The 64,832-nt window shown below is 39.5% G+C and overlaps 4 protein-coding genes across 11 annotated transcripts; 1 reads left to right on the top strand and 3 right to left on the bottom strand.

Annotated features, from left to right (window-relative positions):
* Positions 1 to 11,557: 11,557 nt before the first annotated feature.
* PPP1R3E (protein phosphatase 1 regulatory subunit 3E) lies at positions 11,558 to 13,237 on the bottom strand. The gene has a single exon (XM_058845615.1). It carries the CDS (start codon positions 13,085 to 13,087, stop codon positions 12,128 to 12,130), a length of 960 nt encoding a protein of 319 aa, XP_058701598.1. The 5' UTR covers positions 13,088 to 13,237; the 3' UTR covers positions 11,558 to 12,127.
* Positions 13,238 to 20,315: 7,078 nt separating this feature from the next.
* On the bottom strand, positions 20,316 to 35,576 carry ATMIN (ATM interactor). The gene is made up of 4 exons (XM_058845614.1): positions 35,348 to 35,576; positions 29,775 to 29,900; positions 28,628 to 28,827; positions 20,316 to 27,673 (listed from the first exon to the last, which is right to left on the bottom strand). Exons 1-4 carry the CDS (start codon positions 35,558 to 35,560, stop codon positions 25,843 to 25,845), a joined length of 2,370 nt encoding a protein of 789 aa, XP_058701597.1. The 5' UTR covers positions 35,561 to 35,576; the 3' UTR covers positions 20,316 to 25,842.
* Positions 35,577 to 37,102: 1,526 nt separating this feature from the next.
* On the bottom strand, positions 37,103 to 45,634 carry CENPN (centromere protein N). 3 transcript variants are annotated; one of them, XM_058845914.1, is made up of 11 exons: positions 45,457 to 45,634; positions 44,684 to 44,877; positions 43,497 to 43,542; positions 42,887 to 42,943; positions 42,401 to 42,477; positions 41,183 to 41,359; positions 40,383 to 40,484; positions 39,795 to 39,852; positions 39,291 to 39,403; positions 38,432 to 38,555; positions 37,103 to 38,107 (listed from the first exon to the last, which is right to left on the bottom strand). In XM_058845914.1, exons 2-11 carry the CDS (start codon positions 44,852 to 44,854, stop codon positions 37,992 to 37,994), a joined length of 1,041 nt encoding a protein of 346 aa, XP_058701897.1. In that variant the 5' UTR covers positions 44,855 to 44,877; positions 45,457 to 45,634; the 3' UTR covers positions 37,103 to 37,991. The 3 variants fall into 3 exon arrangements, with proteins under 3 accessions (XP_058701897.1, XP_058701899.1, XP_058701898.1); XM_058845916.1 differs by having other exon boundaries at positions 39,291 to 39,400; XM_058845915.1 differs by having other exon boundaries at positions 44,684 to 44,865.
* Positions 45,635 to 45,720: 86 nt separating this feature from the next.
* Positions 45,721 to 58,215, top strand: CMC2 (C-X9-C motif containing 2). 6 transcript variants are annotated; one of them, XM_058846044.1, is made up of 5 exons: positions 45,741 to 45,818; positions 49,313 to 49,383; positions 51,795 to 51,931; positions 56,052 to 56,123; positions 57,952 to 58,215. In XM_058846044.1, exons 3-5 carry the CDS (start codon positions 51,851 to 51,853, stop codon positions 58,024 to 58,026), a joined length of 228 nt encoding a protein of 75 aa, XP_058702027.1. In that variant the 5' UTR covers positions 45,741 to 45,818; positions 49,313 to 49,383; positions 51,795 to 51,850; the 3' UTR covers positions 58,027 to 58,215. The 6 variants fall into 6 exon arrangements, with proteins under 6 accessions (XP_058702025.1, XP_058702027.1, XP_058702024.1 ...); XM_058846043.1 differs by lacking the exon at positions 45,741 to 45,818 and adding an exon at positions 45,825 to 46,033; XM_058846039.1 differs by lacking the exon at positions 45,741 to 45,818 and adding an exon at positions 45,825 to 46,071.
* The last annotated feature ends 6,617 nt before the right edge of the window (positions 58,216 to 64,832 follow it).

Here is a 64,832-nt window from a genome sequence, read left to right as displayed (position 1 = left end):
TCCTGGAATACTTTTCTATTGCTCCCAAATAATTGAAAAGCAGTGTCTTCCTAACCTACTCATGTTCTTCTTTCTTAGGGTTGCAAAGATGATACCAAAAAAAGGAGAAGCCATATCAACTACCTCTCTGTGTGATTTTTATTTCTTTACAGAACTTATTAATCCTTTGCTTTCCTTCCCTTTTTTAAAATTGTGTAATCAGATAGTCCTGCCTGTGAGGCAGGAGGGATGGGGGCCCTGCCTTCCCCTTTCTGTGCTTTCTTAGTGTGCAAAGCTCCTGCAGTGATTGTTTTTCAAGGTTCTACAGTGGATTATTTAGGCTGTATTTTTGTCTAATAAACACTACCTAAGTCACAAGTAATTAAGGAATTAATTTTACATATTTTGCCTGGCAATTATGGTGATTTCAGCAGAGCAGATACTTGTGGAAATGGTGTGATCAGCAATAGTTTGACATATCACATATCCATGTGTGTCTGTATTTAAGATCAGGTAGCCAACTGCTCTCGTGACATCACGGGACTGACCCCAAAACTTCCCCTTTGCAAACCAGCGAACTAAAGCAGCTGATTCCATTAGACTTAATATTTAATCAATCCACAACTGTGAATTCAAAGTTGATGTGACATGTAATGGTAAGATGGGGTTATACACACCTGCACTTTAGGAAAACACAGTAGTACAGCAGAGTTTTGATCTAAAACTTTTTTCCACAATTTTAAAATGGTTATTAGTAGCTAAGCACAAAATGGGAACAAACCCCAACAATTTAAGTTGATCTAAGAGGAAGCAGGGGAATGCTTATTTCATGTAAGATGACTAAAGCAAAATTCATATTCCTTTGAAAGTTCCTTCTTTCTAAAGGGATGTGAATCACAGACCTTCTAAAGTGCAGAAATACACAGCTGGTAATACAGAAACCTTTCTAATGCATAAAAAGAGGGTTTCTTTTATGACCTGAAGGGATGTCAAAGTAATTGCTTTGGTGGTTTTCGGGTTTAAATCTTAGGAACAAACTTGCTGCACAAGTCACAGATCAAAGCCCTGACAAGAGAGAATACACTGTATTTAAGATGGTTTCATCTTCTCTACAGGAGTTAAACTGCAAAATGAATAAGAGGAAAGAGGGAATTTGACTGTTCCACAGGAGTTCTAACTTGGCAGTGATTGATAAACACAAGGCTCTTGTAAACCTAGTGTAAATGTTTCAAAATCTCACAGCACTTATCCATTATTTACAGTTCCATGTAGTATTTATTGCGACAACCTTCAGGGCTCAGAGAGCTGGGAGCTTGGTCCTGATCTCTTAAAAACTCCCTGCCTCAGTTTGAGTCTGTGCACTTCAGAAGGGAAAGAGAAAGTTTGTTTCAAATACAGTAAGTGCAGGCAAACTGAGGTAGGAATGCAGGAAAATGTTTCTATTTGATACTGTTTCTTTGACCATCTTTTTTCCTACTTGGCTAGAGAGCAACAGGACCTTAATTCTTTGCCCTGTAATACGTGTCCCTCGTTGATCTCCCTATTGAGGTTAGCCTAGAGCACTGTAACGCATTTTTATACCATTTTCCCTTAAATGTTTGTATTATTTTATTTTGATCAATAAAATAATTTCAATACAGTAATTTCTGTAATGACCTAGGGAACCTGGGAAACAATAAAAACTGGCAAACCTGGTCTCTTCTCAAACTTTGCCCATTTAAATTGTATTAGCAGTTTACACACATCAGTGGGGATAAATGACAACAGTCTGGGACAAGTACCTGAAACAGAATTCAACCTCTCTTTCATGGTGTACAGGTGGAAAAGTGATATTCTTTTGCTTAAAGAGGAGGATCAAGAGCATCTCTATCCCTAATTCCTTTAAATTTTTATACAAGTTAAAAGTGACTTATTCCTCTTAAAATGGGAACAATAGTACTTTGGTGCTTTTTTTTTTTTTTTTTTTAATGTGGTTTATTCTGAGAGCTGTGGTGTTCTGCAGTGTAGGACAAATTATGTCCATTGCTCCAAATATTTTTATACCTTTTAATAACTCACTCAATTACCTGAATTATGCTGCAAACAAAATGTGTTCTTCCTTGTTTGATGTTTTCTACCCAAGCAGAGCTCCAAGCATCTCAGGACTTCACCAAGTTCAGCAGCAGCAGGAAGCCTCAGGCAGACCACCAGGCACTGCTTGAATCCAGACTGCAAGAGCATGAATGCAGCACTTGCTGACATGAATCCACAGTGAATGTCTTTATCAGCATAAAAAGATGGAGAGCATGTGCATTACCTTTGGCCTATGACACACTTTTAAATGCTTTTGTATAAATTGTTGGGAAAAACGTCAAACTTGTGTGACAGTGTGTGCTCCTACAGAAATTAATAAAGGAGGTGATTTCTTACCAAAAAAAATCACTCTGTGACCTCTTAAGTCTTGATCCTGAGCTTAAGAACTTGACAATTACAATTACAGGATAATTTATATACATTATATATTCAGTAGAGAGATTAGGTTTACAGCAAGTTATAATACCACAAACAATAATTATATCTCTGTATCTCCTGGGGGTTAATTATATCATCACCTTTCTTTGTGCCAACACTTCCTCACTGTTCCACAAGTACCAAACCCTTTATCTCCCCAGTTATCTATCTGACTAATAGAAGCTAAACTGGGAACTAAGTTTTTCAATCCATATTTTATTTTCCAAGATTTTTATCAACATCAGTCCCCAAAAGCTTGAAGACCTGACATTTTGTCTGGTTTTCAGCCAATGAAGTGCTGCATCTCTCTGTGAATCTTGGGCTTGTAATGTATATAAATAGAAATCATGTAATTTTTACTAGAGCGAGAGACCAAAAAAAAAAAAATCAATGTTAACTAAAATACATCGAAACACTTGGCAGTGTTTTGATGAGCATAAAAGAAGGGCAATGTCAGATTGACTCATTAAATTAGCAGTGAGACAATCTGTGAAGCAGCTCTGATTAGAAGTGCAGCAAATCTCAGTACCCAATGCTTGCCTGAACTGGTGAAATGATGTCCTGTGGTTAAGGATGCTCTTTCCTTTTCCTTCAGACTGGCAGGCTGGGAATCTCCCCGTAGAAATGGTTCCCATCACTGAGTTTTAATCAGCCAAACTGACACAGAAAGGACACGACATCCATCCTCAGCCCAGCCGAGTGAACAAACTAAACTGCAGCAATCAATCAACCTCTGGGCACACGAGGCTTTTCTGCTGTGATGTGGGGAGGTCACACAGCAAAGAGACAAAGGGAACTGCACCGCCTGCACTAAATATTCCGGAGAAGAGAAATAAAACGTAAGAATATCGCAGAATTAGCTAATAAACACTGGTCACCAGTGGAAAAAATTCTTCAGATCGCAAACGACGCTCTGACTGAAATGTCTGCAATTAAAAATAGGAATTATCGCTCCAATTCACCACACGGTGGCACTTGGAGCCCTGCAGCCGGGCCGGGGAGCGCAGCCGGGGCTCCGGGAACGCGCACTCGCCCAGGGCAGCTGCAAGAGCAGCGAGAAATAGGAAGACACCCTTCTCCATTGAAAATGTATGAAACACACAAACATTTCTCACAGCACTGCGTGTAACAAAGAAATTAACTTACACCTCGTTTCATGGTACCCATTGGCATGTGACTGAAGGAAAAGGGCACCCTTGGGGATGCTGCTTGCAGGGAACAGGACCTCATGCCTGTAAAGCAATATTAAAACACTCTCGAGCAACGTCCAATCATTGCAAATCACCACCAAGATGTGCTGCAGATGGCACAGACAAATTTTGAGAGCAGCTTAGGAGTGTCCTTGATGTAATTTTCTCCACTCTCTCCACACTGCTTGAGACAGTCTAAGAGTCCTTGGCAGGAGAATTGACTCTGTGGTATCTGGATTGCTTAAGAGTTTGCCCCACAGTATTGACATCTCTCTCTTCCTGACAAAGCATAATTCAGTCACTTCAGACCTGATCTATTTTAATGCAGTACAAGTATCCTACATCCTTTGCTATTAGGCTGTTTTATTGGTCATTTGTTTATAGTGTTTAATTATTTATGCTGTTGAATGCATTTTGCTTAGAGAAGCATTTAAATGCAGGTACGGCATTTGTACCTTTCTCTGACCATGAAAGTCAATCCACAGGACAGAAGGATGAGTCTGTACTTCTCAGGACACAAGAGAGCTGCAGCTCTGTGCTATCACCCTTCTTTACTGTGTGGGTCTGGATCAAGAGAAAATGGCAGAATTAAGTGTTCTTTGCAATTCCTGGCTGTTCTGAGAATCCCTCACTTGTGCCACAACTGGTAAGGCAAATCCAGTGATAAAACTGGTGTAATATCACCACTGTACATTGTACAGCTCTTTCTTCCTGCAGTGTATCACCCTCATCCACAATGATTATTATTATCATTAGTAATAGTACAACTGTCTGAATTCTTCACTTATTTTAACTCCTGCTATTAGTAAGACTATCTACAACAAGTAATTCTGATTAATCATCAGATGAATCACCATAGTCATATACTGTCCCATGGAAGAGTGAAAAAAAAAAAAGAAAAATTAATCCAAGAACAATGTAAAATTAATCTTCATTATAACCTTCACTCAGAACAGTAATATCATTACTTCAGGTCCATTCAAGTATAACAACAGTTTTAAATTCAAAGCATATTCCTTACCAAAAAAAAATCTAAATTACACTCTGTGATTCCAACTAATGCAGTCTAATATCTAGGGCTAATATTAATTATTGCACCTTTTCAAAGAAACACATGCACAAAAAAAAATTACTATTAATGAGACAGCTAGGCAGATGCTTCTGAATGAGGATAGAAAAATAAGTTACACCAATTACATGAGAACAAAACACAGAACATTATTTTTCCTTGTGGCTATATGGCTTTTATCTGTATTATAAAAAAGGCTTAAAAAGTATTAAAGAAAAGCTGAAAACTGTTCTTGGCATTGCAAGAAAAGATGTTGAGTACACTAAATGATTGAATTGCACATTGTAACAATTCGAGAAACAAATATTTTGAAGTAGGCAATGAACAGAGAAAGAATATTTGGAAGAGTGTTTGGGATCATTTAGCTGATACTGGGACAGCCTCAGCTCTGCAGTTTAGGCAGCCCTTCCTCAACCACAGAATGTTAAAATGGTGCTATTGAAACAAGACAATAAAAACAGCCACATACATTTATATCCCATCCCCCAGCAGAACTCCTCCTGCAGCTTCCACAGAGAACACTCAATGGAGACACCCTCAGGACAGGCTGGCTGGGAAATGTGCCCCAAATATCAGGTATTTGTCTCAGATTTGCATGTGCATCCCAAAATGTACCGTGGAGGTTTTGGAACATCTTTGCTTCAGATCCTCAACAAAAAACACGTCATGGTTTGTTGGTTTAAGAAAAAAAGTCAGTAGTTACCACATGCTCATGATTTGTCTCAATCTTTAATGGCAACTAGAATCTACAGATTTATAAATATCTCTTTTTCATAATTGTGACGAGCAGTGACTAGATGCAGTTTTGGTGGAAAATTTTCTGAAATACTGTAAGGCTAGGTAAATTACAAGGCATTATTAGAAAATGTTGATTTTGACTTTTGGTGGTACTATATTAACTTTTACAAACATTAGAAACAAACATTATTTGGTGAAATATAAACATTGCAGAAGACACTACAACCAATAGTACTACATTTGCTAGTCAAGTACAGAGTTAAGTAACAATTTTTTTTTTTCAGAATGACGTCACAATAAATCAAAGAAACAGTAATAAAAACCTGCATGCTGAAGAACACCCTCTTCAACACACAGAACCTTTATTTGTGTAACACTACAAGGGAGGAGTTGGGTTTGTTCAAACCTCTCCAAGAACAGCAATTCTGTCACAGCAATTTTCCTGCACTGCAACCTGGGTTTGTGTCCAGACCTTGGCAGGTTTTGCACCCTGAGTGCCACTCCATGAAGGAGGCACAGGAGATACACAAACATTTTTTACACCACAGTTCAGAAACTTGACACACAAGTAATGCCAGCCAATTTTAATTTGACTACTTTCGATCAGCTTTAAAAACACACTTACTAGCTCTTTGTATTTAGAAGTGTAGCACAGTTTGGCTTTTTGTTTTAAGATACAGAAATAGAAAAATTTTAAAACTCAAGACAGTAAAACAACTTTTGTCCTAGAAAGTGATAAGTGTAATGTGTGAGACTTGATTATGCAATACTATGAAATATTGTCTTGTTATTGTTATTCAGAGGAGTTTCTTATGATTTAGTGAAGTCAGGTTGGACAAAAAAGAGCCTAAATTTGTAACACCATTTAAGACGCACAGTTTTCTTAATGACCCTTTAAACAGAATATTCTATACGTAACACACCGATACATGAACTACACCAATCAAGTTAATCCCTATAAAAACAGGTGCACCATAGAATTGCATAGAAAGAAATCCCTGGCATTAACAGCTTGCACTGGAGACTAGGACTTTCTCCCTGCCTTTCTAGATCAAAGCAAGTATGTTTTTTTTAAAAGCACATCTCACACTTGACATTATTCTTAGCTATATTCTTTGGAATCACTAGTGCATATGTAATTTCAAGCAATTTTTATACTTCATGCTATTGTTTAATATCTAAAAAATTAAAATTGCAAGGAAAATATTTCCCTGCCTCCCCCTCCAAAAATCTAATGTAAAATAATATTCATATATAGCATAAAAATAAAATCAAATCTTTCCTCAACAAAAGAGACCTCAAGCAAAAGCCAGAGTGATTAATGCAGAGGATATTCACATGAGATGGGGAAACCCAGGGTCAAAAATCCTTTCTATGAGGGTATTTTAAAATAGTATTTGTAAGTTGGACAAAGAGAACCCCCAAGCAATAGCCAATAGTTTTATAGCTCAGTATCCACTTTGCTCATGGAAGACCTACATTCAAGCCCAAGCAGTTGTAAGGAAATAAATCTTTTCTCCTCCTTATTTTAGGGCAATTCTCTCCTATCAGCTGAACCTGAGAAAACTTCACTAAACAGGTGTGTTTCCCTGAACACGTTTAATTTTGAAATACACCGCTGTCTTCCATTTTAAACAAAATACTGATCAGCTCTACATAAGGCCAGTGGGCTTTGTTTTACAGCACTATTGACTATATTTACTTCTTGCCTTGAACCAATCATGTTGGAAAATCCTTAATTTCAGTGCTCAAAAATATTTTCATTCCAGTAAGTAATTCTTCCATTTACTCCAAGCATGTGCATGTGGAGTATCTACAGGAAACAGAATTACTGAGGATTTGCCAAAAAGCCATGCAGAATAGCTGGAAAGTAAAAGTAATTTACTTCAGATATTCCTTGCACTGAGCACCTTTGTTTCATGACATAAACCCTGCAGACAGATTAAATCCATAAAAAAATTTTAACAATATGCATTATGCAGCATCAGATAAGTAACAATAAAAGTTGAAAAGGCCAGGTCTCCACGAATAGATTTCATAGAAAACTAGAACTTCTGGCTTCAGATAGAATATATATTTAGATTTGTGCAAGAGGTGAATATATACAACAAATATATTCTGTTATATTAACTATAGCCACAATTGGTTTCTTTTTTACTTAACTACATAGAGGTGTACCAGGAAGACATATTTCTGACTGACATTTCTTTCACTGTAATATCGGAAAATATTATCAAATCATTCTGGCTGCTATAGATACAGTATTTCTGGCACAGCTAAAAATGTGTCAGGAATTAAGATTATTATATTTTTGTAAAAATTTCATTTTAGTGACAAGTTCATTATTGGACTTGTGGTGGGAGAGGTAAGGAACACGTGAGCTTTATTTCTAGGAAATGCTGAAAGGCACATAAAAATTTTAATATATGTTCAAAAAATCAAATTCTGAGTATTTCTGCAGGTAACTTTACATTAAAATTAGCAGCTGCTTGCCTGCTGGCATTATGGAAAAACATTTCATGTATCTGTAAAGGGATGATGCTCATGCATGAACAGACATTTGTTCATTCAAGTGATATATTTGCCCCTCACATCTGCTGAAACAACTGAGTGTGCACTTACTCTGTTGTTTACTGAGATACTGAGGCATACACATTCACATCAAAAAGTTACTTGCAAATGGTAAAAGGAGAAAAAAATTCATTTACCTGAAATTCTGTACATTTAGCGAAAATAAGTACACCACCTTCAGTTACTGATTTTATGCTAATAAATAATATGTTTTTCTAGCTGAAATTCCATTTATGATTACTTAATAGTTCTCATTTGTTTTAGGATTTCTACTAATTAGGGTAAATCTCCAAAATATTGCCACAGAGGACATAGAATCACATGCAAAAACCCTACCAGTTCCAGTGTGAAGCAGCAAACATCCATGTCTATCAGAATTACAGTACAACTCGACTCGCTGTATACATGAGCATTATAGTGCACATAAAATAACATGGCACATTTAATAAAGCTACAACTTTGCACCATAAATGACAGACACATTTTTACACCTGCAGAGACATAAGCAATGAATAATTCACTTACAAGTGAAGTACATGACCTAAGGATTATTGCCTTGCCTAAACCGTTTTGGTATCACTTGGAAAGGGAGGTGGCATGGACCCCATTCATACATATAAAACCATTTTTTCCAGAAATAGATTGGCTTGAAATTCTTTGAATATTTAAATTTGCTTGTGAAAGTTTTTTCTTGAACAATATTTTTTAGAAATACAATTTAAAATTATGTTTTGCTCAAGCTCCTGATAATTAGTATCCTGCCAACTTGAAAATGACCCCCTTCAACTCAGGTTTTTCTCTTCAAAGTCATTGTTTATGCATTATATAAATATTGTTTGACATTTCTATTTCATCTCCACTTATCACAATGCTTCTAGCAACATTTAGATGGCATAGATGGGCTCAGATTGAAATCTAATGGATTGAAAATTACACGAATGCTGCCAGTGGAAAAATTGTCCCAGCCACTGAACAGAACACGTTTGGAAATGTGAATAAAGTTTTCTTGGAAATAAATTCAGGTGACAGAAGTGCAAATGTGTAAATGAAGTTGTGCAGTTTTGGCATACACTACTGATAATTTCTATGAAAACAGCCCAGTCTCCTCCCACAGACTTCAGCAAGAGCATTCTCTGGTCAAAGCTGGCTGGGTGCAGCCTTTCCTTTCCAGCATTACAATGGAGCTGTCTCTAAATCTTCTACAAGACCATGTCTTTCACTGCACTGGCACATGTCTCATCAATAATCCTTGATCAAGTCCATAAAGTTACTCACAAGATTTAGGTTAAGGTCAGGATTAACTGCTTGAAAGCTCAGGAGACTGCTTTGCAAAACACTTTCCTGGTATGCTACAACTTCAGAGGGTTGAATATTCAGATTTGTGTTTGGCAAAGCTGGCCATAAATAAAAGAACAATAATATCTGAACAGTATTATAAAGCCATAGCCCAATTCTGCCTCTAAAATTCCAACCAAGAACAACAGTAAGTTCACCTAAATCATGATCACCAATAAAGTGAAATACAACAACCTCTGTGTGCACTTGATGCAGGTATATCCACTTAGGTAATCCAAATTGCGAGTGTTTAAGCCACAGGTGCTAGAAGGAGATTTTAAAACTTTTTTTAGAGACTTCCAGAGAATTTTTAGAGACCTACATATGTTGCATAAATCAAACAACAATGAAAACTGTACATCAAGCAACAGTGAAAACTGCCAATCACTGGAAAATATTTTGGAGTTCTAGAATTGCTCAGTGCTACAAATTGTTTTTAGCATTGCCCGTGTTTTTTAAAGCCATTGAAACAATAAACAGGAAATCCTGTTAAAACTTCATAAGCAAAGTTGCAGCATCAGTTGATCTAAAATGCATAGAAACTACTTTTTTCTCCAAGCATTTTCATTAGTCCACATAACTGCTCTTGGTTCACTCTCTCAGTTAAAAAGGCCAAGCTTTGGAAAGCTACAACACATAAATAAATGATGGTTTGCTATATTTCTACCAGATTTCAAAGTGCTTTCAAATGGAGACAAGTCCTTCTCCTTTTCTCCAGTATTAAGGCTCTTATAACATGTAAAGTTCAACTAAAAGACACTTGGGCTTGCTTTAACAAATACACCACTTAATATGTTTTAATCACAAACATTTTAGGACCCTAGTTGTGCAATTCTAGCTTTATAAATGTGTTCTAGTAACTCACAGGATGACTGTATTACAAGGTGGGGACCTTAATATACTAAAATGTGAAATACTCAGTAGATGCTGACAGTGTATTTCCGATAAGTTTGGTTTCATTAAAAGCACAGGGATTAGAACACTGTTCTTTAGAAATTAAAACAACTTTTCTTTAGAAATTAAAACCAAACTGCTTTACTGCCAAAAGCAGTCTTGCTATTACTTCCATTAAATCAGAACCACTAATCTACAGAAACGAAATTAAATACTCCTTTCCCATTGAGTTTCCAGACCTTTTTTTCCCCCAGAATTTATAAGTTTAATTATTCTGACTGAATCAGACCCTCAGGAGACAAAACTGCTCTCAATTCTCACCAGAGTCAAAAGGTTCTGTGAGAACTCATTACTCCAGACATTACTCAAGCTGCTTGGGATACTTAACCCTTTCAAGAAACACAAAAATGCAGTTAAAAAAATTGCATTTCATCGTGAAACAACCCATAGAAAATCCAAAACATAAAGGCCTGATCTTACAGCTCTTCACAACCAGAAAATCACACTGACATGGTTTTACCACGCTCAGAAGTCATAGTCACAGAGGCCCCTCTCCAGCAAACACATACATGCCTCAATCCTGGAAAATTAGCACCCAGATTTGGCACCAGCACAACCTGTATTCAGCTGAACTCCTGAAAAAATGTGTTTAAAAAGGAAAATGCTTGGTTTACAGCTAATATAATTTAAAACATACCTTTGAAGGCAGAAGTCAGTATGCTGTGTAATTTTGATTGATATACTTTTACCTGGCAAGGTAGAACTTTCTTACATTTGTCTAATTAAACTTCACCAGTTTTGTGAAATCCATCACTTACTGAAATTATTATGAAGAATTTGGAGCAGGAAATTCAGAAAGCAGGTTCCTACACTGATACTGTTTAATTAAACTGTTAACTGGAATAAAAATGAAGGTGTTGCTCATGATGCAGACTGGAATTACAGATTCCACTCTCGCCTCTCATTTCTTTGGTGCAGTTCCACAACTTCCCTGCTGACCTGAACACAAGCAGCTTTGTGGGACCCATCCTACTGAAACAAACACCAGATCCTGACAAACTTTTCCATCACTGTACCACACAGATTCTAAACTAAAACACTTTCTTTTAAAAATCTGTCAGTGAGTTGTGTTTCAAATGGGATGTGATGCTGTTTTTGTTTCTTTCTTACTATGATTAAATACCTGAAACAGGGTTCAAAAGTAAAAAAAATAAAATAAAATAAAATCTTTGCTTTAAGTAGAACACTTTGACTGCATAATGAAACACAGCTATGCCTTGGGGCATCCGTACTTTTTGGGTTCAAAACTAATGAAAGGGTCAAGGGCCCTTAGCCTGCTCTACCAGGCCCTTGACCCCGCGGGACAATTAACACGAGTGGGTCAGGGAGGCGCTGAGGGGGATCCAGCCCTCGCCGGGCTTTGCTTGAGCAGGATTAGGCAAACAGGACGGAGTGGTGCCCTGTGGCAGTGCCCTCCGTGTAACCTGCTGAGGTGGCAGCAGCTCAGCCTGACCTCCGGGGCCGGGAGGATGTGCTCTCACCTGCAGGTCCCGCTCCTGACCGGCAGATCCCGCACATTCCCGGCCCCTGGCCCCGGAGCCCGGCCGGCAGCCGCTGCTTTGGTGGAATCCAGTGCTCGGGACACTGAGGGGAAACCCAGGCCAGGCCTCCCTGCCCACACCCCGTGAGCGCCCGGGATGCGAGTCGGGGTTCCCCACGGCCCCGTTAGTGACAGAGAAAACACAAATTACCCCTCTGTAAACAAAACTCGGGAAAACTCCTCCGGGCGGCTCGCGGGGAGGGCACCGAGCCCCCCGGGAGGGGCCCGCCCGACCCTGCGCGGGCTCCGCGCTGCCCCGTTTCAGATGAAGTGGATCCAGGCAGAGCTGTCGGGGTCCTGCGGGGGCCCTGCGGCGGCCGGGAAGCGCTGCCGGCCCCGCAGCCGGTAGTTCTTGCCCTCATTGTTGTCCCAGTACTCGGAGCCGGCGACGCGGTAGCGGACGGCGAACTCCAGCGTGGTCTCGGCGGCGGCGGCGGCGGCGCCCAGGGGCAGCAGGAAGGCGAAGCGGTCGGTGATGCCGTCGGCCGGCCCGGGCGGCTGGTACGTGGCGGCAGCCTCGGCGCAGCTGGCCCAGCCATTGAGCGTGTAGCGCACCGACACGACCTTCTCGTAGGCGAGGTTGAGGACGCGCACGGCCCCGCGCAGCCCCGCCGGCTCTGCCCGCACCCACTCCAGCCTCACCTTGTGCTGCCGCACCCGCTCCGTGAAGCCGGGGCTGGCGCCGGGCTGCGGCGGGAACAGCGGCTCCAGCAGCGGCGGCGGCGGCCCGAACAGCACCGGCTCCAGGTCGCCCAGCGCCGGAGGCTTCCTGGTCTTGAGGAGGTCGGCGGGGCGCGGCGTCGGCGGCGCGGGCAGCGGCACCCGCGGCAGGTCGGCCTCGCAGAAGAGGTGCACGGAGGTGAGCTCCAGCCCCAGCGAGTCGGCGAACCGCACGGTCTTGCGGCGCGACGGGCTCTGCTGCAGCGCGGGGCGCAGGCTGCGGTCGCCGGGCGTGGGCAGCGACTTGGCGCGGCGGCGCTGCGTGGGGCTGGGGGGCACGGCGGGCAGCGTGGGCTCCCGGCCGCGGCTCGGCTGCGGCTTCTCGCCCGCCGCTTCCCGCACCACGGGCGTGGGCGCGGCGTCGCCGTCGGGGCTGCAGCTCGCCCTGCACTGCTCGGCCAGGCTGCCATAGAGGCAGGCGCTGCAGCTGAAGTTGCGCGGCAGGTAGAGCCGGGGCGGCGGCCCGGGCACCGAGCTGTGCAGCGAGCCCGCCTTATCCATGGGCTGCCGGCGGGAGCGGCGGCGGTGCCGGCGTCTGGCGCGGCACCCGGGGCTCCTCCTGTCGGATGGCGAGGCGGTTTTAGCGCCCGGTCCGCGGGCTCAGTCTCTCGCCCGGACCCGGCGGGATGCCCTCGGCGCTGTCCAGGTCGCGGCCGGCCCCGGGGGATGCCGGCGGGTTCATGTGTGCGGGGGCGGCGGCGGGACCGCGGGGCTCCGGCTGCTGCCGCTGGTGACGTGCCGTGGTCAGGCAGCGACACACGCCCCGAGCCATCCTTCCTTCCCCATGGCTCCCACCCGCCCCAGTGCCCGCCTCGCTGCCGGCCTCGCCACGGCCCCTAACTACACCCTGCAGCTCCCCCTCCCCGCTGCCCCCAGTACCGCGGCTACGCCGTCCCTCTCCTCCTCCTCCTCCTCCTCCTCCGCCTCCTCCTCTCCTCGCTCTGTTCTGGGTCTTTCCTCGAGGATCTCATCCAAAAGGAGGAGGCGGCAGGGATTCCCCAGTGGAAGCATTAAAATTCATAGCGGCGCTCTCGCTCGCCCGATCCCGTTACAGAAATAGCTGCGGGAGGAAGAGGCAAAGCCGGACTCGGGAAGATTACACGGGCCGGTAAGAAAGAGTTGGCTTGCAAGCTGGATCTCACAGTGTACATTAAAGGAAGAAATCCAGCTGATCTGCTGTAATGCGTTTACAGTACATCTGCCGAATAAAATACACCTGCTGCAGTCATGCCACGCGTGTCCATAGTGGGGGAAAGGTGCTCTGGCCGAAACACGAGGGGATAATTGTGTGAAACATAAACCGCGCTGCCTTTTGTCAGAAGAGCATTTGGAAATTGCTAAGCAATATTCAAACAAATTGCAGTTTAATGACAGACTCCGGTGTAGCCAGTTCAAGGAGCTAAACCACCACTTTAGTAAGCCGCTTCATTCCAGACTTTCCGTAATCTGGGACTCATTTTTAATTAGTAAATGGCATTAAAAACAATGATCCTACCATCCTGCCGGAGCCTGAGCCTGAACTGTGCTGACATGTGATTCTGATTTAGCTTCTGAGCAGGAGCTTTTTACACCTCTAGCATTTTATCTGCAGCACTTGGTGTTCCTTTGACAGTCTAGGCAGTGGAAATGCGGCTGATAAGATTAAGAATAGGACAAGTAAACCCGATAAGGACTAAGAGTAATAAATAAATAAATAAATAAAAGCCACCAGTGAAAAGTTACCTGCTGTTTCATATTAGAAAAATCAGCTTTAATTCCTTTACTAATGGGTATGAAAATAATTCCTAGATTATTGGCGCTGGCTTCCAAACCCTTTAAATGACAGATGATCCATAAGTAGGGAAAATTATGCCCATCGTTATTAAATTTGACACCATTATGTTTCATTGTGCCACTGTCTCACATTTGCAGCTTGATTACAGGTTTTGAAAAATCAAATAGTAACAACATAAATAAATACATCTGAATTAATTAGCCCAGAATATTTAAATCATCTCACTTGTCCTTTAATGCACAGCATGGGAAAGATTTTTTAGGTCTCTCTCCTGTGTCTCCCTCACAGAAATTAGTATTTCAGTAAAACAACATGAACTCATGTCTGGTTTTCATCTACTCATGTTAATATGGGGGAGAACAAGAACAGACTCAAATAATTGTTCAAACAGGTTTTAAGGCTACATCCTTTTGAATTTTTTTTCCCCGTAATTTCTCTCTGTCATAATGAACATTTTCTAATGAACTAACACTTAAATTGGTTTAAACCAAATTACACATTCAGTCAGGTCTGGATATTTTTGTGGTATGCCTAGGAACACAGCTTTGGAGTAACTTTGCCTCTTCTGTACTTTACACAGTTGGGGTACCTTTGTAAAGTTTGACTTCCCTTCTAGTGGTAATGTTAGTTGCCCAACTTCTTACCATAAACCTGTGTAATACTACTGCTTTTTGAGTTTTTCAGGTCTCCTCTTTCCTTCCACAACCATATTTCATGGAACCAAAACCCACAACTTCCTTCTCTGGTGACTGCAGGTGAGGTAGTTCATGTAACTGAGTTGAAAATACATATTCCTCCAAAGCAGTGAGAAAAGAAATAGCATAAAACCTGAGAAATTACAGTGAAAAGAAAGAAAAAAAACCCACAAATCAACACAATAAGCTTTGGGCCAGCCAGGGTAAGGCAACACGAGGTACAGGGGCACTTCAGCCTTGTGTCAAGCACTGTCACTGTGTAACCACCACAATTCTCACAGTGGTATTTCTCACTTTCTTCTCTCAATCTGAACCTTCCCATTCACTGAATCCAAGGATGCTGCTGCTTACTTTTTACTCTTGCTCACTTGCCAAGTGTGCTGTGGGAACTCTTACCCACGCCTTTCACTTCTAAGAGTGTCCTTACTAGCAGGCTGGTCTGCCCCCTCTGATGAATTTTAAGACAGATGCAGTAAATGAAAGTCTTGAGCACTGAAATTTAACAAATATACATGCAGACATTCCCTCAAATAGCCTGCAGCCTTGTGCATCCTTCTGTGGTGTGGAAACTGATTTGAGTTAAAGATGGGAAGCATCAGGCACCATTTGTAAAAGGAAATGTAAAAGGAAATTTTGGGTTTGCCTACTATAAATATTTGTACACAGCAAATGCTGAAATCCTTAGAAGCAAGTAAGCACTACCACACACAGAAACCATGGTTTAATGTATGCAGTAGTAGGCAGCCATCCACCACCCCCTCGATCTTAATTTAGTTCACAAAATTTTGAACACTGAAGTTTCAAAGCCTAATCTGTCTCTGCTTTTACAGTGCAATGGTGAGGACATTTTTCAAGACTCTTTTCTAAATAATACTGTCAAAACCAAGTTGATACAGAAATCATTAGTACTGCTCTAGCGACCCCCTTTAAAGAAATACCTATTATCTTTTTGCTGGAAAGTAGTATTTTTATAACAAGATAATTTTGAAGGTGCCAGCACTAATGGAGACAGCATCCTGTAAACTCCAGAGCTATGCAGGTTTGCTCTATTATGGGGAAAGAGGAGCAGAAGGTCTTACATTGCAATTATTGTTGACAGCCTTAGGAAATGGTGCTCAGGCATTGTTTTCATTCCTCCAGATTCCTCTCCCTCTGCAGATTTAAATAGCACAGTCACAGGATAAAGGTTTGTCCTAATTAACATTGTCCTAATAACATTTTGTTGACCTGTCTCTGCATCTACCAGCTGACATCAAAAATTTTAAAGGCAGCCTCTTTGCCTATGTGAGCTGAGTGCCCCTGACATTCCTGCCACGCCAAAGAGCATTTAAAATCTATCTGATGCTTGAGAATTTCCAGATAAATGAGCAGAGACATTTGCCCCATTTTGTTAAAAGATTCACAAAGAAAAAGACAGAACTGTAGCAGAAAGTGAACGGAGAGCTTTCTTCTGCTGCATTTATTGATTGTCTTGAGTCCAGGTAATCTAGGAGAAAGCAAACACGGGCGCTGGGGAGCATTAGGCAGGACTATGATGGAACCATTAATAGGGCAGAGTGTCTGAGTGCTGGGGCTTATCCAAAGTGCCCACTGTCACATGTCCACTTTAACTTTCCAGAACAGGTTTATATTTAGCAATGAGAATTGCAGGCAGATAAAATGGATGTAAAGGCGAAGTGCACTATGGTTACAGCAGCTTTGGAGATGAAGTTGTGACTCAGTACATGCACTGTAAAGGTCAACTTCTACTCCCATTTGTGCAGTTTCTCTGAAGCTGATGAACTATGTAGGTGTTACATGAGAATATCAACCCTGAGTTTAATAATCTTATGTGACTACATGAATGTGACAATGGTATTTACACTGTCTGTAAGCCTTGCATGATACACTTGTTCTGCATGCTTCTACTTTAAAAATACCTTCCTACACTGATGATTAACTCAAGATTTTATTTATTTCCCCAAGAAAATATCTCAGTGACATCTCAAGAAGTGCCAAATTAGAATTAGATAGTGTGCTTGAGGTATATATCTATCTATATGTAAAAAATTCTGTAAAAGGACAATGGTATTGATTTCTGTATCAAATATTATCTTTACCAACCAGGTTATGCAGTCTTTATCTATTAAGGTAAAAATTCTTTGATTCATGGAGTTGTATCAAGGATATTTGATGTCAAACAATGATCAGTGAAAAAATTCCAACAGGCTGAAAGCTCTGCTGAACAAGAGATGTGACACTTGGAAAGGGTGTTTTGTGTTTGGGTATTAGTTTCTAGGATTTTGGTTTTGTTTTTCTGTTGCTTTTAAGTACTTGGATCCAAATGAAGACATGGCATTAACAAGAATATAGAATTTTAAGAGTTTACCCACGTAAATGACCTTGTGAATCTGCCTTAGAGTATGATGATGCTCATACATAATTTTATTAATTAAGCATTAGCTATCTGTTGACTCTTGAGTGGCTTAAGACTTTTGGAGAGAGCAAAAAATAAAGCTAAAAAAAAGGCCCAGTTAAGATAGTGAAAAAAAAAAATACCCTAACATATACATCACATTTATGGAGAAAATGATAAACAGCATTTGTTTTTCTTATATAAATAATTCTGTGCTTTTTAGAAGGATTGAATTTTCTTAACAAGGATTAAGTAACAGCAAGCAGGTCTGGGATTCTTTCAGTCCTAGAACTTTTAACACAGTTCTTCACAGAAGTATCTGAAAAAAATGCACTTGGAGATGTCCCCAAATCCCATCTTCTGGTAAGAGTCCTTGTGACTCAGTCTTCATGCCATGCTATAAAATAACCACAGGGCTTTCTATCAACTGCAAATGGTCCCAGTAGCACTAGTTCACAACTTTATAGACCCAAAAATAAGTTTGTCGCAGATTTTATTTTTTTTTCACAGTTAGGTCTAATAGACCATTTTCTTCCCTTCTTTGTACCTTTCCCCCCATAGTAAAATATTTTCTAATCTGTTTTCCATATTTAGATATAAAATAAAACCTCTACAAAACCAGCATCCTTCACAAATAGCCTCAGGATAAAGAAATTAATATGTATTTGTTTCAGTTGCATTTTCCATCAAACAGAAAATGCAAACATATACATATATATACATATATATATACATATATATACATATATATATATATGTGTGAAACTAGAAACATTTTTCAAAATCCAGAAGATCACTTCTTCCAGTCAGACAATTGAAAATAATGATGCTTCCTGTGCAAAAGCTGAAAAATGAATGCATTACCAATTAAAAGTAAAGCCAAATATGTTTTAAGTTGCAACCATTGCAGACAACCAGTTTTTTAGGACTACATTAAAAAAAAAAAAAGTCACAGGGAAAACCATAAACATTATTTCCTTGTTTTCCAGTGTTTCATTCCAGGTAAGAGTTTTGCTGTGTTTTTTGAAACTGTCAAATCAGACAGATTAGACAGAGGTTTTACAATAACCTGACACAAGAACATAGACCACACTCAGATTATTCTACAAGACCTGCAGCAGAATGCCAAAAAAAGCTGCTGACTAAAGGCCTAGAACATAAAGAAACATACACAACACTTCAGACATCATAAGCTTAATTGAGTTATGTGCCTTTGAATACACCAGGTTCTTCCAGCAGAGGAAACAACAGGTTCTTGTTTTTGTGTTCTCTCAAGAACACCACCATTCCTGCTCAAGAAAAGGAAATAAAGTTACAGGCTGGATCAGCCAGAAGTGCTTCCTGCATTCAAGGTGCCAGAACAAAACAAGTGAATTGTTTACAACAATGTAAAAATGCAATAATGGAACACCTGAAAGTTAAATCAACATTTTTCTCCTATTGTTTTAGGTCCAAACATCCAAAGGACTGATTGTCAAATTCTGGAGCCAGAGAGAAAATCAGCCTCTAATTGCATTGTTCTGACAGAAAACAATCAGCTTGCCAGCATGCAATTTCTTCAAGTGAAGGAAATTCAGGAACTAAACCCAAATCAGTCAGGAACACTTTCACTGCCAGCAAAATTCTTAGCAACAGCAGGCAAGAAAGTAATTTGAAAATACAGTAGTTGAAAATACACAGGGCTTCCCTATCTCTGAACAGTCATTTCTTCTCATGTTCTTAATCAAGAGTTAGTTCTTCCTGCCTTTCAGACTGTCTACCACTTGTAAAGTTTCCAGAGGTGCAGTCTGTCAAAATACCTGACTTTTGCCTACAAGTCAAATCTGTTCTGAATGATGAAAAGCCTGAAGTAACAGCTTCATCTAAAGCAGAACCATCCCTATGATGGGAATATGGCAGTCCTAGAAGGATTTTACACATCTGACTGTTCCATGATTTTAAATGCTCTGAACAGGAACTTAGTTTCTAGATATTTTTGACATCCTTCCCCTCCATAAATACCTCCATTTCCCCTCTGCAAATACCTGAATGCTGCTCTTTGCAAATGCTTACCTCGGACTGTGATTGGGCTGAACACAGCAGCTTCCTGCTGTCCATCAGGGAATGCTTCATTCAGGACTACAGCTGAAGGAACAGTGCAGATGAACCTTCAGTCAGGAGGCTTCTGCTCATTCACCTCCTCCAAATCACACACACAACTTACAGGTAACAACAGAAATCAGCATTTTATATCCTCCAATTAACAGAAAATAGTGGGATCATCACTAAGCATGGGAACTGCAGGAAGTAAAAGGACAGAGTATGACACACACTCAAATCAAGCCACTCTAAGGTTTGGGGGTTTTTTAATATTTACAGAAGGAAAAAATATTTTCTTAGTTATATAAAATACATTACAAAATAATAAGGTGTTAGAGAGAATAGGATACTTTGAAAACCAACCACCATAACACAACAGAATTTCTACTTGGTGTTATGACACTAGAGATCGTAAAAGCTACAGGAGGGGTGGGTGGTAAGGTTGAGGAAGAAAGCAAAGAAACCTTGTCCTGAGAATCTGTTGTAGAGGTGAGGCATCTGTCACAGAGCTGAAACTGCAGAGGTTTTCATTCCACTGCATGTACAAGGTAAAAATTACATTTTGCATGTGCTGACGGGAGGTTTGAGACAGAGAACCTTTCTGCACCTCCAGAGATCAAGAACTGACGTTGTAAGATACATTTTGAAAGCTTTTGAGTTCACAGAGATTTTGTAAATTAAAACAAATATGTTCAGGAGCAGTGGGTGGTACCTGCCAATAGGCATTGAATCCCCTACCCAGGCCTTTGCAGGCAGAGATCATGGCCATTAAAACAGAAGGCAAAAAATGATTGAAGTTAACTTTATTCCAAAATATGTATAATTTACAGGACTGAATAAGTGCTTCATTTGTGAACAAAACGTTTCAATACTTGTGAATAACTTACTAGTAGCTTTGTGTAACACTTCAGTTTCCAACAGAGGGAAAGAAGGAACATTATTTTGGCACAAGGTTTTCTCTGCATGCAATAATGTAATTACAAGTTTCACAGTTACTAGGACAACATTCCTTCTTTGGGATTGTCACTTGTAAAATAGGTCTAAGAAATGAACGTTTGATGTCTGGTCACTGCAAGTTTACTGGCTTAAATAGCAAGAATTAAACATGAACATCCTTTGAAAATTACATTTGTCCACTAAATAAAAAAAATCCTATCAGTAATGACAAGAAAATTATTTTAAGGACATTTCTCAGCCTTGCTGAGATTAACTCACACACGCTTTGGGAAAGACTCATCCATGAGATTTATTACTCATTCATTCCAAATAATTACAAATTTAAATGAGATTGTAATCAGGTGTTGAAGTCTTTAAGACGTAAAGATATGGCCATCTTTCATATCTAGCTTTATCACAGATGCACTTGCAAATGTCTGTAGGTAGAGGTACAGTCAATCTGGCTCTGCATGCAGGTGCTTGAAGCATGTTAAGTACTGGATGTTGCGAAATGTAGAGCTGACATCACCACAATCCATCTATTATATTCCATTGCTAGTTGAAGGTACTGTAAAGCCAGCATATGAAAAATGGTCACAAGTAAAGGGACTTCTGTTATTTAACCCGGCAGTTCCTTGAGGAATTTCCACCGTTTCAGGCAGTCCGGTTACATTTTCAGTGAAGAGTCACACACACAGACAAACATTCCCTCACCCTCACCGCGGGGCTGAGTGCTGAGTTCGGTTCATTGCATAGCAATGGCACTTGAAACAAGAGAATTCAGTCATGTTCTAAGCAGCAAGTCCTTCTCACACACATTTAAATTCACATCAACTCTTAAAAAAACAGCTACAAAAGAAACAGAAGATGCATGATTGCACCATGCACTGGTTTGCTACCATTAAACAGCCGTATCCTCACAGTGCTCCTGCTGTCAATGGCAGCCTGGGTACAGGAGGCCCATCCCACCAGGACACAAGCATAGCAAACAGCACCTTAAACCAAACAGGAATGAAAAAGCTTGCAAGGCCCAGAACGTTACCAACAGTTTGGTGTGAATGTATTTGGAACAGTAAATGGTACATTAAGATCATGTTTAAAAAATCAGCACATGTCAGAAATATATTAAAGCAAAGGAAGCTGTACAACCTTAATGATAAAGGCAAGTACATTTGGTTTACCTCCGAGCTGCCATTTCAGGAACGTGTTCTTTTACAAGTTGAGCACCCTATATTGATTCAGTATCAGTTCTATTAACTTTCCCTATATTTAAAAGGCTATTAAACCCCCTCTAGCCCCCTAAGCCCCCAGTCCTGCCAGCTCTTATGTTTATATCCGGCCTCACAAAAAAATCAATTCACATCTTAGCAGCATAAGGATTTAGAACAGTGGAAGGCAGCCATCGTTCTTTGTTTTGTTCCCCCTACACAACTGGGGTCCATATGACTAACAGGGAAATTCAGCCTCTCGTTTCCAACAGGAAAAAACGGTCTATTGTGCCTTGAAATAAGATTTGTAAAGAGTTAGTTACATACATTAAGTTACAGACACTGATCAAGTTGTTCAAAACTAAATAAGGTTTCACAAAGTTTCTTTTGCAGCTGTTTAATTTACAGCTGCAAGCATATATACATTTTTTTTAATGCTTTCATATCCTTTGGAAGTGAGAATTTTCTAGATAAAAGCAGCTTCACATAACTAAGAATATGTAGCATTAGCAAACTGACTTAAAACTACCAATTTTTCTAGGCCAACACAAAGTTTTGGGGAGGACTCCCTCCCTTACACACAGCAGGTAATATTTACAGGTGTATTAGCAGAAATAGACACAAATAAAGCCATAAGAAGAAGAAACATCTACTGTCAGACAAACTTTTAGCATTCTGACAAACAAATAGGGTAGGTAACAAGACAGACCTTTCATTTTTCAGCTTATTTGTACTTATGTTCTCACAGAATTCAAGTCCCAAATCTGCTGTTTCCCTTGTTTGACTCTATATATTAAAGAAAAGCACAAATGAAACTACAAAAGTACTTATTCAGTTTTATAATAATGTTATACAGGCATCCAGATCAAGATTCAGCAATCACAGCTTAACAGAATTAAGCAGGAAACACAAAGGGTAAGTACACCTAACATTAGTATCACTTCCAGATAAAAAATTGTGCTAAGAGGCTACAGAGAATCTGATGTTACATTCTGTATAGCAGCTCTAATGGCAATAGAGGATACAAAAAAGAGATACTAAAAGTCACTGCTGACCAATACTTACAATACACTGCCTTGAAAATCAAATCAGAGAGAAACTGCAGAAAAAGGGATATAAGTATTTTAGTTCTACCCAGAAATAGTTGTGTCTGAAGCTTATCTTATAATGAAAGCAAAAATAAAAAATCAGCCTTTTTCAAGAATTTGTTTAAATGTGAAAAATTCATAATATTCAGCAATAGTGTTTTAGATCAGATTACATGAAGTTTTGTGTGGGATTCACCAAACTATGAAGTCTGGCTGCAGTCTCCACAGTTTCATAAAAACACTTCATAAATCCAGACTGAGTGACTTATGCCAGACATACATGACACAAACCTGTTTTTCACTTTTATGAATAATTTATGGAGAACCAAATTAGTGAAGAAATAAGTTAATTTTGGTCAGAAGTTAACTTTGTCTTTCCTAAGACAGTGCACACACTTAACAATTTTTTAATATTGCACTTTTAATAAATGACTTCATGTTGTTGTATTGTGTCCTCCTAATTAAAGCCCAAACTGTTTGAACCCAATAGAATGAGTGAAAGGATTGTGATTTGCATGTTCTAATAAAACACACAAAGCTCAGAAACACTTTTAATTACAAAGTACAATATCTGGGTAATGATTACATTGTAAGATTTCATCCACACAAACTTTTGGGTCTTTTCCTGACAGTCCTGGATGCTAAGAGCTTTGGCTTATACAACAACATTGCAATCATCACTCTAATTTGTAAATTAGTTTCAAAGTACTTTAAGCCTTGCTGGTCTCTCAGATGGCTACATTTCAAACCCTTCAGTATTCTGCTCCTCAGCATCCAAGACTCCTTCTCTTGCAGAATAAAGACTGACTTTCTAAATTCAGAGGTAATGAACAGCTTCTACAGCTGTGGAAAATACCCTTTTTCCAAACCAGGTTAATAGGAACTGCTCTCTTTTACATGTCAGTACAGACAACTTGCACATGGGAAACACAGAAATTAGTGTATGAAGAAGTGCTCTCTGGTATTCTAGCCAGGGGAAGAAAGGAGAAGGAAAAACACTTTAAAATGAGAAGTTGCAACACTACTAGAAAGACATTGCAATAGAATAAATTAACCTAATGTTGTTCTTTATCTTATCTGTCAATTTCAAAGTAGGCAGGTAAATATGAGTCAGTCATATCTTCACAAGAAACAAAATTAAAAGTGAGGCCTTCCTTTTTTAAATATATCCCACCCTTCCAATGAGAACTCTACACACATTGTGAAACCTGGGGGCATTCCCCACATCAGAGTTACTTTCTCCTGAGGAACTGCAAGATTCTGCTCTGCAGTTTCTTCATCCAGACTGCAAGTGTCTGAAATCATACCTAGAAATGTTGAAAAATCAAACAGGCAACACAGATGAGGTTTCAGAAAGAAAATGTGAGTTTCAGGATTAACCTAAAGAGATTATTTCAGCAAAGGTAAAGACACTCAACATGGCAATATAAAGAGTATTAGGAAAAGACAAAGGAAAAAAAAGGAAAATAGAAAGGTATTGCTCATCTGCAACAAAAAACAAGCTGGCTGCAATGGATGAGTAACTTAACTCCCACATCTTTGAACTGAGAATATGCAGCACAAAGCATAGGGAGTCCTCAAAACCTAAGGCTTGGACATACATTTGCTGCTGGGCTGCACAGTAAATATGCAGCCAATACCTCCCCCTCCAACAATGGAGGAGTAAAGTCTTTTACAGGCCCATGAATTTGACACAAAGAGTTTTCCTTTAAGGTTACAGAAACTAAAACCTGTCCAGTACAAAACCAGAGGCCTACATTTCACAGATATTATAGTAAGAGATAAAAATTACTTAAGGCCAAATTCCAACATACATTCACAACTCGCTTAATGTAAATGAAAAATATCACAAACAGGGGCAAGAGGGGAAACCTAAGCATTAAAAAAGGTGCCAAGGAGTCATATGCTTCTTTGAAAAATCAGTTTGTGTTGAGTTTCACTATACTCAGGGAATTTTTAAGAGCTGCAGGAACTGAGGGCTGCAGAGCAAAGTGCAAAAGCAAGATAGAGCTGCTCTGGAAGGGCTTCTGTGAGCTGATCTCCCAGCTCTGCTGTATGGATTCCAATCGTTTTTGGAAGCAGGAAGTCCAAAAACCGGAGTCACGGTGAGTGTTTTAAGGAATTTAATTGCCCATTTTTAAAGATTTCTCTTAAGGTAGTTAAACACTGTATAATTTCTCAACTTGTATCTCAATAAAGCTAGGAGAATTTCAGCAAACCCAAATGATTCCAGTCTGAGGCACACACCTTGTAACATTTGCATCTTACAGAGAGAAATAATTAAAGCAAATCCCTTCTGAAGACTTTAAAAATGTTAGTCCCATTTATTACACTAGCTAAAAGGACGACATACTAATTTTCCCTATGACTACAACTTCCAAATTCTTTTCCTACCTTTCAAAGAGCATCAGTGCCACTCAGGGGAAAAAAAATACTGCTTTCTACACACATTTTTAATAATAAATATTTTCAGCAATTCAAGAATCTCTATGTGTCTAGTGTGTTGGACAGGTATTTGGAAAATGTCAGCTTATGCAGGAGAAAGATCTGTGAAGGCATAAAGTAAAAGACAATACGGCTGATTATGTTCATGCCGGATTTAAAATACAAGCTACTAAAAAAAGTAAACAGAAGTAGCTTACACTAATAGAATCCTCCCCCGTAAGTTCAGGGAAGCATCTCAATTGAACAGGTCAGGGTTTTGGTCCAGCACATTGGAACCCTGCATGTAAGCCAGGAATAGAGAGAGATACAGAGAACAACTTTAAAATTTCTTCCACTTAGATGAAAGCAGTAACAGCTTCGTAAAGAAGTTTAAGGAAAAACATAGGCACCACATAATTCTTTAAGGTTCAAATGTACATTAACCTGTTACAGCCCCCCCTTTCCCCTCTATTTATACACACATAGTTTATGTAAAGTTACATATTCAATAGAGTACCTTCAGCATGAAAAGTCTCTTAGGTCAACTGCTCATGACAAGTACATTCAATAATGCTAAGTGGATCACTTGGTAAAGCCATCTCTCCCACCCCAATAAGTTAAATTCAAACCACAGGAAACAGTTATATTATGTAGCACTCAGTGGCTGGGCTTGTCAGAGCTCTGGAACAAGGAGCACAGCTCTTCACAGGTCTGTGTTTCTACTGAACTGAACTGGGACTCCATTGTATTCCAGGCTAAGTCAGCCAGAAGGAAGTCATCCATTGCTGTCTGTGTTTCATTGCTGGTGAGGAATAAACTCCCCAGATTCTCAAAGCAGCTATCCATAGTCTGTGTCTCAGCACTACTGAGCTGGACTTTGCTTTCAATATTCTGAGTAGGTGTATTTTTAGTAGCCATATATACTTCTGTCTGGGTTTCTGTATCAGATGAGTCAGTGCTCATTGAGAAACTGGACTGTTTCAGAATACTTCCTAAAGGCAGGTGGGTAGTACTGTCCAAAAAGAAATTCAAGTCTGTCTGTGTCTGTGTATCAAACATCTCCAAACCTAAGAAGTTAGAATTGCCTCGGCAGTTATATGATTGAGTGGCACTATCTGAAAATAAGAAATCAGTCTGAGTTTCAATGTCTAGCGACTCCAAAACTGGCTCAGAGTTCAGGGTACCAAGCTCGCTCTCTTCAGTCTGAGTCTGGATGTTGGATGCTGAAAAGAACTCTTCAATGTCGAAGTCTATCCCTGTGCTCTGTGATGGACCAGATGGAAGATGTGTGTCAGCATTAGAATTTGTCTCAGACAAAAGGCCACGATTATCCAGTGTCTGGCCAGACATGTTTCCTGAAAAGATGTTTTCCAGATCACTTAACAGGTCCATTGTCTGGGTTTGATTATCCGTTGTATTTTGAGGTGGAAGTATATTAGTCTGTGCATTGAAGCTGATAAGGGATTCAGACTTAACTGTATCCTGATTCAGGCTCTTGCAACTACTTCTTTGCAGCAAAGTTTGATCTATATTTGCAGGCATTAAATTGTTTTCTGGAAGTTCAATGTGAGTAGAAACATTATATGATGAAGGAACATTGTCAAAAATGTTGCTGCACATTACAGCCTGGTCCATCTGTACTCTTCCATCAATACAGTCCTGTGTCCTACTGGTTTGGGTCTCTCTGGAAATACCACATGCTGGAAAACAGCCCTGACTGAAAGCATCAGTCTGAGCAGCTATGGATGAAGTCAGTTTGGAAGCAGGCAGCAGCGTCTGTGTCTGTACGCTGATGGGTAATGAAACCTGGGAACTGAATGACAGATCTGTCTGAGAACAAGAGGACACAGAAGAATTGGGAGTCCAGGCTGCAGCTGGTACAAAGCTCTGTGAGATGTAAGATAAGTCAGTCTGTATATTTATTGAAGAAATTTTGCTCTTGTGACAAACATTCCCCAGCTCTTGCCCTGTGTTATTTGATGTAACCTTGTCCAATTCAACTTGTACACCAGTACTTACTGGTTCACGATCACCAGAAGTCATTACTTTTGAAACAGGCATACTGTCTTTAAATACAAGTGTTTCTGCCTCCAGGGCTGGAATCAGAATTCCTATAGATTGAGGCAATAAATGAACAGTACTTACAACTGAACCTTGATTATCAACAGCCACTACAGCAGGTTTGACAGAAGAGTCTGTTGCAGATACATACACAGGCAAGTGAGCAACCTGCATCACTGGAAGTTTAACCAAAGCCACCTTGGGCTTGGGTAAAAGCATCTTTGGTGCACATTTTGGCTGCATTTGGTTTGTGAAGTTAGAACTGCAGGACCCTTCGAGAGAGGCCGCTACTTTCACTTCAGAGGACTCCAATTCCTGAGTGCCAGGAGCAGTACTGTGTGTATTACCGAATGCTTCGTTTGCTTTCTCTGCCAACTGCTGATTATGTAGGGAGGTTTCCATTTTCCTTTTCTTACTAGGAGGATCCCTGTGAACATGAGATCAATAATTTATACTTCTTTCAAACACAGAACATCTGCCTTCCATTCATTTGAGTCACTGCATTGAAAATACAAACTGAAGTCACAGATGAGGTTGGATACAAGGAGACAATTAATCCAGATTAAAACATAAAAAGACTATGAAGTTCAATTTTGTTAAATGTCATTCCTTACTCTATCATTTAAAAAAGAATAAACAATACCCCTTATGGAGACCCATTTCCAAATGGATGTGCAAATTTAGATGGCTTCTTCCCCTTTGTACATTAAACACTCTGTTGAAGACTTTTAATGTGTTATTTTGACACTGACTCAGACTGAGCTTTGAAGGGACAGAGCTCCTAAATATGTGTACAGGTAATGGTCTCTCATGTAAACAGAAGATAAAGATTAGCAATTCTTCACACAAAACTTAATTTTGCAGCAGCTGAACCTCAAAGACAGGCTAGGCCTGAGAAAGTAGACTGCCCTTTATTAAATATATGTACATATTAAACTATAAATCTAAACATGCAGAGATAGGTGGTAAAAAATACATCCACCAACATTTGCAACAATGACTAGACTGTACAAGAAAACAACCTGAACTGCATTCCACACTTCAGTTACCAGCTAGAAATATTTCCAATTCATCTCTACTCTCACAGAACTGTAAAAGCAGATGCAACAGGAACCAGCACCATTTATGCCAAGCACTGCAACATCATCAGTACTTTTTGTTTTCTATGTAGGGAAACCAGATCTTACTGATTAGATGATCACCACTGCCTTCAACAAAACAGAAACTCCTAAAAGCAACAACGAAACTGCAAACTGCTTTACAGCTAAAACAACATGATCCTATTTCCTATTTAATCAACAGAAAGGAGACAAAAATGCAGCACATGAGACACACAGGACTTGGTGACGAATGTATCATTACTTCACTGCTTCTCTTTTACCTGTGTTCTGCAGGAATTTCATGGCCAGTTCTGTAAATGTGAGACAGTAATGCAGTTCTGCTGGCATAAGGGCACCCACAAGTACACTGGAAAGTCTTGCCACAGACCTCTATATGGCGTTTCAAATACCATTCTGTGCCATAGGAGTTACTACATTTATCACATTTGTGCTTCTTTTCAGCATGCATTTTCATAAAGTGCTAGAATACACAAGGGAAAGTAAACATTAGCTTTCAGTGAAGATTAAAAAAAGTCATAGTTAGGGGAGAAAATATTTGCAATTTTTTAGTTGCTAAGTAATGCTGAAGTGTAGCATTAATTATTTTTTTAAAGTGTTACTACAAATAAGTTTAAAGAAGTCAATAGAGAGAATCTGAAGTTTGCAAATCTGCTGGTGCTATATGCATCTTAAAAACACAGATAAACATTTATCTATTCTAATGCCATTGAAGGTTTCCTGTGGCCATCAATAAATCTATAGATCAACCTTGCCAAAAGAGCACAGTAAGTGTGCACACTCCTGAAAATCTACAACTGAGCAAATAATCTCAAGTTGTACAGGTCAACACCAGAGCAAACACAAGAATTTTTCCTTTTCATTTATGGCACCAAGTGCCAGCCATTCAGCTCCTACAGGGTCCCCAGCTCAGCAGAGGGAACCAACTGTAGCACAGGGCTCTTTCTGCTCACTAATGCAGAAACAAGTCTTATATGTTTTCTTAAACAGGTTAACCAGTAAACAAATTCATTTGGATATTAAAGCAGAGAAAAGCTCTTAATCCTTGACCATTTGAAAAAGCAGTTAAAAGCGTCAGCCACCGTTTAAACCTTCATCAGTTTCAACTGGGCATTTTTTCACCCCTCTTCTTTAATCTTTCTCCATCTATTTATTTTGTGGAGAGGGGCTCTGATACAGTTTAGAACAACATACTGGCATCTGTCTGATCAAAAGGTTCAAGTCCTCTAATATCAACATGCAAACATGCAAACCCATGAATCACGTGCGCACTTGAAGTTGCTGCATACAGTTCTCTAACTTCTGCCTACGTGCTGAGAGGTTATGCTCATATCTGTATGCCAAAGTGCACATTCTCCAGAGTAGAGACAGGACTAAATCAGTGTGCAAATACTTCAGGAACAGGAATACCTGTTTTACAAGAGAAAATTGGGAAAATGGTCTGTTTGGTCCTCTAGGGCAGCCTTCAATAGGACAGCAGTAGAATTTCTGTGAAGTTTTCAAACCCTTCCTTATTGGTGCATTAAGTTTTCCATCCTGAAAAAGAACCAGTTGACAAGTTGACAATTCTACAGGTTTGCATATTCAAGACAATATTCAGAATACACATCAACTATGGCTCACTGAGTTTACACATCTGAATGAGTTGGAGGCACTTTCCTATGTGATTTGAAAGTTCACATGGAGCTTTTTCAAATGGCCCTCTGCGGATGCCACCTTACAAATATCCCATCAAAATTTCCAGGTGCAATTACAACAAGCTCTATGGAGTTGTGGTACTGTACTATTTATTTACTTTTACCAAGACACTCCCTGTCCCATGTTTCCTGTTATTTGAGCCAAAAAAAATTTCCATGCAGATACTACCCTAGACTGCTGATTCAATGTGGTTTTACTTGTTAGTAGCACAGTAGATGAAGCTCCATTAAGATTAGTCACTGAAACACAACACTTCCTTGATGCTGGAATTCTGTTAGAACTATTTAGTTTACTTGTAATAAAATGAAAAATGCCAAGTATGCTCTGCCACTTAATTTAGATCATAAACCAAATCTCACTTAAGTCTGTGAAATAACTGGTATGCTAATTCTGACCCTCCAAACACTAAGTGACCAATCTATCCAGGCTTTCCATGTGAGCTGTCTCACTGACCCTCACATGTACATAGAAGAAAGCAACACAACTTGCTCAAAGAGGACATCAAAAGTACATATAAGAAGGACATATTAGGGGGATTGTCCAGATTGTTCAACCATATAGATTCCCATACTACTAAGGACACAGGCATGGAAACCAGACAAACCATATACTTCTACACATACCCTATCTGAAAGGGTCCCAGTGGAAGCATCAGATATCTATATCTAAGCAAAAAATTATAAGTGAACTATTTAAAATCTTCTATCCCAAGACTGAATCAGAGGCCAAACATAGTCCCCAGTGCCAGTTACAGCCATGATGGCATTCCCAAGATGATTTTTCAGGGAACGAATGAGACCATGCCCTGTTCGAACTCTGCACCTGATTTTCCTTAGCATGAGGATAGTGAGCACAGTCAGTAGTGGAAGGTTGATTTCACACCAGTCACTCCCCAACTGCCTCTTTGGGCAGATCTCCAGCTCATCATGTTTACACAGGTTACACCAAACACAAGCACAGTTTGTGCACAGAATGCACAAAGCACAACAGTCCTCCCAGTGTGAAGCAAACAAAGTGTGTACTTCAGCTGCCAGGGCCCAAAGGGCTTCACTGTTCACACCCCCACTTCTTCAATCCGCCTGCAGTTACTCACAACCCAACAATGCTGTCCTCAGCCATTGCTCATGCCTTGCTTTTGAAGTCCTCTCATTCACACCTCAGGAAGCTGGGAGGAGGATATTTCAATGATTTTGTTTTCCCACAAATCACCTCTTAAGCTAAGATACTTTGTGTAAAATGTAATCCCTTCAAGCAATATTTTAGTATATTTCCACACACTCAACACCACTACTTTCTGGTATTGCCACAAGCTCATTTTTATTAATGACATACTAGACTCAAATGAGCAATGTTTAGAGCCTCTTGACCAAAATGATCAGCTGCCATATCAAGAAAACCTGGAGTAATTCTCTAAAAAGGGGGGGTTTCATGTAACACTTTAACCATCTAAGCACCTTTATATACAGCAGTTTTCCCTGTAGACAGCCCATTCATAAACAGGCCTGTTCTATCTCTGCTGAATCATCACTGACTATTGCTGTACCTCCTAGAGCCACTGCCCCAAACAGGAACATGACACAAAGAAATCTAGTTGTTCCAGCCCCAATTCACTTTTTAACCCTGACTGTACACAGAACATTTTCATCACATGTCCAAGTCCTCAGGAGAAAAGAAGATCTGTCTTTAAGTCAAAGATATGTTTGGCCTCTCCCACTGCAAATGACACCAATATGATGAGTAACTGGCAATTAGAGTTACTTATTCCTAAACAAAATGCTATTAAGTGTGTTATATTTAACATCACCCAAAAACTGACAGGGCAATATGGAAAAAATATTCAGCCACTTAATGGGTAAACCACAGCCCGGTCATTTAAAACTACTGAAATACTAATGTATAGAGAAATACCAAGCATTTAAAAGCTTTATAGACACCAGTAAGATGCTTTTTTAACAGCTTGAACATAGTCTTTAGTGGCAGAGACCACAACACATTAGTTGTGACAAGCTGAGAGATATTCCACATGTATAAGATATCGCATATGGACAGTAATCTTATTTTGACCTATCCCAAGTCCTTGTGGCTCTACATGGTTAATCTTGCATCTTCTCAAAGCCCACCTGGCCAGTCCTGTTCCAGACATTCTCACAGCACTCTTCCTTATCTATCTGATTTTATGTACCATGTTTCTACAACACTCACCCACCACAATTATTGGTAGTTATTGGTCCAATGAACTTCTCCCAGTGCAGACCCTCGCATTGTAAGGAACACTGACATGGCTTGTGACAACTCAGAAAACGGGAATTAGCAGTCCTTGCTACAGACTTAGTCAAGGTGAACTTAGTGACGTCTTGTTTTCCTGCCCCAGAAAGGCTTACTCCAAAGGATTAATTTTAAATGACGTTGCAGTAGACTGTAGGCAACTATTTAAAACATGGGGTTTTTTGCAGCAGAAGCTCAGCCATTTCTTTACTAAACAGGACATGGAGAGAAGTGCATTTACTCTTATGATAACAATTATTGTGGTAGCACAGTCTTTGAGTAATCTACCCCAAGGGTATGCTACCCTTTCCAGTTCACACTGGCTATGGCCTCCCTGTTACCACAGAAATCCACAGAATCCTCTCCTCTACATAAACTCTTCTAGCTTCATTTTAAACTACACAGAAGTATTTTCTCTTCTTCCCATAAAATAATATAGACAAATAATCAAAAAATTAAAAAAAAAAATTTAAGTCTAATATATTAAGTGTCCATTTATATCCACTGCTCTCATTTTTTTTTTCTTGGCTTACACTCTATCAAAGAGCCAGTAAATAAAAATTGATATATCAACACTTCATATCTTCTTTTGTTAGGCCAAACAAGCTAAATTCTTCTAATTTCCCTTGGTCAGAAACACTTGCCATTCATCACTCTTAGTAGTTATTTTCTACACATCTTCTGGGTTTATTTTAAATTATATGAATCAGATTCTTACCCTACAGTTCTGGCATAGAATATCCCTCTGCCATATTTTAGGATTGCCCTTCTCACAGCAGCTTTACTTTAAATGATCATTTGTGTATAATCAAATTGTTTTGCAAGTGTTCCCCACCCCAGGTTATTTCTGTTACAAACCAGAGCTGATCAAACTGTTTGTTATCACTTCACAAGATTAAAACCTGGTACTGCTGCACTTGACTCTGTTTTTACAGGGTAATCTTGCTTTCCTACATAAATGTCCTTCCTTTGCCACTGCAATCCCTCACGGGTTTTGCTATCAAAACATCCTATTGGTGCTACTTTTATTAATGAAAATTAACCAAGTTATCCTCCTTTGTCTTCAGGAGTATTATGTTCTCTCTTTCCCCAATAGCTTCTTACAATCTCAGTTTCCAAGCTGCCTCTTCACTAATTTCGTATTTCACTAATAAATGCAACCTACTAAATTCTTTTTATCTGGGGAATCAGCTACCTCTTAAAAGGGAATACCAATATTAAAATATTTAGCCTCCCTTAAGCTGCAACAACATTTTAGTCTCAATTACAATGCCCTTGAAACAAGTCAAGAAGTTTCTGAAAATCTGCATCCATCCACGTTTCAGTATTTATTGCAAGCTATCACAAGATTCAGTAATTAGGTGTATGAAGTATGCTCTAATTCTACAAGGCACTGATGGCTAACAGCAAGCTGGGTGAGAAAGCAGCATTTCCTCATCCATCATACCCTGAGTTATGTAACCCACCAGCTGTAGTGCATGCTCAGAGCATCAGCTCACAACCAAAATGACTCTGCTGACCTGAAAGAATACTTTGAACTTCTACTGTACCTACCCCTACACGAACATGTGAGATCTAACACATAACCCACAGTAAAGTTGTTAGTACGTACAGGAAATGAAATAGAAACATCCCAGAGACAGGAGACAGCAAGTACACTTGACACTATTTCCTTTTGTTCCTCAGCAACGAGCACGTGTGACCCACACTTGACTCTGTAGCCATTTCACAAAACAGGGATGTTTATTGTTCACCCACTGAGGCTGCACTTTCCGAATGCAGCTATGAATGCTGCACTTGAAGTTTCCCAGGAATACAGCTTGTCCTTGCACACTTGGCATTATGATTTTGGGATAAGCAAGGATATCTTTCCGAAAGGCCCACTTTCAATGTGTGCCTGCTAAACTGTGGTTCTCCTCCCCCCCAGCACATGCTTAGCTCAGGAGTATTATGGAAATGAGGGCTTGTTTCCAAAATGGCATCCATCTGTTTTGCTGGTTTTTTTAGCTCAGACATTTTTAAAAAAACAAACAAAACCTCAGCATAACAGCCCTCGGCGCTGGGATAGAGATGGTTTGCCAGCTGATAAGGTTAGGAAATGCTGCATGTTTGCACAGCACCTCACAAGTGGGGCTTTAAAGTCTTACTGCAGAAAGATTGGTGATAAGCAAGTAAAACAACAGAAGCTAAGTCTCAAAGAACTCTTAACTGGCTGCGGTATGTTTACAAAAATGTGCAAAATCAGTTATTTTCTGTAAGTAATTTTAGAGGAATCCTCAACACAACCGGTCAGCCCATCCACACACACACACTTATGTATTTATTCATGGACCTACAGGGGCCTTTCACCAGGGGAAATTTAGACAAGAGACAACGAGAAACACTTCATTATTCTCACCCGGAATCACACAATGGTTTGGGTTGGAAGGAGACCTTGGACACCATCTTGTTCCATCCCCGTGCCTTGTGCAGAGAAACCTTCCGCTATCCCAGGTTGCCCCAAGCCCCGTCCAGCCTGGCCTTGGACACTTCCAGGGATGGGGCAGCCACAGTTTCTGTGCAACCTGTGCCAGGGCCTCCCCACCATCACACTGAAGAACTTCTTCCTAATATCGAACCTAAACCTACTCTGTTTCCATTTGAACCCGTTCCCCCTTGTCCTGCCACTCCAGGCTCTTGTCCCCATCCTTCCTGTGAGTTCCCTTCAGGTACTAGAAGGCCTTAATTAGGTCACCCCAAAACACCCTCTTTTCCAGGCTGAACAATCCCAATTGTCTCAGAATCTCTCGGAAGAATCCAAGTTCTTCTAAGGGTGGGGAACCACACCCCCACTCAGTCTCATTACGAACCAAACCCCAGCACAGCCAACACCGCAGCCGCCCCCCGGACCCGGACCCGGACCCGAGCCGGCCGCAGGCCCCGGGGCGGAACACGGCGCTGCGCCACGACACAGCCCCGCAACCACGGTGAGGGGCCGAGCGGCAGGGGGCGGCGGGGCCGGCCCGGCCTCACGGCGGTACCTGGAGCGGGTGCGCCTTGCTGAGGTGCATGTTGAGGGCCGGGCTGTTGGGCAGCACCTTCCCGCAGCCGGGCACGGTGCACAGGATGTTGGTCCGCACTTGGGACAGCTCTGTCACCGAGGGCCGCACCAGCTCCCCGGCGGGCGGCACGTCCCTCACGGGCGCGGGGGGCCGCCCCAAGCCCCCGCCACGCCGCCCGGCCGCCGCCGCCATGTTGCTGTCAGCTGCTCGGCCCCCGCTCCGCTTCCGGGGGCGGCGGCCAATCGGCAGCGGTGTCGCTGAATATTCATGAGGCACGTGGCGCGGCCCCGCCCCCGCCCGCCAGCGCCCCGCGGCGGCGGCTGCGAGCGGTGCGGCCGAGCGCGGGCCCGTGCGCGCTCCCGCGGCACAAAGCGCGCACACCGCGCACCGGGAGCACCGGGACACGCGAGGGAAACGGGCGAGTGCCAGCCCGGGCACAGGACCCACCCCGGTCCACACCGCTCGGCGGCTCTGCTGCACGGCTGAGGGGCTGCGGTTATTGTGGTGCCCTGGGAATTGGAGAGGCAGGCACTGATTTCTCTGCTGCTCAGTGACAGGACACGAGGGCATGGCCTAAGCTCTGGCGGGAGAGTGAGCCTGGATATTAGGAAAAGGTTCTTCATCCAGAGCGTAGTCAGACAGGCTCCCCTGGGAAGGGGTCACAGCAGCAGCCTGACAGAGCTCCAGGAGCATCTGGAACACTCTTATTCACAGGGTAGGAGCATTGGGGTGCTCTGTGCAGGGCCAGGAGCTGGACTTAACAAGACTTACGGATCCCTTTGCAATTCAGAATATTCTGTGATTTCCTGACACGGGAATCACCAACACAACACACAGAGCTTTTCTGCCTATAGCTGGCCATATTAAGGAAAAAGATGAACACCAGTTATTGGGTAAGAGTTCTGCCATAAATGTAGCCCCAGGATGTGTGTTCCTCCTGCAGCCCCTGTGCCCTCAGCTGCAGCTGTTCTGCTGCCTGGGGTTAGCACAGAATAGTGTGGGTTGAAAGGGATGACACGACTCCACATTTTCCCCCTTTGCCTTACCTCATGTCCTCCATGGGGACACTTGCTCAGCAAGAATGAACCCCAGAGTTGCAGATTTTTCCTGACAAATCAATAAATACACACCTCCTTGCCTGAAGATGCTGTGTAGTTCCTGGAATATCCCTGATTACAGGAAGTTAGAGATAAAAATCAGAGATACCAAAAAGAGAATGTTAAAAGGGAGATGAAGACTACCTTTCCCAGAAACACGAGGCAGTAGGCCAGGTACTCACAATATTCTAGAGCACTTGGGAACTTTACCTTTATGGTAAATGACTGCCATCTCAGGCATTTAGGTTATTTGGGAGAGGGCATTATGAACAAGTTGCACAGAGTGAAATATATGCTGGAATCTTAATGGATTTGAATCCTGGAAGTATTGTGAGACATGTTAAGAGCCAACTCCTGGTGTCTATCAAACCTGGAATTCTTCCAGAATCCTAACATTATGTTAAGTATTTTATCAAATCAACATTTAGATCACACAGGTGGAATTCCTAAAATCCATACCACTAGCTGATAGTCCCAAATCTCTTTTAATGTGTGAGTTATAGATGTGCTGAAAACCAAACCAAGCCAAAAATCAGTATATGATAACATATGTTCATAATGTATACAATATATATAAAAATATATGTCAAGTCAGGCCAAACAAACTTTTATGAGAAGACCTAATTTACGCATTTATTTACAGCCTAAAAACAAAAACATGCCCATACAACCTCTGGACATACAGCTGCTTCTGCACACTGAGTTACTGAAAGTATATTAGAATTCTACATACACCAAATATACACAAAACAATCCAGATAACAATTAAAAACTTGTACATTTTAAATTAATCAAAATTCATTTAAATGAATCAAAAAAAACAAAGCAGAAAATATCTATACAATTGCCAATGTTTACCAACTCTAAAGAACTCCAATGCAAAGGTGTTTGCATCAGTGACTGTTGCCATCTTGATTCCAATAATCTTTGTCCCCAAGCATAAAATACAGTGGCAACAGGCAAGAATGTCAGAAGGATCAAATATTAATTAATTGAGATGTTCTAAAACATGTACCTTCCTCAAAAGAAAATACTGCCTCTTTCAGTGTATTCTTCCAACATAAAGTATCCTAAGACATTAATAGTGACAGGCAGATTTTCAAGTATTTGTTACTGGCTGTTGCCCTTGGTGAGAAAGACTTTGGAAGCTGAATTAATACCCCCTAAAGCTGGATAGAAGCCTCTCACTGACATCTGTATTCTCAAAGTCCATTCCTCCCTATGCCCTGAAATAGTCTTTGAATACAATTTATCAACTTAGATAAAAATGTGCCTAAGCTTCAGCCAGGGAGACCCCCCTTTTGCATGGGACTGTTTCCCTCTTTCCAAACGGGGCAGGTGTTCTGTGCAAAATATGAAAGGCCACCTGCAATATTGTAGCTATTACAGCTATGATAGCAAAGAGAATAGCTACAGCTATTATTGTGTCTTTATTAGCTTCATAAATACTATTAAAAATACAGTTAAGAGCAGTGGTAACATTCAAAATTCATATATTGCATATTCCTCTATGAATCAGTTTTAAATTAAGGGCTCACGAAACCTTCTGGAAATAAACCTTTTTTCTCTCTAATTTTAAAATAATTCCTAGCTTTATGTGGTATGCATGTAAGAAGTGGTGAAAGTGGTGCATCAGCCATACCTGGAGAGAGAGAGAGAAAGAGAGATAATTGCAGCTGTACTCAAGCATTATTTATCTTTCATAATTGTTAATAAAACTGAAACACAAAACTAAACCACTAAAACTAAAAGCACAGCTTGAGTATCCATATACAAACCAGTAATTCTAAGAATAAATTGTTGGATATTTAGATGTAAGTTTTTAAAGTGGTAACATTTTTGTTCTACTATGTTTCTTTTTCTAAACAAACTATGAAGTTGCTCCCTTATACAAGCAGAATGTAAGATGACAGAAATATTTAAAACTCTGGAATTTCCCTCCATTTTACAGAATTGGAACACTTACCTGCTGGTGCCAAGGATTTCAGTGATTCTAAGAGATGTGGACTAGAAAACTTGACCAAACATCTGAATGGTTCTTTTTTATCCAAAACATCCATTTTAGGATCACTTTTAAACATTGTCTCAAGCTGTTAACACAAAATTTAACCAATGAGTATAAGCAATGAATATATTTTATTTACATGTTATTACATATTACATTTACATACTCTAATTATTTATTACACTACATATTACATTATGTTTAAATAAGACTCCAGTTTGCAATGACAACATGATTCCAGCTGGAGGAATGCTGTAGTAAAATCGGAGGGTGCCACCATGTGGCAGAGTTTTCTGCTGAAAACAAGAGGCAGCTTTGTTCAGTAATACTGGAAAACATTTAGTATTTCTTAGAATTTTCAATTTATCTGTTCATGCAATAAAACCTGTGCATCATCGAGAAGTCAGTTATGGTGTCATACACAGCATAAACTTTGCATGTATTTAAAATAATCCTAATTTCTCATGCTCCAACACACTGCTAGTCTAAGTCTACCTTTATTACAAAAACAGGTTGAAATGCTGACTTCACAAGGCTGAAAGTCTGAAACATGATTTAAAACTCTGACTAAATTTCAATCTGTTTCTTACAGAGAATTTTAACTCATTTATATTAAAATGAATAATAACAATGACAATAACATATAATATGTAATATTACACTATTATATTAATATATAATATAATAATATTTTTATTTAAAATTTTAAAACTCCCTAAAGTTTGAAAAAACCCATAATATTTCTTAAATTTGATATTTAATCTAACAACTACTTCATTAAAAGTAGAAAACCCCAAATCAAATTGGTTGCTTTTCCTACCCTGTATTGTGCAAATTCGAGTTTTGGTAAGGGACCACTGCCAAAAACTTCCTGGTTCAATCTGTGAATTCTTTCTTTCTCACTTTTGTTTTCTTCAACTATCCTTATATCTGCTGCAGGGGAGAAGAATAGGGGAAAGAAAACAGAAAGACAACATTGTCAGCTGCTGTAATACTGTTTTTTTGATCAAATTATTCCAAATGAAAATTTGTAAATAATAGTTTTAATGAACTCATTGCACTCTTTTTTTGGATAAGTTTATATTTTCAGTTCTTAGCAAGAGAAAAACACAAGCGAATGTGAGATGATAGGCACTGAGTGGATTTAGTTTCCATGTCCAAAGCCAGAGAAATACTGACCTCTCCCAGTGCCAGCCAGTATTAAGGCACCAGGGATGGATAACATAATGGGAATGGAGCATATGTATACTTCCTTTTATCAATCTCATTTCACAGGCCAGCAGGAATGACATTTAAACTGCCTTTAAATTTCAAATAAACATACCTTTTTCTGGTTCTACATTCCCTCCTTCCAGCGGTTTTGGACTGTAAGTTTGGAAGTTCTAAATGGAGAGAGAGGAAAAAAAGATTTTAGTTCAGTTCTACTTTTAGAACCTCCAGCTGAAAAGAATTTTTTCTCATTCTGGAAAAATGATCTTCCAAATTTTGAAGAAGTCTGGAAGCCAAGCTAATTTTGAAAAAGAATGCCTGTCTTAGGATATTTGAGAATGTTTCCCTGTTTACAAGTTTTACATGGATGAGCAGACTAAGCACACATTCCAACAGCCTTCAACCCGTGGCTCTAGAAAGCCTAATGAAAGATGCTAAAAAAGCTTCGGACTGAATTGTTCATGTAATTTTTAGTCTGAGTTTAGCCATCAGGAATTACAATAATAAAGGGTACGTGGGATACCAAATAATTTTTTATCCCCATTGCAATGTTACCTTCATAAAAGCCTGTCAACCTCAGTAGTTCAATATTATTTTAACTGGATGATCTCTTGGAAAAGGTGAATTTTCCCCCTTGCTAGGGGGTGAGAACTAGGCCTGAAACAAAAAGCAAGACTTAGGATTTACTTGTGAAGTGGCTCACCTGGCTATATCTCTTAAACACAATATCTTTAAGGGAGTTTAAAGAATGACTTCGAAGCTCCATTTCACGGATGTCATGGTAATTGGAAGCAACCATCAAGGCCTTTAAATAAAAATTGAAATTGTTTTAACACCAGTCTTAATCATCATTGTGTTAGTAATCTGCAAAAAACATAACATCTCTAGACATTGTGATGTTTTTGTTTCAAGGTAAGCAACTGCCCTTTAACTAGGATTTTCATATCTCAAAAAATGTTGCAGAGATTGTTATACAGCTCAGGTTAATATTTCAAAGCATTCACAATATTAACAAGCTAAGTGCCATAGTCTAACCAGCTGAAAAATAAACAAACAGAATCATAAAATACTACTACTACAGAAATTTGAGGTGGTTTCTAAGTAGGGGAAAAAAATACTATCAAAGCTGATCACCACAAGTTAACAGAAATCAACAGCATTCCCTGAGTAGCTCATATGCTTAGTTCTTGAAGTTAACAGTATTGATCTAATAGTTTTCAACTTCTGAGACAATTTAATGGAATACTGCCCAAGACTTGGTTAAGAAATTACATTCAGGAGCAGTAAGAATCCCAATAAACTGAATTTATTCACAATGCACCAAACCGAAGATTTGGGTTTTGCCCCATTTTTATCATGAGCTAAGGAGAAAAAAAAAATACAATATATTGTTTAGCAAATTATTTTAAGTGAGGCATCTTTACCAATCCTCTTAAAAGCTAACCCAATTATAGCTGTACACAACTGTGGGGAATTCAGGGTCTGAGCAGTTTTATTCTCTACCTGACACAGCAGAGGCAAGGTGCTCTTCAGCACTGAGGTAGAAATGAAGACATAGGGAGTCTGTGAATGGTACACAACATAGCTGGGTTTATACTGGTTTGGTTTTTTATTTGGTGTTCCCCAGGCAACTCTAATCCAGATTGCATTATCCTCATATTCCTTAAAGGTGATGGTAACCTGACAGAAAAAGAAGAGTTTTGATTTACAAACACATTTAAGTATCTATAAAGATTTTCTTATTTCTTAACATCTCTCTTTAGAAGACGCAAACATAATTTAGTACCACTGCCTGAGTAAGAAAAAAAACACACTAAGTGTTGTAAAGATTGTATTTAAATAAAATTTCCGCAGAAAAACAATAAGCTCACAAACTGGGATGAAAAGAAAAATCACTTTTCAAAGTCTAATATTGCTTTGCTTCCTGTCAATATACATTTTTTTGTTGAAGGCTGAAAATAGAAAATAGCTTATTACAAAAGCACTGATGTCTCTTTTGGGAAAATAACACAAAGATGTCTGTTTAGAGGGAGGGCTAGTGGCAATAATCCAAATATGTCATTTGGAGAAACTAAACTTTCAATCAACTTGTGAATTTAGACCAGAATATAATATTTATCACTGCTCAAGAATACACAATCAAAAGTTTGAACATTCCCTTTTCTATTCTTGATGATTTCCTTGTTTACTTCTTTTTACCTTGACTCAAGGAGGTTGACTTAAAAAAAAATAAACAACAAAACCCCTAAAATATTGTAAAACTTTATTATAAGAGAGTGATGTGAACTGCAGCTGATTGGCTGTGAGTGTGATTTGGATTTGTTGCCCTCTCCTGTTGTGAGTGGGAACCCACTGGGTATCACGGAGTAACACAGGTGATCAGCCAGAGGCATTTTCTGCTCCCTTGCCCAAATGAAATTGGTAAGCTAAAGCAATTAAAGGCTCCTGCAAACTGGGAAAAGATCTGATAAAAACCACTAACATGCTGCCTTTCTTGAAGCCAGTCACATTTTATGACAAACCTACATTTTAATTCCTTCCAGCATAATTGTGAAGTTTCTAAAACAGATGCAGTACATTTTTCCTATTTTACATGCAGTTCCTATCATTCTCAAATTAATAATTCCATTTAAATCTTGACTCAAACTGTATGGAACAATTATGAAAACAACATGTTGACACCAGAGCTGTGAAGCAAATTTAGAATGGATTTATTCTTACATTTTTCAAGGCTGACCGAAGCCTTCCTTTAAATGTTTTTTTGAAATCTGTTATGTCAAAATATTCCAAGTCTTCTCCTGTTACATGAGACAAAAAAACCCAACCAGAAATAAGATTTGTGTGTACAAGAAGTAGTTTGGAGATGTTTTTAGTTTTGGTGAAACAAAATTAAGCAGAAAAAATTGAAGTTGCATTACCTTATACAAAAAGCTGTATTTTAATTCTGACCCATATTATTGTTATACAGAGAAAAGATTAATATTTAATTAGTAGTTACTAATGTGTAATAATTGCTTGAGAAGTTAATGGAAAGTATTCTGAAATAATCTCAATTGAAAAATTCGTACTAGGCTGCAGTAAAATGTTAAAAATCTCTACAGAAAAAACCCAGATGACACTACATTTGTGGTTAAAATGTAGGATATGAATCAGCAGAGCACTAAGCTGCTGAGAATTGTGGGATTAGAGAAAGGAAAGACATTTTACCTGATTTTTTCATCTGGTAAACATTCCACATTCTTTTGTTTTGGTAGACATGGTTGTCTAAGAAAAAGAGGAATTGCTCAATAACATAATGTATTATCAAACAGGAATTAAAGGAGCAAAAAATTTTACAGTACTTTTATAGATAGGTTACTTAAAAAAAGTGTTACTTCTGATAATGCAATATAATGTATTAACATTCTTAAACTACCATTCATAGCAATCATAAAACCAAAATAGTTTTTTTATTGAAAGAGATGTAAAGTTCTTTTATAATTTGGTGAGAAGCTAATAAAGGGCATCCCTGGGGTTCAATGTTCAAGGAAGGGTTTTACCTAAACTGCCCAATGTAAGACATGTACTCTGTTAGAAGAAACCTTGATTTTAACTATTGTCTAATCAAGTTGTGAATTGATATTGGAATTAGGAGTTACATACTTTAGTTGATCTTGAGCTTTTTGTAAAAGAAGTCACATCCAATAAGATTCATCTAAAAAGTGATGTGCTTACCCCAGATGTATCTGCACTGCACAAGGGTCATCACTATATAAATAAGGGCATTATGAACTTACTCAGAAAGAATAAATGTCATTTTAATTCACTTTTTACGTACAAATTATGTCTAGAACCGCTGCTTGCTTTATGTCTGCAGAATTTTCCTAGAAAGAACAAGAATGCAGAGTGAACTACAGGTCCAGAGTGCCCAATAACAGTTTATCAAGTGAAAAATAATCTCAGCATTGGTAGTTTAAAGGATATTGCACTGAAGCCCACAGCACACACACTCTCTCCAAAGGCACCACACCAGATCTCAGGTTTTGTGAAATTAATAATGAAAACTATTTCAGCAAGGTTTAAATGTTCCTCTGCAAGAGGAACATAATCCTTACAGTGTGATGTACAAGCAATTAGAAAGAAAGTTAATGGGTATTTGTGACAATGCAACACTGACTCATATTTCAATGTCAGGAGTTTTAACATATTGGTTATTGCTTATTTATACTGTACAGCATGGAAAGATTTTTAAGAAACTGCATGACACAATTTGTTATGGATACAAGTATTTCACAAAAAAATGCTATTTTAAAATATGGCATTTGCTGTCTTATGAGAATAACTTAAGAGTTTCTTTCCTGTAGTTTGCTCCAGGTAAGCAATTTTTTAGTATGAAATTCAAAGGGAATCAAACAAAAAGCTACAGAATTCAAGATGTATCAGTAATAACTGTGTCTATCTGGGTTATGATATTAAAGACTTCCAGTACACTAAAATCTAAATATTTAAATAATACTTCCTGGTAAACCAAAATCAGTATCATATAATTTTTTTTGCTTACAGCATGCTGAATGGAAGTAATTCTGGCCAAGGAAAGTTTAAAAAAACAAACAAACAAACAAAGAGCAAACATTAAAAGTCTAAAACATATAAACTAATGTTATCATTACCATGCTAAATAGCTTTAAGTCAGGACTTTGTAATAAGTACACATTTCAATCAATGCCTTTATTTTACAATTTAGAAATACACTCATTTTTTAAAGGTTTTACATACCAAGCTTTTATCTACCATACATAACTTAAGAGCTCAAAACATATATTTTCATACTTAGTATAGGTCTGTTCTACACTCATTTAGATCAGACAGAATCAATGGTGTTATCAGCTCAGCTTTACATTTTCCAGACTACAAAGTGCCATTTGAGGCTGTGTTGTGGCCAAAGATTAATGTTTCTGTTTTTTTTTCGTAATGCTTCTCATGCACCCTATATGTCACTGACATTTTCTGAAGAAGGGGATTTACCTCACAGAGTTGAACAACTTCTTGAGAAATGTTGTCCTTTATCTGGTGGAAATTTAAAGTCTGCAGCTGTGCCTCAGAGAGAAAGCCCCATTTCTGCAGCAACATCTTGATTTCATCCCTTGGGATTTTTAGCACTGTTCTTCGGATGTACTCAGCCACAGTTTCATCCATGATGGAACCACCTGGATGGAAACCTGAAAAGTTAAAGAAAATAAGACAAAGCCACAGGCAGGCTCAGGGGACTTGCTCTCTTCGAAGGTATACAGAGCTGCACCTCGGCACAACTGGCTGACATTGATGTCAGTCCTAAGTGCGGCACTACTACAGATTTAGACAGTGGCAAGTTAAAATACATGCAGTAATTTACATAGATACTGAATCACAGAACATCCTGAATTGGAAAGGTTCCACAAGGATCAGAGTCCAACTCCCAGTCCTGTGCAGGACACCCCAAGAATTCCACCAGGTGCCTGAGTGTGTCGTCCAAACAGTTCTTGAGCTCTGTCAGGCTTGGTGCTGTGACCACTGCCCTGGGGAGCCTGTTCAGTGCCCAACCCCACCACTGGATAAAAAAACCTCGTCCTGATATCCAATCTAAACCTTCCCTGACAAAGCTTCATGCTGGGATCCTGTCACTGATCATCTGAGATCACGGCCTGCCCCTCCATTTCTCCTCACGAGAAAGTTGTACACTGCGCTGATTCCCCTCTCAGTCCCCTGTTCTTCAATCTGAACTGACCAAGTCACGTCACGCCGTTAAAAGCTTCTCTTACCGACGGAGGCCTGATGCGAGCAGAGGGGTGCTGGGTGCCGCCCAGGACTGTGGCTGTTACTGTCTGTCCGGTCCGATGAGTGTCCGGACCCACGGACAGCGGGCACGAGAGCGCAGAACCCCGGGACTGACCCAACTCGAACCGGATCCGACCTGACCCGGCCCGGCCGCCTCACGCCGCTCCCGCGCCCGCCTTTCGAACCGACCAATCAGCCCCGGCGCCCTGCCCCGTCTATCCAATCACAAGGCTCTCCGCCTGCAGCCCCGCCCGCCCCTCTCCGGCGCCGGCGCCGTGCGCGCTCTTCTCTCTGAGGCGGCTTCCGGCCGGGGCCGGCCGAGTCACTGCGCCCGCCCTGCAGCGGGGTGAGTGAGGGGCGGCCTCGGGCAGAGCCAGCGGGAAAGGGAAAAATTCAGGGAAAAGAGGGTGTATAGAGAAACCCTCCCCTCCTTCTGCCGCCTTCCCTTCCAGCCGCCTGGCTTTGGGGGGCCGTGCCGAGCTGAGCTCGGGTCTACCTTCTAGGACCCTCCGCTCACCGCGCAACGTCGTCCGGAGCTCCCGGAGAGCTTTGGAAGGGCAGGTCTGAGCGGGATCAAGGGTCTCTCCGTTGTGGCTGCCGTAAGCTGCTTTGCCTGTGTCTGTGTGTGTCCCATCATTCTTTAAGGCCTCCCGGGAGCAGTGAGGAGCTGCGGACAGGGTGGGCTGGTTCAGTGGGACCCCCCGCTGCCTTAACCTGGTAACAGCAGCTGTCTCAGCCCCACACCCCATGGCAGAACCGTGCTACTAAACAATGTTTACTTTCTGCCGAGTGCTACCTGCCTTTCGTCATGGGATCGGGCTGCTGGAGGGGCCAGAGCCTGTCTTTTCTAACATGGAAATGTGATCGGCTTGCTCCCTTTCTTTTTGAAGGGGGGAAGGTTGTTTTACAGTAAGAAAGAAGATTCTGATAGGTTCATAGAGTTCTTCTTTGGAAATTAATGAAATGGAGATGAGATGGAATGAAGCCTGAGTGGATGCAGCTGAAGTACAAGAGCAGCTGGCAAAACAGGAATTCGGTGACAACACCTTGTTCTTATGTAATTGTAGAGTGAGTTGCGTTGGAAGGGACCTCAAAGATCATCTTGTTCCAACCCCCTGCCATAGGCAGGGGTACCTTCCACTAGACAGTGCTTTAGTTACATGGTGTCTGGATCTTGTCGTTCTTACCTGTATATTCTGCAAAGGCATAACAGGACTAGGAAGAGACAGCTTTAGTCATCTATATACTGTGATAGATATCTAGATACAGTAATCTAGATACAATGTTGTACTGTGCAGTGGTACTGACTGTATGTTATAATAAAAACATCCCACTAATCTTGCCAAAACACTGCTGATATTTCTTGTATGAATACGCCCTTAAATCATTGCCAAGAAGTGAAAGTATCTTCTAATACTTTACTCGATCACCTATTTCAACCATAGATAAAATTGTAGAAATTAGTATTCAAGTTGGTGTTCCATCTGCTCTGTTTCGTAGGATTAACACCTTCTTAATTTGTTTTGCCAAGTATGAAATGTATATGGTATGTATTGGTATGATGTAGTTTCATCAGGTACTAAAAGCAGGTGAGCTAATTCTACTGCTATGAGGGAGGTTGAATTGTTGGCAGAAAGTGCTCATGTAAAAAGAAAATTATTATGAATCTTATTTATCAACATTAAAAAATTATTCTTTAGGTTCAGGGAAAGTAAGTGCATTCTACATAATTAAAGAGATCTTAAAGTAGACATAATTGACCCTTTTTGCATTTCCTTTCTAGTCTTCTAGATAAGTTTCTAAATTATTTTCCCCCATTCTAATACATGATGTTGGAAAACCAGTGCATATTTTTAGAGACCGAAATTCAAGAGGTCATGAGTAAATTTTGTAAGATTTAGCTAAGCTTGGTTTACTAAAGTGAACTTTAAAATTTCTTGGAGATTCTGGAAAGTTTCAGGTCATTCTCAATGTGCCTAATCATAGCATTAAGGACAGCAGCATAGAGTGACTCTTTAATATCCTGGTCTGGAAGCTGTTAATGATATTACTGAAGGGTAGAAAGAGAGTCCTGAGTTTTGAGTTCCCTTGGGTTTTGAAATGGTGTGAATCAATTGTGATTTCTCATTTCACTGATCACTGAGGATTCAAAACTATTGCCAAAATTCTTTGTGTAGGAAAGAACACTAGGCATGCAGTTCTGCTGAAGTGGCACGAATGATATCTTGAGGTAGACACCAGCCTGTTAGGTGTGGAGCTGAATTTTTTATGCTAAAAATTTGTACAATCTTAGAGAAAATAGGTTTTGAGTAAACAACAAGTTGTTGAAATTGTAAATACTTTTTTCCAAACACCAAACAGAACAGTACCGTGCAACTGAGAATGTGAAACTCCAAATTTTTGTATTGCTCAAGTTACACAGTGAGATTAACTTGAAAAATAAATGTTAAACGTGGAGAGTAGAGTGACTTCAGAGGAATCGCGGGGTTGTTCCCCTCCCTGCTGTGATTCCCTGTTGTGGTTTGCACGGTCCTGCTGCCGCCTTGTGGGCCTTGAGTATTTGCAGCAAATGCTTGTGTTCTGTGGCGCTGTGCAAAGCAGAGTTCTGTGCTCCTGCTAAAGAGTTTCTTCATTTGCAATGGAGGCGCTTAGGTGCAATTTTTCATCATCAGGGTCACTAAACAAGCATTTGCATTTTGCTTTAAGAGATCGTTTTTCTGAACAGTGTGTGAATTCATGTGGTTTGGGGGTTTTTTACCATTGAAGGTTGAAAAAATTATGATTGTGTTATTTTCAAATGGAAAATTGGCACATGGAGAGAAATGAGCATTTTATCCTATTAAATTTTGGTCTCAAACACGAAATGCCCACAGTGTTCTTCCCTGCTCTTTTGAGTCACCCTTTGGTTTCTGCTACTTCCTGGGTGTCTGCAGTTTTATTTTAATTCTGTGGTACATGTACATTCCTTTTGCAATTAATGTGAAATACTTAATGTGCTGAACACACGTATTGATCAATTTTAAGATTAGGGATGAGTATCATGTTTTGATAATTTATATTTTGATTGCTGTTAAAAAATTGGAGATGCATAGTGTGCCAAGATTGCTTACACAAGGAATTATGTAATTATTTTTCTAAACAGAAATATTAGTATTGGAAGTTCAGTAACATTATCAGAGAATTTCCAGCTTTAGGCTTTTAATTTTTTAGAAAAAATCTGGTTTATGTGGGAAACCATACAGCTAGAATATCCTGTATTTTCCCTACTTAAGCAGAAACCAGACAGGATATGATACTGGAATGAGACAATTCTTTAATTATTTTTTTCCCCAGAAGAATAGCATAGATCTAGAAACTGGTTTAGGAAGTTGAAAGATTAATTATATTTATCCATGTCTTCTATGTTCAGAGACTAATAGTTTATGAAAATTTGTATTTTTAAGGTATTTTAACAAATCATTGAGATACCTATGTAATGTAATTTTTATTAAGAAAGAAAAAATGGTACTGAATCTCATATCAAACACATTAAAGGGCAGAACATTTCTGTGCAAACCAGTGAAATATGTCACTGCCATTATGTAAAGAGATAATTTCTTTACTTCTTTCCAGATATTCACTTCAGATACTAACATTTGCTTAGCATTTTGCAGTTCTAAAGCAATTCCTGTGTGTTTTAAATATTGTTCTTTTACTTCACTTCCAGTATTTCTTGTACAGAAATTGTGTGTTTACCTTGGCTTTCTTTACCCCACATTTCTGTGAGTAGTTTCCTCAGAGCAATTTATATTGCTTATTCACAAATTTTTCCTGTGATTTTGTTTTGTTTTGTTTTCCCAGTATTCTTTTATAGATCAGTTCCTGTGAGCTACCACCTATATAAAATTCTGTCCATTTGGACTTAAATTCTGGTAAGAGGGAAACTTGCAATTCTTGTTTTTCATTAGAATGTTATTAAAAAGAAACCAAGGAAACCAATGTCCTTTCTTCATACACATCGTTGTTTCTCTTGAAACTTTTGTTTGTCAGAGTCATTCCCCTCCAGCCAAAAGATTTCAGCTCTCCCTGCTCATTTATAGACCAGTGTCTAGTCTGACATTTCTAAGCATCAGTTTAATATTGAGGACTGGGAGCACTGCTCCATCATAACTTCAGAAGTGCTTAAAGCCTCCAGAGAAGCACAGAAAGATGTTTTGTTACTTAGTCCATCACATCCTACAAGAGCTGAGTGCTAGAACTTGAAACACTCTAATATTGAATGTTATTTGAAAATTTCAGGAGTACAGATCTATGAACTGGTGTGACAGTTAAGACCTTTGATTTGTATCATCTATTCTATAAGAGGCACCATTGGAAAAGCCCTTGAAGTTGTTAGAAGGCTGCTAACTAATGAAGTGCACCATCACCTCTGTTTATGTCACTGGTGGCTTTCATTTATGATCTGAGAATACTTTTGCAAACAATGGCAGTGATTACTGTTCTTTGTGTAGAAATAATGAATCTTTCCTTGAAATGTTCTGTTTGACTTCCTGGCCTGTGCTGATGTGCATTCCCTGTTTCATTAGGACACTGCTGTTGCTTTCTCCTGAGACTGCCAGCTCAGATGACAGTTTTAGTAAGAGCAGGCAGAGGCTGAATGATGAAGAGCTTTAATAATCATCTGGGTTCACACATGTTAAAGTAACACACAGCCATTGAGCAGGTCACCCTCTCAGGGGAATGCTAACTCCAGAGCTATCAAAAAAGCTCTACTGATAAATTTAAAACATATTGACTTTGCGTGGCATGCAATCAAAAGCTGGTGGCAATAACACAGCAGGGGTCTTAATCACTTTGCTGTTACAGTCATGCTCCTGCTGTCATATTTCTAAAGGTTCATTTGTTAATTTGTTTAAAATAATGTTTAAGCAACTTGTACAGTTTCCAACAACTTCTGTGCTAAGAGTAAGTGTAGTGTAATATTAGACTAACAGATAGTATGGGGGAAGGTTTTTAGAAAAAATCACTACAACACTATGTGAAACATATTCTCATGGTTCTCAAGTGGCTTTTAAATGTTTGTATTTTTAGAGTTAAGTTTGCTTGTGGGAATCTAATTCTTGTTAAGCTGAACACATGATGGGAAGTACTGGATATATGAGTGTATGTGGCTCTTTAAGCTGAATATATTCCTTGAGCATTCTAGGAATAGCAGTGGAGATTATTACTGTCAGCCCTGCAGCTGAATTTTGGGATTTTGCAGTTGTAAAATCTGGTCGTTGCCTACTTGTATTTGTCCAGTCTATCTATCAAGAGTATTAAGACAGTGATGACTGCTTAGTACAAGTTGTAGTGGTGTTTGTCTGATGTATTGCAACCGGAAAGGTGATCCCTTTGGGAGAAGGGGAAATGACAAAATACTAAGTAAACAAACAAATCTCTCTTATTCAGTGGCAGTATGGGCCATAAAAATAAAATTTAGGAAGATAAGCCCATTTGTTCTGGTATGAACTGGACTTTTCTCCTCCCCTTCCTGGTGATCTTCCTGAACAAAGATGTCATCTTCCTTCAGCCTGTCATATGATGCTTTCAGTCCATTTCAACTAAAGAATTCTCTCCCCCCCCACAGAACCCTGCAGGAAAGGGTGTTCCCCTTTAGTGTTCCAGAGGGAAAACATGAGGGAAACCCAAGTGCTTCTTTGCACTATCTGATGAAGTGGGGGATTTATGTAGAAGACCAATCCCATTGCTTTTCAAAGGAGCAAGAGGCAACAATACAGAGTTGCAAGAAAGGGCATTTCAATTCTTACTGATTTAAAATAAATATAATTATTGTTTTGATGAAGTGATTAAGTACCGGTTTTTAAAGCATCACCAATGTCTGGATTAGGATTTTTTTAAAGAGTGTATAGATAGCTAAAAAAGATGCCAATTCTCAGAGTTCTGTAATGGAATAGCATTGTGCTTCCTGTTGTAATCTTTGTAAAAGGTAGAAAGAAAATCACATACCCTCTTTAAAGTAAGAAAGCAGAAGATTGCAGTAGGAAGGTAAAAAGATAATCTGGAGTTTAGGAAAGATTAATGGTGCTAGAGAGTCCCTGAAAATGAAAATCTCAGTTGTGTGCTTATTTCTGTGGTACCAAGATGATAAATTTCTAGTTGGCTGTTAACATTTGGGTTGTATAGAACATCAGACATGTGCTAGGTTTAATGACTGTAACTGTGTAATATAAATGATATGCATTAAGCTGCATTTTAATCTCAAATATTGTTAAAATAACACTGTGATAATATCTTACATGTACAATCAGACTTGCTAGTAACACTATTTTAATGTTGGCAGGTGGAAATTTTCTCAGATTCTTGTCCTTGTGCTACTAAAATCATCCCTAACTAAAGATGCATCCAGACCTGTCTCCTCATCTGCACACTGAAGAGTGTAACCTAATTATCAGTCTGCTCAAGAAGTGTCACAAGGAGGTAAGAAGTGTTGAGCAGAGAAAAGAGTGGGTGGGTTGGGGAAATGAGTGTCAGATAAATTAGTGATGATATTATATGATCATGGAGAGAAAACCCTCCTCTAGGCAGAACAGCCATGAAATACAGCTGGTGTGTTTTCACTGAAGAGCTTTTTGATGACTTTATATAAAATCATGCCAGTAATTTATTTAGAAAATCCAACATACCTTAAAATTTTCTGTGCCACAGCTTAACACTTAGACACCTATTTTAAGGACTGAAATAACTTCTGCACCTCTTAATACTGTGTATCCCTCAAAAAAACAATAATGAAATCAGCTTTAAATGTCCTCTTTTTGTATGCCTATGACATTTCCACATCCAGCTGTCCCTGGGGCAGATGCTTCAGTGTGGTTATAAGCAGATGTGTTAATGGGGATCCTAACAGCCACATGCCTGATGTTCAGTGCTTGGAAAGCTAATTGGGAATTACTGATTGACTTCCATCTTCTTAATAGGCACCTACTCAAGGATGTAAAATGCTAAATTGTCTTCAGGCTTCTCCAGGCTCTTCATTGCTTCAAGATTATGGAATCGTCATCTCACTTGTTTAAAAGCCTTTTTAAAAATTTGCGTTGCCTACATCTTCTGCATCTCTAGATGTGGAAGATTTACCCCCTGCATTGAAAGTTTTCTGCATTATCATTGCAATGTTGTTAATTATTTTCCCAGTATATTCTACATAGATGTTCTGCAGAGATAATTTTGCTGTATTAGTGCATGAAAAAGTTAAATTTCATAGTTTCTACTGAGATAAAAATATATTTAAATATTCACTATGAATGTGAAAAGTCTGATTTACACCACTACATGCAGTCTACAATATTTTCACCTCCATGCTTAGTTGTGATGCTGATACTTTTTTTCCATTGCAGTTAGATTCTAAGACAATACAAATGTTAGCTTTACTATTTTGAACAGAATTGTAAATTTTTCCTTTCAAAAGCCGTTACAGGGTGAGAAACAAGGGTGATAATTTACAAAATGTGAGAGAAGACATTTTATCTGAAAGAGGGGGAACAACATTTTTGCAAGATTTTAGTGTAGCCAAAGTAACATAGTAAAAAACATTTTCACCACACTTTGTTATGATTTCTAAATTACAGCAATGAAGGGAGCAGAGTTTCAATATTAAAATTCATTTGCAGGGACTTTATATTGTGCTGGTTTTCTTCAGCAACATGTAATTTGTTTTTGTTGGTTGGCACTTAGAGTGCAGTACCTTTAAACATAAACACAGTGCAGTGTGTTGCTACCATGTCGTAGATGCTACTTCCCATTCCACTGCTCCTGTACAGAACATCTCCAAAAACTAGAAGTTGAATTAAATATAGGAGTTACACTTTTCTTCAGAGTTCAGAAATTTTAGTTTGCCTAAAAATGCATTTAGGTAATTTGAGAGATTGTAGAAACTTTTGTCCTTTCATTTTTTGGTTGATTTTTTTGCAACAACTTTAATGTTGTAATGTAGGTAAATGTTCAGTAGCTAGAATTAAGTGAGAACTACATGTACATTAACTGCTGTAGTATCAAAGGGATTGCCAAATGACTATCAGTTAGGAGAACAGGCAGACTGTAAGCAATATAAAGTGAAACTGTTGTAATTGTTTTTTCATAATTGTGAAAATAAATCCAGTTAGGAAAGAAAATACATTCAGATTTGTCCTGCACACATAGGGGGGCTTTCTGTGATTTGAGTAGGAATGCAGCAGTATTGATTTACTGCTTGCAAGTAATGAATGGTTGGCTGGCTTTTTGTTTGTGGTTTGGTCATTTTTGTTTTAAATGAATGTCAAGATAGAAGTATCATGAACTTCTGTGATGTAGCTCATTAGACTGCCTTGAGAGCTGGAACTAAAAGGTGCACTTGAACTCCTTGGCAGCAAATGATTCAAAGGAATCTATTGTCAATCTAACTTATGAAGGGACTGGGAGCAGCAATAATAGTCATGCACAGAATTATATTCTCTTGGTTTTGTTTGAAGCTCATCTTTACAAGAAGAGGAATTACTTTTGTCAGTCTTGTGCTCAGCTGGGAGAGGATGTTTGTGCTGGCAGTCTCAGACCAGAAAGGTTGAGGATGACTTTGTCACACTTAGTTGAAAGGGAGCAATACTTTTTCATTTGAAATTCAAGGGGAATGTACTGAAATATTCTTTTTAAATTGAACTCACTGAAATCTGAAGTCAGTGATCTTAATGAGTTATTGGTGACTACTTGGTGTTAAAATGCCAAAATGTCCCAAGAACCTTCATCTACAATTTAAATCATCATTCCTAAGGGATGAGAGGCGTTATTTTTTTAATTGGGTGTCCATTTTAACAACAGCCAATTTGATTTACTTTATCCCTAATCTAGAACCTGCCCTGTATAACAAGTTTTGTATCTAGTGAGGAGAGGTTAATGGGATTCCTATTTGATGTCACTTTTTTTTTTTAATAACTTCACTCTGGTGCCAAGTATGTACTATAAATAGACAAACTTTCATAGGTAGCAGCTCAAAGAAATGTGTATTGTCTTGCAGTTGTAACACTGTAATAGGTGTAATATATTTTTTGTTTCTCAAAAATTTTTGAGAAACTCATTCTTTGTTTCCCTTATAATATCAGCCAAGAAATTGACATTTTAGGAATCTGGCTAAATAAACATAGATTAAACCCACTGTATGCAGTGCTCAGAGTGGATTTAGCTTGAGTGTTCACCTTGAAATTTAACATGCAGGTATGCAAGTAGAATACAAAATTAAATCTGTATTAGCTGGAATGAAAATGTTGTAAAAGCAAGATCGGTGAGCAGTAAAGTGACCACTTACTCTGTGTAACTGCTTCAGAGTCATCTGATGCCCTTTATAAATCGCAGAGGTATAAACACGCTAATTATAGCACTGCTATGGTTAAGTGTTTGTCATAAACTTTATTAACCCACTCCTACTTCAGTTGTGTTCTGTTGACCGAGATCTTGTTCATTGTTTGAATCCTTAAAGGTGTTCCTCTATCGCTTGTATGAATCCACCCAGCTGCTGGTCGGCTGTGGAAATGCACATAAGTTTCCCTCTGAAATATGGAAGGGATTTCATTTGCATCTGTTTTGTTCTTCTTGGTCTTTTCAATTCAAATTCATTAGCAGTCTGCAAGATAGGCCAAGCTGTCATCATTCATTGTGTAGCTGCAAATATCTACTAAAAGCCACCTCCTTCAGGTCTTCTAAATCACTTGGATGTTCTGCTGGCAGGTTCTGCCATGAGATTCTGTGGCATGGCACAAGCATCCCCCTGAAAAAGTCCTCCTACAACCATGCATTCTGAGAGTGGTTTAATGCCTGGTGGTATGGAATTGCTTTAAGAAATCCTGACTAAGAGGACAGATTTTTATGGTGAATACCATCGTGTTAGCTGTGGAGAGCCCTCATGAGGACAAAGCCTGCAGTTTTTTAGAAACTACAGAACACTTAAATGTGCATAAGGCCCACAGTTGAGCTGTGCCATAAAAATGGTAAATGCATCTTACTTATTAACCTCAAGATCGTGAGAGATTTTTTTACACTGGTTCTAATGTTCCAGTCAATTAAGCCTAGTGCCTGCATCTTCTGGACTAACACCACATTCTTCAGGTAGCTGGGATAATGGAGCAGTGAATCCTTTGCCTCTCTAGGTCACAAAGAAATGGTGAAAACTAATGCAGGGAAGACATTGCATCCATATCACAACCTGGAGTTCAGAATATTTATTTTTTGTACGTTATTTAACCTACTGTGAGTGAGAGTTAGGACTGACTTCTAGATCAATAAAATGTATGTTCTGCATTTAAACAATAACTTCAGTTTAGGTGTCCTCCTTTAGTTTGGTTGTACATGGTGAGTACCTTCAACTTTCAGCAAGGCAGGGGTGGCTCAAGTGAGCTTCAGGAGTAGCTCAAACCTCTGCCTGTGGGGGGAAAAAAGTTACCAAATACTACTTTTCACAAGAAAGGGAAAGGAAATGAGGACCAGGATATGTTGAAAAATACAAATGAATTTAAATAAATTTAGAGCTTCAGAGGAAGAAACCTTTGAATTTTAATTTTTTTTCTCCTTAACTCATCAGCACAACGTTTTGAAGTTTTTTGGCCATTGCAATGATATTGACCGTGAGATGAGGAAGTGCTTAAAAAAAGAGGTAAGCAGTAAATTATAAATACTGTGTCTTAGATGCTTAATAAAAAATGGGAGAGAACAAGAGTTGCTTTTTACTAAGTAGTACGGATCAATAAGTGTTAGTACATTCTGCTGTGGGCACTTGAGACCAAATCTAAACTTTTTAAAATAAATTTGTCAAATAAAATCTGGCATTAACAAATGGCGGGGTGTATTTTTTGATATACGAAAATAGGCAAACACATTTTAATGAAACAAATATTTCAGATAGGAACTAACACTTCTCAGATTGCTTCTGACTTTTTTCTTAATATTTTTTAGTAGTGGTATTTGCACAGAATTTAATATATGAAAAGATATGAAAATATCTGCAGATATGAAAGAGTGAAGACTGTGGGAGTTTAAGTGGATTAACTGTTTTAATGGGCACATTTTCAGAAGAGTATTCTTTATATTTATGGTGTGCTTACATGACAGAACATATAAATGAAAATTTCACACACTTTTTAACTTGAAACTGTACTTTCCAGTTTTTACTTAAATTTCACCATACTAAAAAGTTTCTTTCCACATAATCTCATTATTCTTATTTTTTCTTCCATTGAAGTCTTTACATTAAAGGAGTTCTTGATGATTATATTTGTCTGCCTTCTTAAAATGTACTTATATTGATATGCCATTATTAGGAAGCCCCTGAAAGGTTGTTCACAAATATTGAATAGGTACAGATGTAACTTTTAAAGATCCGTTGTTCTCATTCTACATAAAAACATGGACGCGTTATTGAAAAATAAAATATTGGCAAGGGAAAAAGTTAAGCATTCTGTAAATGTTAAGTAATGTTTCAGGTCATTATTTCAGTTACAGACCAATCAGTATAGTGGATGAAAAACTGCAAATCCTTTTCAAAATCAATTTCTTTACTAGTTTATTACATTACATAGAGAATTGAATATTTGTGGCTTACTTGGGTTTTATTCTTGATACCAATTACTAAAATATTGAACAAATATATGCTCTTACGTAAGGACAAGAATAATTTGCTTCTCATGAAATACATATCAAATGATGCATTGATTTTTAATTTTTCATTTATTTGAGCCATGAAAATGTTTCTTTTTTGTTTGCAATGAAAGAAAGGGTCTTAAAGCTTTTGCTAGTGCAGGGGCATATTTGAAAGCATGGTGGTCTTATACATTCATCTTAACTGTGAAGGTTTTCTTGATTTCACACTGGAGTCTTGCCTCTGTTGGGATTCTTGTTTAAACCAATAAAAATCCCCTCATGCCTTACCCTCATTCAATCCGAATTTGCCTTTGTTCCTTTCATCTTGGTACCCTGCTTTATCTGTGCATGTAATTAATGACCAGGATCAAAAATAGACCAAGCCTGTGATGACAAATTCATGTTTCAGAAGGCAGATACACATTAATCAGTGTCTTGTAAAAAGAAAAGAGCCTGACCTGTGCTCTAGAATAGCACCAGTGCAACTTTTTCTTCGTAGTTCATGTGTGAAATCTAGCTGCTGTATGTTAGATCACGGTATAATTAAGTTCCTCCTTAAGATTAACGGAATATTCTTTATTAGAATGTTCTAATGCTCTTTAGCTTAATAACCTCAAACTTAGAAACATGTATTTCAAAGCAAAAATGTTAATTTCAAAGTAAAAATATTAATTTCAAAGTAAAAATGAACCTATATCTAGATATTAACAAGAGCTGTATTTCTAACACATCAGTCAAATATATTGTTTCTATTCCTGCTTAAAAAATGCTCTCTCCAATTTTAAATTTGACATATCTGTTTAATGATAACAGCTGATCTATTAATTTCCTTATCTATCTTCCAGTATGAAGAAAACAGGCGCAGAAACTGGGAGAAGCGACAGAGGATAAGAAATGCTCACAAAGCCTCAGAGAAGTGAGCTGTGCATTGGCTGGACAGCTGCAGCTCCACTGGGACATTCACTTGGAAGCTGAAAGAATACTTGTGTTTCATCACCAATGTCCAGCCTGTGGTTTGTGAAATGGTGGCAAAATAAATGCATCTAAAGCATATTCATTCCCAACAAGGCAAACAATATGAAAAAATAAATACAATACATTGCTCACAACCTAACTTAATTTTTGACTTCTAAAAGAAAACTACTGTGGCAAGTCTTTGTTCTGGCAATTTTATGACTGTTAAGTAATGAGAAATTGGTATTTGTGAGGTACTATATGTTCAGGGCAGCTGTGTTCCCTACTTTGTACTGAGTTGCATTTTTTTTCCTTGTGTTTAGCAGTTTCTTTTTCATATCTTGGGTTTTGTAGGGTTTTTTGTTTGTTTTTCATTGCAAAACACTAAATTACTTTTTCCACCGCTTTTTGTAGTGTTGTGATAACACTTCTTAAATGGATTAGGAAAAAGAAATTTTAAACAGATGTGGCTTGAAATTGGAAATTGCCTTTCAAGGAATAATTGGAGCTCTAGTATTTTTATTGGAGCTAGAAGGATGAAACTACTGTCTTTAGCTGAGAAGATTACAAATCCTCCCTGCCAACCATATGTACAGTGTAGACTGTTGTAAGACAATTTGTTCATCATACCCAAAGCAAGTGGCTTTAGAAATTCAGAATGGAACATTTCCAGGGATTTACAAAGCTTCCCCTTGATTTTTGTTGAAGTATGATCAATGTGTGCTGAGTGATTTTTGAAGAGGAGTGCTGCCAAAAATGCAAGCTAAAGTTCTTCCGCTTTCTCTGGTACAAAGGTAAAGTCAAGTTATGACTATTGAGGCTGAAGCAAAGCTGTCACTGAAGTGAAAGAAAATTGTAACTTTCTCAGGCAAGTCAATGTGTATTGTGTTACCAGGTTGCCTTGTTAGCCTATAAAAGGTGTTTATTTGCCATCAAACTGAAAGCCCAGAACAAGTGTCAGAATTGAGAGGATTTGATATCAAAACATACACTGGTTTGTCCAGTGATGGAGCTCCTTCTCTGTGTGTATGCTGGATTCACCTTACTTTTAAACAATGACTCAATTCTGCTTAACAGCAAAAGACTTTTTTAAAAAATAAATTTTGTTGAGCCCAATATACAAAGTATCTAGAATCCTTTTGGAATAAAGGTGCCTATTCTACAGTGAATTACATGGTTTGTTGTAAGAACCATTGTTGATACTTAATCTTGAAATTGGTACCTGCCCCTGCTTTTGGAAGAAAATGGTATTTTTTGAGCTGTTTTGAATGATGAATTAGATAATTATTTTTCGATACCTGGATGGACCAATTAAACTGGTAAAATTAAACCACAGATATTTTCAGTGAAAGTTCCAAGCAAAGCTGAGGCAATTGTTTCTGCATCTTGACATGCTGTTTGTGTCTTAGAACAAGTAAATGATGCACTGTTTGAATTAATACTTGAATGGTTGGAAGTGGTGCAGCCTTTATTGGTACTTTTCAGAGTATTTTCAAAGAATACTTTGTAGTGAACTCCCCTGTCTGGGAACTCTGCATCCATGATACTTCTTCCATTTGAGATGACACAGCCTACATCAGGCAAGCTCTTAAATAGGATTTGTAGTCTTTAAGTAAATAAATAGAGAATTGTTCCAGAGATTAGGTTGAGAACCTGATAGCTGAGTGCAGAAGCACTGAAGCTTTTGTTCCTTTAATCAGCTTCTGTGAGTCCCAATCTTTCACACATCAACAAAATAAGAAACCAAGAGCCACTTAACACAGCTCATTAGTCAGAATTATGTTTGCAAAGATCAATGTGCTTAGTGAATGAAAGACCAAATGGCACACACAATTCCTATTGATACTTCCAACTACATTTATTTATAAATCTATTTTACAGATCAGCTTTGTTTACCTAGTGAAAGTCTGATCATGGTCTTCCTTCTGTTTCTCTTTGCTAATTGCCCACTAGTAGTGTGATATGAGAGTGCCCATTGATTCCCGTGGGTTTTCTTCCTTTTGTTTGACAGAGTTCATGTTGCCAATTTGATCTTGAAGCTGAAAAACACTGGTGTAATAATACTGATGATTTATCTGACAGAGAAAGGGGTAAGGGTGAAATAGTAAATGTGGGTTTTTTTCTTGTTTCCTAAAGTGAGCTTGGCTGAAATAAACCTTATCTCTATAGACTTTGAAGACACTTTACTGCAATGCCATTTGTCTATAGGAGCATTTTGTCCATTGTTCTTTCTGAAAGAGTGTATTTGAGAGAGAAATTTGGTGTAGTTTGTGTTGAATTGCATGTGAGAAGTTCATGGGTGTTTCATGTGGGAAAGTGAAGAAGGGGGAAGCAGAAAGGAAAAATGGCATCTCTGGCCGTAATGGTGAGGATTTTCTATACTGAAGTGCCATAAAAGTCATACATGGACAGGAGGAAGACAGAGCAAAGGGAATTTTAACTTTACAGCAAAATCCCTCCTGTTTTGCCAGAAACACCTGGTAACACTATTTGTAGCGTACTTTCTCATGCTGGCAAACGAGCTGACATTCTGTTTTCCTTATTTTAATTTTTTTTAAATTTAAGTTTTAGGAGAAGAAAAATTCTGCTGAATAGCAGCAGATTAGTTTACGAACAGCAGGGCGAGTTCTTGCTCTGGTGTTAATGTCTTTATACAACAGGGCTTGAATCTGGTACTCCTGTTAAGCTGCAGTGCTGAGTGTTAATATATTATGAATGTACCTCTCGTCTTTCCCTGTAAACTTTAGTTGGTAACATCCTGAAGGAATTATGTCCTTTGTTGCTGATACAGACAACGTGTAGTTTCTAGACCTTGAAGCAAATCCTTGATTTAGTTGAGCTGACTGTACAATTTGGGTGAGGACTAGTCCTGTGAGTTAGTTATCCCCTGTGTTAGTGGAAATCACTGTAATGAATATTTCCAATGTGTTACACTTTTCTGAGGCTCCGCACCTCAAGTATAAAGTGCATTCAACAATCAGGCATTCCTCAATTTGGCACTGCCCCTGCTTTAAAACAATTAATGAAATCTAATGCAATTTTTTTTCTGATATAAATGAAAACACACTTCTGTAGAATACCTAAAAGGATTTGAACAACTGGAAAACTGATACCAGATTCTGGTAGTTGAGTTAAAAATGAATTATTTACATTAGTGCTTGAGCAAAGGAGATTCTCTACCTGGACAACATAATGGATTTTAGTGCTGCAACTTATGTTACACATTGAGTTTTATTAACATGGACTAGGGTGGAGTATCAGCAAATCTTAGTGGTCCCATTAGATTGTTTATTTTACAGGCTCAGTGATAACCATGCTGCTCATCAACAGAACCTGCCTTGCAGTACATGAAGGTCTAAATAAAACCTTGGAAGTGAATAATAAATTCAGGTTCCCCAAACCTACTTAAATTGCTGTGTACCAAAAAATATATCAACGGGAACAAAATATATATTTCGCCTGAAAATTGTTCTTGTGGACCATAATGCTTTAAAATTTATTATTTTGAACTATTTGGTGACATTTTAAAGGCTGGGAACTTTCATGTGGAGCTACTGCGTTAACCAATGAGACTTTTATTGGTATTTTAATGGAGACCCTTAGAAAAAACAAGATACATTTCAAAGATAAAAGTGAGCAGAAAAAAAAAATCTTTTGGGACATTAATTACCAGGAAAGATGTTACTGATGGCTTGACAGAACTCCTTCCCAGTATAGACGTCAGCCATCCAGAACCTGGAGATTTGTTTCAGTTTGGCAACGCGTCAAATGCCTTGGCACTGTGGATCTGTGTGGCTATAGGAACGCTGATAGGACCATGTCATCCCCAACACTGAGGTGCTGAGAGCAGAGGACGTGTTTTGTTGGCATGACACTAGCGGTCTAATTTTTACAAAACCTTTTGATTCAAAACTGTTCATGACCTTTGTTGCTAGCAGCCCGACGCTTGAGTTGTTCGACTTGAAGTAACTCTTGATTTCCCCTCCAGCCCCGGGCTGAGGCGGCTGCTCCCCGCGCTGGCATCACCGCGCTCCGGCTGTGCCACGATGCCAGCGGGGACTGCGGCTCCGTCCCGGCGGTGCTCCTGGGAAATCATTCCTTACAGACTGCCAGGAAGAACATTGGGAATGTTTTGGTATTTTTCCCGAGCTCTGGCTGCCGACAGGCACCGGACGTGATCGTGCCCAGACCGGGGCGGCGGCCGGTTCGGAGCTGCACAAGGCGGCCTCCGCTGCCTCGCGGGGCGAGCGGCCAGCGCTTGGCGCTGCGGGATCACCACGACCGACAGCGCCGTCTCCACTCGCCGCCTGGCAGCCGGGAACGTCGCCAGGTTCTACGGCCACGACCCGGCCTCCCGTATCCCGTTTCTCCGTGCCGTATCCCGGTCTCCTCATCCGCATCCCGTTCCCGCACTCCGCGCTGCGGGCCTCGGCAGCGCCGCCCAGCGGCCGCTCCGTCCCGCGGGAGGCGGCGGGCTCCCCTCCGCGCGGGCGGGGCTTCCTCAGGCCGCGCCGCCATCTTGGCGGAGCCCTGGGTGCTGCTTTTGCCCCGGACTTGCGGTGTGGAGGTGTTGGTCTGTGGCCAGGTGCTCGTGCTATGCTGAGGAATGGCCTCAGCTGTTGTAAGAGCCGGGTTCCGGGTGCTGCTGAGGTCCCATCGCCCCTGGGTTCTGTGCAGCCCAACTAGTCTCTGCCTCAGCTAAAAGACATCCACACTCTTCCCTCATGGGCCAGAAGTTGTCACAGCTGACCCCTGTGCTCTGACATACTCGAGAGATGTTGCTTGCACAATCCTACTTCTGTTTATCACCCACTTCTAAAATTTATTTAAATCAAGTCCATGTTGTGCTCAGAACAGCACTGTTGAAATTAGCAAAGGTGTCTCGACTTTGCTGTGTTCAGCACTGAGCAAGGCCCTGGCACAGGGCCCCATGTGTAGCCACAAACCACAGCAAGGATTGGCGCTGACATTACCAAAATCCTCTCTATGGTGTTTGGTAGGATTAGAAGACTACACCTCACTTTCTTCCACTTCCTGGATTGGTAGTTATAGCTATAAGAGATATTTTAGAAACAGCTATGTTGTGCCCTAATGCAGGCATTCCTGTTTTCCAAAGTTCAGCAGTGTGTTGGAACTGGCTGATGCACCTGGCTCTGGAAGCAGCCAGGAATAAAAGGTTTTCCTCAAAGACAATTGGCTTGGATGAAGTTTTAATTTATTAGTGATTCATTTTGTGTAGCATAATGGTTACTTTGTCAGTTGCTCTGGGTATTCTGTGATATTGTAATTATTTATCCAGTGGCATCTTAGACCATGCGTGCAATGCACAAAACAATCCACCTCAGCTGTCTTTGTTAATTGAAAACTCAGCTTTTAATTCTTAACTTTCCTGTAGCTTTCAGAGCTACATATTTGTGTGGATCATTTAGCTGTGTTTTGGTTTGGTTCATATTCTAACATTCCTGGTAATGACTGTATAAAGTACTTTGTGTCTAAGTGTCATTAGTTAGACAGCTGCGGTTACAAACAGCCCACATAATCATATTAAATCAATATTAAATGTGTGCTACTGAATAGTTGTCTTTGGGATGCTGATGGTCCCAATTTAATTTAAACTTCATCCCACTAGTGCTTCCAAAAAACCTCAGAGGAAAACAAATCAAAAATCAAATCCCCAAATGAGTAACTCCAAATGGAATAACAGATCTTTCATAATTGGTCCACAGTGGCTTCATTTAGGTGGATGTACAAGTGTGTGGTGTGCAGCAGCAAACAGTCCAAAACCTGTTCGCTGTTCACTGCAAGAGAGGGAACAGCTGTGGAGAATGAGTGTCAAGATGCCTTTTTTTGTGATAAAAAAGTTTATTTGAACTAGGAAAATGGAAAAGGTTCATTTGAGTTATGATATTTCATGTGAGGAGAAGATGTAAATACTGAAAGTTTCTTCAGAAAGTCAGTTTGTCCTCAGTGTGATGCAGTTGTGCTGCTGTTGGTTGTGTTTGCAGGATGGCCAAGAATAGATGGTGAGGGCTAAAGAGGGGCAGCAACAAGGAAACCTGACACTTTCCTCTGGAGCTGCTTGGTATTCAAAATGGAGACTCTTAAATCATTTGGTTATAACAAGAGCTAGATGTTCTCCCTTGGATTTTTTTTTTGTGCTGGGCTTGTGTTCATGGGCTTCTGTTTCCATTCTTGGGGCTGTGGTCAAGGTGAGGGCAAAAATGATTTAGTTGATCTAAATCTCCTGGCTGGGCAGTCGCAAATTATTACAGGGAGTGGTACATTGTGTGGAAACCAATTCCAGTGTCCAGTACTCACTGGAGATGTTGTAATTTTATCTCTAATTGTTAATTAGATCTTACAATGTTTTAGAAGAGACTTCATAGGGAAGTTGTGTTCTATATTTATTACAGGAGAAACAGTAAGTGAAGATGCCTGCAAGGGAAGTGAGAATTCTCCCTTTGAAAAGAACAGCAGGAAGGGAACCTGGTTTGTATGAAAATACTTATTTTAATAGATTGAATATCTGAGGAAGAACTTGGGACATTAATCATGGGGACTTTTATTTGTGGCTTGATGTAGTTACAGATCATCAGGCTAGTTTTAGAGTATTGTGGTGCTGTTAGGGAACTGTTGTTTCCTTGTGCCCTTAAACCAAAAATGATGCTTAAGAGATGTAGATCATGCCTGGCAAGTGTGGGTCAGGTGAGCCTGGATCTCTTCTGTGTCCATTCCTTAGTTGTGTTCCTTCCATTTGCTGCTGCTCCAGAGG

This window comes from Poecile atricapillus, chromosome 10, assembly GCF_030490865.1.
Source record: "Poecile atricapillus isolate bPoeAtr1 chromosome 10, bPoeAtr1.hap1, whole genome shotgun sequence".
In the NCBI taxonomy this organism is placed as follows: Eukaryota; Metazoa; Chordata; class Aves; order Passeriformes; family Paridae; genus Poecile; species Poecile atricapillus.
This window is presented reverse-complemented; position numbering and strand designations above follow the sequence as displayed.

Bases quoted from the DNA above. Each gene is read 5' to 3' on its own strand.
- PPP1R3E (XM_058845615.1), bottom strand. From the start codon at position 13,087: ATGGATAAGGCGGGCTCGCTGCACAGCTCGGTGCCCGGGCCGCCGCCC.
- ATMIN (XM_058845614.1), bottom strand. From the start codon at position 35,560: ATGGCGGCGGCGGCCGGGCGGCGTGGCGGGGGCTTGGGGCGGCCCCCC. The intron at 29,901-35,347 runs GTACCGCCGTGA...GTTCTTTTTCAG, and splicing joins GCAAGGCGCACCCGCTCCAG to GATGGAAAACTTAATGCACC. The intron at 28,828-29,774 runs GTATTCCTGTTC...TGTGTATTCTAG, and splicing joins AATTTTCTCTTGTAAAACAG to CACTTTATGAAAATGCATGC.
- CENPN (XM_058845914.1), bottom strand. From the start codon at position 44,854: ATGGATGAAACTGTGGCTGAGTACATCCGAAGAACAGTGCTAAAAATC. The intron at 42,944-43,496 runs GTACGTAAAAAG...TCTTTTTCTTAG, and splicing joins AGCGGTTCTAGACATAATTT to ACAACCATGTCTACCAAAAC. The intron at 38,108-38,431 runs GTAAGTGTTCCA...CTCTCTCTCCAG, and splicing joins GAAATCCTTGGCACCAGCAG to GTATGGCTGATGCACCACTT.
- CMC2 (XM_058846042.1), top strand. From the start codon at position 51,851: ATGCATCCAGACCTGTCTCCTCATCTGCACACTGAAGAGTGTAACCTA. The intron at 51,932-56,051 runs GTAAGAAGTGTT...TTAACTCATCAG, and splicing joins TCAAGAAGTGTCACAAGGAG to CACAACGTTTTGAAGTTTTT. The intron at 56,124-57,951 runs GTAAGCAGTAAA...TCTATCTTCCAG, and splicing joins GGAAGTGCTTAAAAAAAGAG to TATGAAGAAAACAGGCGCAG.